The sequence below is a fragment of the Lissotriton helveticus genome, chromosome 4_1 (assembly GCF_964261635.1).
Source record: "Lissotriton helveticus chromosome 4_1, aLisHel1.1, whole genome shotgun sequence".
Taxonomy (NCBI): domain Eukaryota; kingdom Metazoa; phylum Chordata; class Amphibia; order Caudata; family Salamandridae; genus Lissotriton; species Lissotriton helveticus.
Genome location: NC_136063.1, coordinates 1,116,703,627 through 1,116,775,715, shown reverse-complemented (window position 1 = coordinate 1,116,775,715; position 72,089 = coordinate 1,116,703,627).

Below are 72,089 nucleotides of genomic sequence, written 5' to 3'. Positions count from 1 at the left end.
CCCCCTCGAAGACGTTATCACTCCTTTTGGCGTCAAGACAGTGATGTACGCTGATGACACTCAGCTGGTGGTGTCCATCAATCAATCAAACTCTAGCCTAGAAAATCTCGCCAGATGTCTCGAAGGTATCTCACAATGGATGTGTGATTCACGTCTTAACCACTTGGCTGCTAAGGCACCTGATGATCTTCCATTGACTTTCCATTGAAATCAATGGAAAGTCCATGACGAGTTACCCTTGTCATTAGCGCTGAAGTGGTTAAGCTTAACGGTGACAAATCGGAGATCCTTTTCCTTGGCAACCCGAACAAATTACCCATAAATCTCTCCTGGCCACCCTGCATGGGTACCTACCCGACCCCAAAAACCGAGGTCAAAAGCCTAGGTATCTGGCTCGACCAGGACCTTAATTTTAAAACCCAGGCCAGAAAAACCTCAGGGACCTGCTTCGGCCTTATTCGCATGGCCTGAAAAATCCTCCACCTGATCCCCTTCCAGTCCAGGACGTTACTGATGCAGGGACTGGTTAACTCCAGGTTAGACTATGGTAACGTCCTGTACCTGGGAGCCCCTGCATCAGTCGTTCATAAACTCCAGGTGGCTCAGAACGCGGCAGGTAGAGTCCTTACAGGAACCAACCAAAGCCAGAAGCTCGGCAAAACCAGCCCTCAAAAGCCTGCACTGGCTCCCAGTGAAAGAGCGCATCACCTTCAAGACGCTCTGCATTTCGCACAAAATCATGCACGACAAGGGCCCCCAATCCTCAGACCCCTGATGAAACCACATCAGTCTACCAAAAATCTAAGATCGGATGCACTTGCCCTGGCCTACATCCCTAGAATAAAAAAGGCAAGATCCGGCGGCCGTTTGTTCGCCTACAACGCGCCAAAGCTCTGGAATACCCTCTCATTAGCCATGAGGAGAGACCATAACCTCCTCTCCTTCCGAAAACAATTAAAAACTTGGCTCTTCCCCTAAACCCCCTGTTTTCTGACCTTCCCCTCGGAAGAAAAAAAAAAAAATAAAAAAAAAAACAACTAGGTCCTCTCAGCGCTGGGATGCCCAAGGGTAGCTATGCGCTCTACAAATCCTTTTCCAAATTCCAAATTCCAAAATTCCAAACAAAAAATTGTCATTGGTGATTTTGTTTGTTTAAAAAAAAACAAGAAAATGTTCTTAAAGGCTCACAATGCTGGTCAGACCCAAAGAGAATTAGTGAAGTGTGTGTTCAAAAATACAGTAAGAGTTGAGGGAGGAAGTGTTTTGAATTTAAATAGAATTTCTTGGTTCAAGGGAATTTCATGCTCACGTGATGTACGTAACAATTTTTCTTCTAGACAAAATGCTAGTTGCTCCCGTTTGGACAGTGACTTGTCTAGGAAGAAACGTGAGCATCATCTACCTGAGACATTCAAAGATTATGTTATGGATCATCTTTAAAAAAAAATAAAAAAAAAATAAAGGAGGAGAATGTGTTGTATGTAAGTATTGAGCGCGGTTTCCACAAGCACCTTGTTCCTTTCTTTCTGTGCTCGTGGAGATCACGCTCTTTCTCTGTGTGTCACTTTCATTCTGGTCACGCTCCAGTAGACGAGTTGTTGTTCGAATGTACTTGTTCTATGGGGGCGGTTAGGGTGTCCAGGGAGGATTATTATCAACTGACCTTTTGTCTTGAAGAGATGCATTAAACTTCTCTTGGATTCAACTTGATTCGTCTTTCATTATTTTTATTGGATGAATGATACTTTCCCACAGTATGTGTGTACAGCACTGTACATCACACATACAAAGTGTGAAACGGTTTCAAGTTAGTCTAAGCGTGCTATTTTGTACTGGAAAGGTTACTTGTAGTACAAAACCTATGTTAGACTCACAGAGAAACCATTGCACTATAGCGCAAAGGTGTGTCCGTGGCACACGGCTGCATATTTATGCATCAGCGCTAGGGAGAGGGAAGGAGAGTGCTATGTTTCTGTAAATATGGCATTCTCCTGCTCGCTCCTTCTCACGCAGTGCAGCATTTTCAGATAGTGCACTGCGCTATGTGAGAAATTAGTAAATCTGCCCCTCAGTATCTAGCCCACCTCTGATGCAGTGAGTTTTAGCCAGTGAAGATCTATGGTCTTGCACCAAGGTGTCTGATCAGTAAAGAGATACACAGAAAGACATCTCAGTTTGGGCAGAAGAGGGTCTGTGCTGAGAGACCCCCTGGAGGTAATTGCTATAGACCTGAAGTGTGTTGTGCATGACAATGGCTATCAGTGGTGTTGGTTACGGTTACATCTGTCATCATTAATTATCCATCTATAAAGAGCTAAGTTACCTTTAAATAATTCAAACCTATTCTCGAGAATGAGCAGTCAGTGCTAACAAGAGACATTATTAATTATTTGTTAATGTCTAGCTAAAAATAACAATCTATACATTTCCAGTGTCAGTCCTACTTACAAACTCAAGTGAAGATAAAGCTGTATATTCATCCAGTCTGTACAAAATGATGGAATTATTTTGTTATTCATGTAATATCACTTGTGATTATGTGCTGTGGATTGTGAAAACGGTACAAAAGGGGGTGGTGATGGACAGACCATCTGAACCAATCAAACACTCACACCCAGTCAACAGATCAGGGTTTAATCCATCACTGTTCTTTAGCCCACTCTGCCACCCCAGTTCAGACATGGCCATATGCAAATCAGTCTGACCCTGTGCCTCATGGGAACAGTCCAGCCCGAACTGCCAAGCCATGCTTTCCCTGGACCAGAAACAAGCTTCCGAGGACCGGTTTCTGGCATTTCAGCCGCCTTCAGCCCGGCTTGCTTGAATTCAGTGGCAAAGTGAGCAAGGGACTCACGTCTGAGCATACCCTGCCAACTTATGGCGAACAAAGCGGTAATAAAGGGGATGGTGATGGACGGAGCATCTGAACCAATCAAACACTCACACCCAGTCAACAGATCTGGGTTTAATCCATCACCGTTCTTTAGCCCACTCTGCCACCCCAGTTCAGGCTGGACTGTTCCCATGAGGCACAGGGTCAAGGCTGATTCGCATATGGCCATGTCTGAATTGGGGTGGTGTGGAGTGCAAAAAAAAGATGGATTTAGGCCCAGATCTCTGTACTGGGGTGAATGTATGACATTGTTCTGCATTCTGTCCATCAACTGTTGTTTTTACATTTGTTACTTCGAGTGGGATGGGTATGCTCAGACGTGAGTCCCATGCTCTCCACACCACTGAAGTCAAGCTATCCTGGCTGAAGACGGCTGATAGCCAGAAACCGGTCCTAGGATGCTTGATTCCGGTCCAGGAAAGACATGGCTTGGCAGTTTGGGCTGGACTGTTCCCATGAGGCACAGGGTCAAGGCCGATTTGCATATGGCCATGTCTGAACTGGGGTGTTGTGGAGTGCAAAAAAACGATGGATTTAGGCCCAGATCTCTGTACTGGGGTGAATGTATGACATTGTTCTGTATTCTGTCCATCAACTGTTGTTATTGCATTTGTTACCCCGAGTGGGATGGGTATGCTCAGACGTGAGTCCCATGCTCTCCACACCACTGGAGTCAAGCTATCCTGGCTGAAGACGGCTGGTAGCCAGAAACTGGTCCTAGGATGCTTGATTCCGGTCCAGGAAAGACATAGCTTGGCAGTTCCGGCTGGACTGTTCCTATGAGGCACAGGGGCAAGGCTGATTTGCATATAGCCATGTTTGAATTGGGGTGGTGTGGAGTGCAAAAGAACGATGGATTTAGGCCCAGATCCCTGTACTGGGGTGAATGTATGACATTGTTCTGCATTCTGTCCATCAACTGTTGTTTTTGCGTGGATTGTGGAAAGGCATACAAGGAAGGGTACTTGGATTGTGGAGATATCTGATTGGCTTGTTTACTGTTGATATACTGTACACTCACATTACTGTTGGCAGGGCAGCAGCTGACACTATAATGCCAATGACATCACACATTTTCCTAAGTGATGCTGGGTGACATGGGATGTGCAAGGGATATATTGAGCTGCCCAGAAAATTCTGGTGTCTTTTTCAGCTTATAGCGAGGACTAGCGGTTTTTCTTGTTGTTCATTGCTTTACAGCGATTGACCCATTGGGGGTAAGGACAACCGATTGTTTCACTCAAATGGCAGTTCGCGGGATGTTGACAACTATATTGGCACGCGCTAGTTCATATATTTCATGTTTTAAATTAAATACTTGATGGTTGTTCAATATATATATAATTCTACAATATTGCTAGTCCTATTTTACCAGAATCTTTAACTTTCATTTAATTAAAATGTTAAGACTATTATTTTTACATACTTCTAAAAATATTGGAAAATATTGTAACATCTAACATTGTTCAACACAAAAAGTAATGTCAATATTTCTCATATTCATACTAATATTTGTAATTGTATTCTAGGCCTTTATAATCCACGGGTACCCAGGTAGTTTACCAGCCTGTCATAGGCTTGGTGTTTTACCTCCATATGTTGGGGCATATGAGGGTGGAAGAATGTAATGGGCAAATGGAGTGGCACATTTCTCCATATTGAAGTGTACGTGCGCTCTTAGTAGAAGATAACTATCTGAAGGAGACTGCCCACTCCTTCCCCCCTCAGGTTGGCGGGCTTGTCCCAGCTTTCCACCTGCAATACCCTAAAGCAGCAAAATCTGTGCCGCTCAACCCAGGAAGCTTGTTTGGGTGAAGCAATGGCATGCAGAGGAACAGCTCTCCTTGAACACGTGCAATTCTAGGTGGTATTTATTGCAGAGCCATGATGCATTTCACTTCATGTGACATTTTCCATGCAAATAGGCCTAGTCGCGAGCACACCACAAAGGCAGGTGCTCGAAGAGGGCCTGGGTTGGGGGACAGCTTTAACTCCTAACATGACCTCTTAACATGTAAAAGCCCCAGCCAAGGAAGCTGCAAACACCTTGATGGGCTGATGGCTGATGTGGAGCAGTTTTTCCCTGAAGAAAACTGAACTCTAGAACCCCCTTGGAGGTCCTGTGTTGTCTCAGCTCTGGTGATTGTGACCCTGCTGATCGACCAGTCACAGCACAGGCCCCTTGTAACTTGTAGAGGTATACCAGCTCCTTTACATCGATGCGCAGATACACAGCCATCTTCTCTATGGAGGATTTCAAAGGGGGTGTAAACGTGTTAAATGACTGGTGCAAGTAAACCAAGGTGAAAGGATGACAGACATAACAATCTCAAGTGAATGATGCATGGATTCATATTTAAAATGTTATTTTAATCCTGAGATTACATTCTGTGATATTCATTCCATGCAATTATCATGCTGCCTTTTTTTCAGTTGCAAGTTGTATGTATTTTACAAGGCTGAATAATCAGAACATAGCATTGTAAGCTGGATGAAAATACACAGGAGGCAATGCCTTGTGTTTGGTCTTCTTGCTCTCGTCTGTACATCTTTTCCAGTGATGTCTGTCTCTCAGAATCATCTCGCTTTCACCTCTTTAACTTTTCTACCTATCATCTACCAAATCAAGTTTCCCTTTTCCACTTTCTCTCACTTTTAGCCATTTTATACCCAAAGCTTCATTTTCTTTTACCATTTCATTTCAGTTTTATTATCTATTCTGTATTTTAAATTTCACTCACACCCGATCCTGTTCTGTTGGCCCTCTATCCTTTTGTCTGGTTCTGCACTTTTTCATGCATTCTCGTTTCTTTTCCAAAACCTTTCTCACCCCACATCTACCATTGTTCTATGTGTTTTGTTTACTCTGAGACGTGCTCTAGCTTTCTTTCCAGTTGTATGTTTTTTCTTTTCCTCTCCATCAACCTTTTCATCCAGGTTAGATCTTTAGATGGCTCGATTATCATATATCATGCCTGTCCCCAGTCCACATAGCTCTGATAAATCTATCAGTCAAGTAATGGAGACTTTAGGACTTTATGCTTCTGACAGCAGAGCCAGTGCTCAAGCTACCAAACTCTTCCACATCTGGCCATTCACACGCCTCATAGAAATCCATCTATTGAAATGTAATTTATACTTAATCTTGATTCAATTTAACGCAAAGTTTATTCCTAATTATTTTGCTTAAGTTGAACCTTTTAGGTGTCTGCTTCAAAAAAAAGCGAAATTCATATGGTCCAGTGAAATGTCTGAAGCTTTTGAAAATCTAAAAAAAGTAATTATTAATGCTCCATGTTTAAAACCTTTTATTCCCGGAAAAAAATGCATAGTTATGGTAGATGCCAGTAATTTAGGGCTTGGTAGTGTTTTACTACAAAAAGACAATTGCAGTGAGTGGATTGTAGCCTATGCTTCTAGGGCTTTAAGAGATGCGGAGAAAAACTACTCCGTTATTGGAATTGGAATGGAATTGGAATTGGATTTATAGAGCGCATGGCTGCCCTTGAGCGTCCCAGCGCTTATTGAAAGAGAACTACTTGCTTGCGTATGGGGTGCAGAACATTTTAGGAGTTTTATGTGGGGTACTGAGTTTTTAATCAAAACCAACCATAAACCACTTGTATTTTTAATGTCTCCTGGTGGTGGTAGATCTATGTCTGCATGCTTAGCCAGATTATCCTCGAGATTACAATCGTTCCAGTTTAGTATAGAGTATGTTTCAGGCAAGGCAAACATGCATGCTGACTGTTTGTCTAGACTACCTGTTGCCAGCGAAAATAGTCATCAGGATGATGATTGTGAAGTTGCATTCACTACACATGATGTGAATTTAATACATGGTGGGAAATCTGCTCTTCGCGAGGACATTTGAATGTCAGAAATGGAAAAGGTTGTTAAATTAAATACTGTAAAGTAATATGTTGTGGAAGGTTGTCCGGGATTAAGAAAACTGGTGAAATGATGAGTTTTTCGAAAATCCAGGATGAATGAGCCATTGAGAATAGTTTAATTTTGAGACAGGATAAAATAATTTCCCCTGTTGCTTTGAGGGATACCATTATGGAATTAGGTCATGAGGGTCATCTTGGGATTTAATTCACTAGGAAGCAAATCAAGGAATCGTTTTGGTGGCCTGGAATAGATATATCAGTTGAACATTTTGTTTGTCAGTGTATTAAGTGTACAAATAGCAAAAAATCGGCTGTACCTTTACGTGCAGAATCACATCCCGTTGATTTTCCTATAGGTCCATGGAGGAAATTGGGTCTAGATATTATTGGTCCTTTTCATGTACTACCTGAGGACAATTCTTATGGCATTGTCTTAATTGATTATTTTTCAAAGTGGCCTGAAGTCAAGCTGCTGAAAGAATTGAATTCACAAAGTGTTATTGAGTTTCTGGATAATATATTCTGCAGAGAAGGTATCCCACAAGAAATGTACTGATAATGGACCCCAATTCATTAGTAAAGATATGGAGTCATTTCATTTTTTGAGAAATGTGGCATAACTCATAAGAAGATAGCTGTGTTTCACCCAGAGGCAAATGGTCAAGTGGAACGGTTTAACCGTGTTGTAAAGGAGGCTATTCAACTATCTGTAAAGGGGGGGACTCAATTGGTGCAATGCTCTACAATCTATGCTACTAGCATATAGGACCTCTCCAAATTCAGTCACCTTAGCAAGTCCTTTTGAACTTTTGAGGGGACGCAAACCAAGCACAGGCTTAGTTCCAGGGTGGCTTAAAAAATGTGTGAATGACGATAAGTTGACTGTTATTGACTATGATGTTGTTAAACATAGGGTCAAGGCTTACAAAGAAACAATGAAACAAACCATGGACAAAAAGAGAAGTTATGGAAGCAAACAAAAAATTGTCATTTGTGATTTTGTTCGTTCAAAAAAAAAGAAAAGGAAAATGTTCTTAAAGGCTCACAATGCTGGTCAGACCCAAAGAGAATTACTGAAGTGTTCAAAAATGCAATAAGAGTTGAGGGAGGAAGTGTTTGGAATTTAAATAGAATTTCTAGGTTCAAGGGAATTTCACGCTCACGTGATGTACGTAACAATTTTTCTTCTAGACAAAATCCTAGTTGCTCCCGTTTGGACAGTGACTTGTCTAGGAAGAAACGTGAGCATCATCTACCTGAGAAATTCAAAGATTATGTTATGGATCATCTTTAAAAAAAAAATTATAATAAAGGAGAAGGATGTGTTGTATGTAAGTATTGAGCGTGGTTTCCACAAGCACCTTGTTCCTTTCTCTCTGTGCTCGTGGAGATCACGCTCTTTCTCTCTGTGTCACTTTCATTCTGGTCACGCTCCATTAGACGTGTTGTTGTTCGAATGTACTTGTTCTATGGGGGCGGTTAGGGTGTCCAGGGAGGATTATTATCAACTGAACTTTTGTCTTGAAGAGATGCATTAAACTTCTCTTGGATTCAACTTGATGCGTCTTTCATTATTTTTATTGGATGAATGATACTTTCCCACAGTATGTGTGTACAGCACTGTACATCACACATACAAAGTGGGAAACGGTTTCAAGTTAGTCTAAGCGTGCTATTTTGTACTGGAAAGGTTACTTGTAGTACAAAACCTATGTTAGACTCACAGAGAAACCATTGCACTGTAGCGCAAAGGTGTGACCATTGGCACACGGCTGCATATTTATGCATCAGCGTTAGGGAGAGGGAAGGAGAGTGCTATGTTTCTGTAAATATGGCATTCTCCTGCTCGCTCCTTCTCACGCAGTGCAGCATTTTCAGATGGTGCACTGCGCTATGTGAGAAATTAGTAAATCTGCCCCTCAGTATCTAGCCCACCTCTGATGCAGTGAGTTTTAGCCAGTGAAGATCTATGGTCTTGCACCAAGGTGTCTGATCAGTAAAGAGATACACAGAAAGACATCTCAGTTTGGGCAGAAGAGGGTCTGTGCTGAGAGACCCCCTGGAGGTAATTGCTATAGACCTGAAGTGTGTTGTGCATGACAATGGCTATCAGTGGTGTTGGTTACTGTTACATCTGTCATCATTAATTATCCATCTATAAAGAGCTAAGTTACATTTTAATTAATTCAGACCTATTCTCAAGAATGAGCAGTCAGTGCTAACAAGACATATTATTAATTATTTGTTAATGTCTAGCTAAAAATAACAATCTATACATTTCCAGTGTCAGTCCTACTTACAAACTCAAGTGAAGATAAAGCTGTATATTCATCCAGTCTGTAGAAAATGATGGAATTATATTGTTATTCATGGAATATCACTTGTGATTATGTGCTGTGGATTGTGAAAACGGTACAAAAGGGGGTGGTGATGGACAGACCATCTGAACCAATCAAACACTCACACCCAGTCAACAGATCTGGGTTTAATCCATCACCGTTCTTTAGCCCACTCTGCCACCCCAGTTCAGACATGGCCATATGCAAATCAGTCTGACCCTGTGCCTCATGGGAACAGTCCAGCCCGAACTGCCAAGCCATGCCTTCCCTGGACCAGAAACAAGCTTCCGAGGACCCGTTTCTGGCATTTCAGCCGCCTTCAGCCCGGCTTGCTTTAATTCAGTGGCAAAGTGAGCAAGGGACTCACGTCTGAGCATACCCTGCCAACTTATGGCGAACAAAGCGGTACTAAAGGGGATGGTGATGGACGGAGCATCTGAACCAATCAAACACTCACACTCAGTCAACCGAGCTGGGTTTAATCCATCACCGTTCTTTAGCCCACTCTGCCACCCCAGTTCAGACATGGCCATATGCAACTCAGTCTGACCCTGTGCCTCATGGGAACAGTGCAGCCCGAAGTGCCAAGCCATGCCTTCCCTGGACCGGAAACAAGCTTCCGAGGACCGTTTTCTGGCATTTCAGCCGTCTTCAGCCCGGCTTGCTTGAATCCAGTGGCAAAGTGAGCAAGGGACTCACGTCTGAGCATACCCTGCCAACTAATGGCAAACAAAGCGGTACAAAAGGGGGTGGTGATGGACGGAGCATCTGAACCAATCAAACACTCACACCCATTCAACAGATCTGGGTTTAATCGATCACCGTTCTTTAGCCCACTCTGCCACCCCAGTTCAGACATGGCCATATGCAAATCAGTCTAACCCTGTGCCTCATGGGAACAGTCCAGCCTGAACTGCCAAGCCATGCCTTCCCTGGACCAGAAACAAGCTTCCGAGGACCGTTTTCTGGCATTTCAGCCGTCTTCGGCCCGGCTTGCTTGAATCCAGTGGCAAAGTGAGCAAGGGACTCACGTCTGAGCATACCCTGCCAACTAATGGTGAACAAAGTGGTACAAAAGGGGGTGGTGATGGACGGAGCATCTGAACCAATGAAACACTCACACCCAGTCAACAGATCTGGGTTTAATCCATCACCATTCTTTAGCCCACTCTGCCACCCCAGTTCAGACATGGCCATATGCAAATCAGTCTGACCCTGTGCCTCATGGGAACAGTCCAGCCCGAACTGCCAAGCCATGCCTTCCCTGGACCAGAAACAAGCTTCCGAGGACCGGTTTCTGGCATTTCAGCCGTCTTCAGCCCGGCTTGCTTGAATCCAGTGGCAAAGTGAGCAAGGGACTCACGTCTGAGCATACCCTGCCAACAGATGGCGAACAAAGCGGTACAAAAGGGGGTGGTGATGGACGGAGCATCTGAACCAATCAAACACTCACACCCAGTCAACAGATCTGGGTTTAATCCATCACCGTTCTTTAGCCCACTCTGCCACCCCAGTTCAGGCTGGACTGTTCCCATGAGGCACAGGGTCAAGGCTGATTCGCATATGGCCATGTCTGAATTGGGGTGGTGTGGAGTGCAAAAAAAAGATGGATTTAGGCCCAGATCTCTGTACTGGGGTGAATGTATGACATTGTTCTGCATTCTGTCCATCAACTGTTGTTTTTACATTTGTTACTTCGAGTGGGATGGGTATGCTCAGACGTGAGTCCCCTGCTCTCCACACCACTGGAGTCAAGCTATCCTGGCTGAAGACGGCTGATAGCCAGAAACCGGTCCTAGGATGCTTGATTCCGGTCCAGGAAAGACATGGCTTGGCAGTTTGGGCTGGACTGTTCCCATGAGGCACTGGGTCAAGGCCGATTTGCATATGGCCATGTCTGAACTGGGGTGGTGTGGAGTGCAAAAAAACGATGGATTTAGGCCCAGATCTCTGTACTGGAGTGAATGTATGACATTGTTCTGTATTCTGTCCATCAACTGTTGTTTTTGCATTTGTTACCCCGAGAGGGATGGGTATGCTCATACGTGAGTCCCATGCTCTCCACACCACTGGAGTCAAGCTATCCTGGCTGAAGACGGCTGATAGCCAGAAACTGGTCCTAGGATGCTTGATTCCGGTCCAGGAAAGACATAGTTTGGCAGTTCCGGCTGGACTGTGCCTATGAGGCACAGGGGCAAGGCTGATTTGCATATAGCCATGTTTGAATTGGGATGGTGTGAAGTGCAAAAGAACGATGGATTTAGGCCCAGATCCCTGTACTGGGGTGAATGTATGACATTGTTCTGCATTCTGTCCATCAACTGTTGTTTTTGCGTGGATTGTGGAAAGGCATACAAGGAAGGGTACTTGGATTGTGGAGATATCTGATTGGCTTGTTTACTGTTGATATACTGTACACTCACATTACTGTTGGCAGGGCAGCAGCTGACACTATAATGCCAATGACATCACACATTTTCCTAAGTGATGCTGGGTGACATGGGATGTGCAAGGGATATATTGAGCTGCCCAGAAAATTCTGGTGTCTTTTTCGGCTTATAGCGAGGACTAGCGGTTTTTCTTGTTGTTCATTGCTTTACAGCGATTGACCCATTGGGGGTAAGGACAACCGATTGTTTCACTCAAATGGCAGTTCGCGGGATGTTGACAACTATATTGGCACGCGCTAGTTTATATATTTCATGTTTTAAATTAAATACTTGATGGTTGTTCAATATATATATAATTCTACAATATTGCTAGTCCTATTTTACCAGAATCTTTAACTTTCATTTAATTAAAATGTTAAGACTATTATTTTTACATACTTCTAAAAATATTGGAAAATATTGTAACATCTAACATTGTTCAACACAAAAAGTAATGTCAATATTTCTCATATTCATACTAATATTTGTAATTGTATTCTAGGCCTTTATAATCCACGGGTACCCAGGTAGTTTACCAGCCTGTCATGGGCTTGGTGTTTTACCTCCATATGTTGGGGCATATGAGGGTGGAAGAATGTAATGGGCAAATGTAGTGGCACATTTCTCCATATTGAAGTGTACCTGCGCTCTTAGTAGAAGATAACTATCTGAAGGAGACTGCCCACTCCTGCCCCCCTCAGGTTGGCGGGCCTGTCCCAGCTTTCCACCTGCAATGCCCTAAAGCAGCAAAAGCTGTGCGGCTCAACCCAGGAAGCTTGTTTGGGTGAAGCAATGGCATGCAGAGGAACAGCTCTCCTTGAACACGTGCAATTCTAGGTGGCATTTATTGCAGAGCCATGATGCATTTCACTTCATGTGACATTTTCCATGCAAATAGGCCTAGTCGCGAGCACACCACAAAGGCAAATGCTCGAAGAGGGCCTGGGTTGGGGGACAGCTTTAACTCCTAACATGACCTCTTAACATGTAAAAGCCCCAGCCAAGGAAGCTGCAAACACCTTGATGGGCTGATGGCTGATGTGGAGCAGTTTTTCCCTGAAGAAAACTGAACTCTAGAACCCCCTTGGAGGTCCTGTGTCGTCTCAGCTCTGGTGATTGTGACCCTGCTGATCGACCAGTCACAGCACAGGCCCCTTGTAACTTGTAGAGGTATACCAGCTCCTTTACATCGATGCGCAGATACACAGCCATCCTCTCTATGGAGGATTTCAAAGGGGGTGTAAACGTGTTAAATGACTGGTGCAAGTAAACCAAGGTGTAAGGATGACAGACATAACAATCTCAAGTGAATGATGCATGGATTCATATTTAAAATGTTATTTTAATCCTGAGATTACATTCTGTGATATTCATTCCATGCAATTATCATGCTGCCTTTTTTTCAGTTGCAAGTTGTATGTATTTTACAAGGCTGAATAATCAGAACATAGCATTGTAAGCTGGATGAAAATACACAGGAGGCAATGCCTTGTGTTTGGTCTTCTTGCTCTCGTCTGTACATCTTTTCCAGTGATGTCTGTCTCTCAGAATCATCTCGCTTTCACCTCTTTAACTTTTCTACCTATCATCTACCGAATCAAGTTTCCCTTTTCCCCTTTCTCTCACTTTTAGCCATTTTATACCCAAAGCTTCATTTTCTTTTACCATTTCATTTCAGTTTTAATATCTATTCTGTATTTTAAATTTCACTCACACCCGATCCTGTTCTGTTGGCCCTCAATCCTTTTGTCTAGTTCTGCACTTTTTCATGCATTCTCGTTTCTTTTCCAAAACCTTTCTCACCCCACATCTACCATTGTTCTATGTGTTTTGTTTACTCTGAGACGTGCTCTAGCTTTCTTTCCAGCTGTATGTTTTTTCATTTCCTCTCCATCAACCTTTTCATCCAGGTTAGATCTTTAGATGGCTCGATTATCATATATCATGCCTGTCCCCAGTCCACATAGCTCTGATAAATCTATCAGTCAAGTAATGGAGACTTTAGGACTTTATGCTTCTGACAGCAGAGCCAGTGCTCAAGCTACCAAGCTCTTCCACATCTGGCCATTCACACGCCTCATAGAAATCCATCTATTGAAATGTAATTTATACTTAATCTTGATTCAATTTTACGCAAAGTTTATTCCTAATTATTTTGCTAAAGTTGAACCTTTTAGGTGTCTGCTTAAAAAAAAAGCGAAATTCATATGGTCCAGTGAAATGTCTGAAGCTTTTGAAAATCTAAAAAAAGTAATTATTAATGCTCCATGTTTAAAACCTTTTATTCCAGGAAAAAAATGCATAGTTATGGTAGATGCCAGTAATTTAGGGTTTGGTAGTGTTTTACTACAAAAAGACAATTGCAGTGAGTGGATTGTAGCCTATGCTTCTAGGGCTTTAAGAGATGCGGAGAAAAACTACTCCGTTATTGAAAGAGAACTACTTTTACTACAAAAAGACAATTGCAGTGAGTGGATTGTAGCCTATGCTTCTAGGGCTTTAAGAGATGCGGAAAAAAACTACTCCGTTATTGAAAGAGAACTACTTGCTTGCGTATGGGGTGCAGAACATTTTAGGAGTTTCATGTGGGGTACTGAGTTTTTAATCAAAACCAACCATAAACCACTTGTATCTTTTATGTCTCCTGGTGGTGGTAGATCTATGTCTGCATGCTTAGCCAGATTATCCTCGAGATTACAATCGTTCCAGTTTAGTATAGAGTATGTTTCAGGCAAGGCAAACATGCATGCTGACTGTATGTCTAGACTACCTGTTGCCAGCGAAAATAGTCATCAGGATGATGATTGTGAAGTTGCATTCACTACACATGATGTGAATTTAATACATGGTGGGAAATCTGCTCTTCGCGAGGACATTTGAATGTCAGAAATGGAAAAGGTTGTTAAATTAAATACTGTAAAGAAATATGTTGTGGAAGGTTGTCCGGGATTAAGAAAACTGGTGAAATGATGAGTTTTTCGAAAATCCAGGATGAATGAGCCATTGAGAATAGTTTAATTTTGAGACAGGATAAAATAATTTCCTCTGTTGCTTTGAGGGATACCATTATGGAATTAGGTCATGAGGGTCATCTTGGGATTTAATTCACTAGGAAGCGAATCAAGGAATCGTTTTGGTGGCCTGGAATAGATATATCAGTTGAACATTTTGTTTGTCAGTGTATTAAGTGTACAAATAGCAAAAAATCGGCTGTACCTTTACGTGCAGAATCCCATCCCGTTGATTTTCCTATAGGTCCATGGAGGAAATTGGGTCTAGATATTATTGGTCCTTTCCATGTACTACCTGAGGACAATTCTTATGGCATTGTCTTAATTGATTATTTTTCAAAGTGGCCTGAAGTCAAGCTGCTGAAAGAATTGAATACACAAAGTGTTATTGAGTTTCTGGATAATATATTCTGCAGAGAAAGTATCCCACAAGAAATGTACTGATAATGGACCCCAATTCATTAGTAAAGAGATGGAGTCATTTCATTTTTTGAGAAATGTGGCATAACTCATAGGAAGATAGCTGTGTTTCACCCAGAGGCAAATGGTCAAGTGGAACGGTTTAACCGTGTTGTAAAGGAGGCTATTCAACTATCTGTAAAGGGGGGGACTCAATTGGTGCAATGCTCTACAATCTATGCTACTAGCATATAGGACCTCTCCAAATTCAGTCACCTTAGCAAGTCCTTTTGAACTTTTGAGGGGACGCAAACCAAGCACATGCTTAGTTCCAGGGTGGCTTAAAAAATGTGTGAATGACGATAAGTTGACTGTTATTGACTATGATGTTGTTAAACATAGGGTCAAGGCTTACAAAGAAACAATGAAACAAACCATGGACAAAAAGAGAAGTTATGGAAGCAAACAAAAAATTGTCATTTGTGATTTTGTTTGTTCAAAAAAAAAAAAAGGAAAATGTTCTTAAAGGCTCACAATGCTGGTCAGACCCAAAGAGAATTACTGAAGTGTTCAAAAATGCAATAAGAGTTGAGGGAGGAAGTGTTTGGAATTTAAATAGAATTTCTAGGTTCAAGGGAATTTCACGCTCACGTGATGTACGTAACAATTTTTCTTCTAGACAAAATCCTAGTTTCTCCCGTTTGGACAGTGACTTGTCTAGGAAGAAACGTGAGCATCATCTACCTGAGAAATTCAAAGATTATGTTATGGATCATCTTAAAAAAAAAAATTATAATAAAGGAGAAGGATGTGTTGTATGTAAGTATTGAGCGTGGTTTCCACAAGCACCTTGTTCCTTTCTCTCTGTGCTCGTGGAGATCACGCTCTTTCTCTCTGTGTCACTTTCATTCTGGTCACGCTCCATTAGACGTGTTGTTGTTCGAATGTACTTGTTCTATGGGGGCGGTTAGGGTGTCCAGGGAGGATTATTATCAACTGAACTTTTGTCTTGAAGAGATGCATTAAACTTCTCTTGGATTCAACTTGATGCGTCTTTCATTATTTTTATTGGATGAATGATACTTTCCCACAGTATGTGTGTACAGCACTGTACATCACACATACAAAGTGGGAAACGGTTTCAAGTTAGTCTAAGCGTGCTATTTTGTACTGGAAAGGTTACTTGTAGTACAAAACCTATGTTAGACTCACAGAGAAACCATTGCACTGTAGCGCAAAGGTGTGACCATTGGCACACGGCTGCATATTTATGCATCAGCGTTAGGGAGAGGGAAGGAGAGTGCTATGTTTCTGTAAATATGGCATTCTCCTGCTCGCTCCTTCTCACGCAGTGCAGCATTTTCAGATGGTGCACTGCGCTATGTGAGAAATTAGTAAATCTGCCCCTCAGTATCTAGCCCACCTCTGATGCAGTGAGTTTTAGCCAGTGAAGATCTATGGTCTTGCACCAAGGTGTCTGATCAGTAAAGAGATACACAGAAAGACATCTCAGTTTGGGCAGAAGAGGGTCTGTGCTGAGAGACCCCCTGGAGGTAATTGCTATAGACCTGAAGTGTGTTGTGCATGACAATGGCTATCAGTGGTGTTGGTTACTGTTACATCTGTCATCATTAATTATCCATCTATAAAGAGCTAAGTTACATTTTAATTAATTCAGACCTATTCTCAAGAATGAGCAGTCAGTGCTAACAAGACATATTATTAATTATTTGTTAATGTCTAGCTAAAAATAACAATCTATACATTTCCAGTGTCAGTCCTACTTACAAACTCAAGTGAAGATAAAGCTGTATATTCATCCAGTCTGTAGAAAATGATGGAATTATATTGTTATTCATGGAATATCACTTGTGATTATGTGCTGTGGATTGTGAAAACGGTACAAAAGGGGGTGGTGATGGACAGACCATCTGAACCAATCAAACACTCACACCCAGTCAACAGATCTGGGTTTAATCCATCACCGTTCTTTAGCCCACTCTGCCACCCCAGTTCAGACATGGCCATATGCAAATCAGTCTGACCCTGTGCCTCATGGGAACAGTCCAGCCCGAACTGCCAAGCCATGCCTTCCCTGGACCAGAAACAAGCTTTCGAGGACCGGTTTCTGGCATTTCAGCCGCCTTCAGCCCGGCTTGCTTTAATTCAGTGGCAAAGTGAGCAAGGGACTCACGTCTGAGCATACCCTGCCAACTTATGGCGAACAAAGCGGTACTAAAGGGGATGGTGATGGACGGAGCATCTGAACCAATCAAACACTCACACTCAGTCAACCGAGCTGGGTTTAATCCATCACCGTTCTTTAGCCCACTCTGCCACCCCAGTTCAGACATGGCCATATGCAACTCAGTCTGACCCTGTGCCTCATGGGAACAGTGCAGCCCGAAGTGCCAAGCCATGCCTTCCCTGGACCGGAAACAAGCTTCCGAGGACCGTTTTCTGGCATTTCAGCCGTCTTCAGCCCGGCTTGCTTGAATCCAGTGGCAAAGTGAGCAAGGGACTCACGTCTGAGCATACCCTGCCAACTAATGGCAAACAAAGCGGTACAAAAGGGGGTGGTGATGGACGGAGCATCTGAACCAATCAAACACTCACACCCATTCAACAGATCTGGGTTTAATCCATCACCGTTCTTTAGCCCACTCTGCCACCCCAGTTCAGACATGGCCATATGCAAATCAGTCTAACCCTGTGCTTCATGGGAACAGTCCAGCCTGAACTGCCAAGCCATGCCTTCCCTGGACCAGAAACAAGCTTCCGAGGACCGTTTTCTGGCATTTCAGCCGTCTTCGGCCCGGCTTGCTTGAATCCAGTGGCAAAGTGAGCAAGGGACTCACGTCTGAGCATACCCTGCCAACTAATGGTGAACAAAGTGGTACAAAAGGGGGTGGTGATGGACGGAGCATCTGAACCAATGAAACACTCACACCCAGTCAACAGATCTGGGTTTAATCCATCACCATTCTTTAGCCCACTCTGCCACCCCAGTTCAGACATGGCCATATGCAAATCAGTCTGACCCTGTGCCTCATGGGAACAGTCCAGCCCGAACTGCCAAGCCATGCCTTCCCTGGACCAGAAACAAGCTTCCGAGGACCGGTTTCTGGCATTTCAGCCGTCTTCAGCCCGGCTTGCTTGAATCCAGTGGCAAAGTGAGCAAGGGACTCACGTCTGAGCATACCCTGCCAACAGATGGCGAACAAAGCGGTACAAAAGGGGGTGGTGATGGACGGAGCATCTGAACCAATCAAACACTCACACCCAGTCAACAGATCTGGGTTTAATCCATCACCGTTCTTTAGCCCACTCTGCCACCCCAGTTCAGGCTGGACTGTTCCCATGAGGCACAGGGTCAAGGCTGATTCGCATATGGCCATGTCTGAATTGGGGTGGTGTGGAGTGCAAAAAAAAGATGGATTTAGGCCCAGATCTCTGTACTGGGGTGAATGTATGACATTGTTCTGCATTCTGTCCATCAACTGTTGTTTTTACATTTGTTACTTCGAGTGGGATGGGTATGCTCAGACGTGAGTCCCCTGCTCTCCACACCACTGGAGTCAAGCTATCCTGGCTGAAGACGGCTGATAGCCAGAAACCGGTCCTAGGATGCTTGATTCCGGTCCAGGAAAGACATGGCTTGGCAGTTTGGGCTGGACTGTTCCCATGAGGCACTGGGTCAAGGCCGATTTGCATATGGCCATGTCTGAACTGGGGTGGTGTGGAGTGCAAAAAAACGATGGATTTAGGCCCAGATCTCTGTACTGGAGTGAATGTATGACATTGTTCTGTATTCTGTCCATCAACTGTTGTTTTTGCATTTGTTACCCCGAGAGGGATGGGTATGCTCATACGTGAGTCCCATGCTCTCCACACCACTGGAGTCAAGCTATCCTGGCTGAAGACGGCTGATAGCCAGAAACTGGTCCTAGGATGCTTGATTCCGGTCCAGGAAAGACATAGTTTGGCAGTTCCGGCTGGACTGTGCCTATGAGGCACAGGGGCAAGGCTGATTTGCATATAGCCATGTTTGAATTGGGATGGTGTGAAGTGCAAAAGAACGATGGATTTAGGCCCAGATCCCTGTACTGGGGTGAATGTATGACATCGTTCTGCATTCTGTCCATCAACTGTTGTTTTTGCGTGGATTGTGGAAAGGCATACAAGGAAGGGTACTTGGATTGTGGAGATATCTGATTGGCTTGTTTACTGTTGATATACTGTACACTCACATTACTGTTGGCAGGGCAGCAGCTGACACTATAATGCCAATGACATCACACATTTTCCTAAGTGATGCTGGGTGACATGGGATGTGCAAGGGATATATTGAGCTGCCCAGAAAATTCTGGTGTCTTTTTCGGCTTATAGCGAGGACTAGCGGTTTTTCTTGTTGTTCATTGCTTTACAGCGATTGACCCATTGGGGGTAAGGACAACCGATTGTTTCACTCAAATGGCAGTTCGCGGGATGTTGACAACTATATTGGCACGCGCTAGTTTATATATTTCATGTTTTAAATTAAATACTTGATGGTTGTTCAATATATATATAATTCTACAATATTGCTAGTCCTATTTTACCAGAATCTTTAACTTTCATTTAATTAAAATGTTAAGACTATTATTTTTACATACTTCTAAAAATATTGGAAAATATTGTAACATCTAACATTGTTCAACACAAAAAGTAATGTCAATATTTCTCATATTCATACTAATATTTGTAATTGTATTCTAGGCCTTTATAATCCACGGGTACCCAGGTAGTTTACCAGCCTGTCATGGGCTTGGTGTTTTACCTCCATATGTTGGGGCATATGAGGGTGGAAGAATGTAATGGGCAAATGGAGTGGCACATTTCTCCATATTGAAGTGTACCTGCGCTCTTAGTAGAAGATAACTATCTGAAGGAGACTGCCCACTCCTGCCCCCCTCAGGTTGGCGGGCCTGTCCCAGCTTTCCACCTGCAATGCCCTAAAGCAGCAAAAGCTGTGCGGCTCAACCCAGGAAGCTTGTTTGGGTGAAGCAATGGCATGCAGAGGAACAGCTCTCCTTGAACACGTGCAATTCTAGGTGGCATTTATTGCAGAGCCATGATGCATTTCACTTCATGTGACATTTTCCATGCAAATAGGCCTAGTCGCGAGCACACCACAAAGGCAAATGCTCGAAGAGGGCCTGGGTTGGGGGACAGCTTTAACTCCTAACATGACCTCTTAACATGTAAAAGCCCCAGCCAAGGAAGCTGCAAACACCTTGATGGGCTGATGGCTGATGTGGAGCAGTTTTTCCCTGAAGAAAACTGAACTCTAGAACCCCCTTGGAGGTCCTGTGTCGTCTCAGCTCTGGTGATTGTGACCCTGCTGATCGACCAGTCACAGCACAGGCCCCTTGTAACTTGTAGAGGTATACCAGCTCCTTTACATCGATGCGCAGATACACAGCCATCCTCTCTATGGAGGATTTCAAAGGGGGTGTAAACGTGTTAAATGACTGGTGCAAGTAAACCAAGGTGTAAGGATGACAGACATAACAATCTCAAGTGAATGATGCATGGATTCATATTTAAAATGTTATTTTAATCCTGAGATTACATTCTGTGATATTCATTCCATGCAATTATCATGCTGCCTTTTTTTCAGTTGCAAGTTGTATGTATTTTACAAGGCTGAATAATCAGAACATAGCATTGTAAGCTGGATGAAAATACACAGGAGGCAATGCCTTGTGTTTGGTCTTCTTGCTCTCGTCTGTACATCTTTTCCAGTGATGTCTGTCTCTCAGAATCATCTCGCTTTCACCTCTTTAACTTTTCTACCTATCATCTACCGAATCAAGTTTCCCTTTTCCCCTTTCTCTCACTTTTAGCCATTTTATACCCAAAGCTTCATTTTCTTTTACCATTTCATTTCAGTTTTAATATCTATTCTGTATTTTAAATTTCACTCACACCCGATCCTGTTCTGTTGGCCCTCAATCCTTTTGTCTAGTTCTGCACTTTTTCATGCATTCTCGTTTCTTTTCCAAAACCTTTCTCACCCCACATCTACCATTGTTCTATGTGTTTTGTTTACTCTGAGACGTGCTCTAGCTTTCTTTCCAGCTGTATGTTTTTTCATTTCCTCTCCATCAACCTTTTCATCCAGGTTAGATCTTTAGATGGCTCGATTATCATATATCATGCCTGTCCCCAGTCCACATAGCTCTGATAAATCTATCAGTCAAGTAATGGAGACTTTAGGACTTTATGCTTCTGACAGCAGAGCCAGTGCTCAAGCTACCAAGCTCTTCCACATCTGGCCATTCACACGCCTCATAGAAATCCATCTATTGAAATGTAATTTATACTTAATCTTGATTCAATTTTACGCAAAGTTTATTCCTAATTATTTTGCTAAAGTTGAACCTTTTAGGTGTCTGCTTAAAAAAAAAGCGAAATTCATATGGTCCAGTGAAATGTCTGAAGCTTTTGAAAATCTAAAAAAAGTAATTATTAATGCTCCATGTTTAAAACCTTTTATTCCAGGAAAAAAATGCATAGTTATGGTAGATGCCAGTAATTTAGGGTTTGGTAGTGTTTTACTACAAAAAGACAATTGCAGTGAGTGGATTGTAGCCTATGCTTCTAGGGCTTTAAGAGATGCGGAGAAAAACTACTCCGTTATTGAAAGAGAACTACTTTTACTACAAAAAGACAATTGCAGTGAGTGGATTGTAGCCTATGCTTCTAGGGCTTTAAGAGATGCGGAGAAAAACTACTCCGTTATTGAAAGAGAACTACTTGCTTGCGTATGGGGTGCAGAACATTTTAGGAGTTTCATGTGGGGTACTGAGTTTTTAATCAAAACCAACCATAAACCACTTGTATCTTTTATGTCTCCTGGTGGTGGTAGATCTATGTCTGCATGCTTAGCCAGATTATCCTCGAGATTACAATCGTTCCAGTTTAGTATAGAGTATGTTTCAGGCAAGGCAAACATGCATGCTGACTGTATGTCTAGACTACCTGTTGCCAGCGAAAATAGTCATCAGGATGATGATTGTGAAGTTGCATTCACTACACATGATGTGAATTTAATACATGGTGGGAAATCTGCTCTTCGCGAGGACATTTGAATGTCAGAAATGGAAAAGGTTGTTAAATTAAATACTGTAAAGAAATATGTTGTGGAAGGTTGTCCGGGATTAAGAAAACTGGTGAAATGATGAGTTTTTCGAAAATCCAGGATGAATGAGCCATTGAGAATAGTTTAATTTTGAGACAGGATAAAATAATTTCCTCTGTTGCTTTGAGGGATACCATTATGGAATTAGGTCATGAGGGTCATCTTGGGATTTAATTCACTAGGAAGCGAATCAAGGAATCGTTTTGGTGGCCTGGAATAGATATATCAGTTGAACATTTTGTTTGTCAGTGTATTAAGTGTACAAATAGCAAAAAATCGGCTGTACCTTTACGTGCAGAATCCCATCCCGTTGATTTTCCTATAGGTCCATGGAGGAAATTGGGTCTAGATATTATTGGTCCTTTCCATGTACTACCTGAGGACAATTCTTATGGCATTGTCTTAATTGATTATTTTTCAAAGTGGCCTGAAGTCAAGCTGCTGAAAGAATTGAATACACAAAGTGTTATTGAGTTTCTGGATAATATATTCTGCAGAGAAAGTATCCCACAAGAAATGTACTGATAATGGACCCCAATTCATTAGTAAAGAGATGGAGTCATTTCATTTTTTGAGAAATGTGGCATAACTCATAGGAAGATAGCTGTGTTTCACCCAGAGGCAAATGGTCAAGTGGAACGGTTTAACCGTGTTGTAAAGGAGGCTATTCAACTATCTGTAAAGGGGGGGACTCAATTGGTGCAATGCTCTACAATCTATGCTACTAGCATATAGGACCTCTCCAAATTCAGTCACCTTAGCAAGTCCTTTTGAACTTTTGAGGGGACGCAAACCAAGCACATGCTTAGTTCCAGGGTGGCTTAAAAAATGTGTGAATGACGATAAGTTGACTGTTATTGACTATGATGTTGTTAAACATAGGGTCAAGGCTTACAAAGAAACAATGAAACAAACCATGGACAAAAAGAGAAGTTATGGAAGCAAACAAAAAATTGTCATTTGTGATTTTGTTTGTTCAAAAAAAAAAAAGGAAAATGTTCTTAAAGGCTCACAATGCTGGTCAGACCCAAAGAGAATTACTGAAGTGTTCAAAAATGCAATAAGAGTTGAGGGAGGAAGTGTTTGGAATTTAAATAGAATTTCTAGGTTCAAGGGAATTTCACGCTCACGTGATGTACGTAACAATTTTTCTTCTAGACAAAATCCTAGTTTCTCCCGTTTGGACAGTGACTTGTCTAGGAAGAAACGTGAGCATCATCTACCTGAGAAATTCAAAGATTATGTTATGGATCATCTTAAAAAAAAAAATTATAATAAAGGAGAAGGATGTGTTGTATGTAAGTATTGAGCGTGGTTTCCACAAGCACCTTGTTCCTTTCTCTCTGTGCTCGTGGAGATCACGCTCTTTCTCTCTGTGTCACTTTCATTCTGGTCACGCTCCATTAGACGTGTTGTTGTTCGAATGTACTTGTTCTATGGGGGCGGTTAGGGTGTCCAGGGAGGATTATTATCAACTGAACTTTTGTCTTGAAGAGATGCATTAAACTTCTCTTGGATTCAACTTGATGCGTCTTTCATTATTTTTATTGGATGAATGATACTTTCCCACAGTATGTGTGTACAGCACTGTACATCACACATACAAAGTGGGAAACGGTTTCAAGTTAGTCTAAGCGTGCTATTTTGTACTGGAAAGGTTACTTGTAGTACAAAACCTATGTTAGACTCACAGAGAAACCATTGCACTGTAGCGCAAAGGTGTGACCATTGGCACACGGCTGCATATTTATGCATCAGCGTTAGGGAGAGGGAAGGAGAGTGCTATGTTTCTGTAAATATGGCATTCTCCTGCTCGCTCCTTCTCACGCAGTGCAGCATTTTCAGATGGTGCACTGCGCTATGTGAGAAATTAGTAAATCTGCCCCTCAGTATCTAGCCCACCTCTGATGCAGTGAGTTTTAGCCAGTGAAGATCTATGGTCTTGCACCAAGGTGTCTGATCAGTAAAGAGATACACAGAAAGACATCTCAGTTTGGGCAGGAGAGGGTCTGTGCTGAGAGACCCCCTGGAGGTAATTGCTATAGACCTGAAGTGTGTTGTGCATGACAATGGCTATCAGTGGTGTTGGTTACTGTTACATCTGTCATCATTAATTATCCATCTATAAAGAGCTAAGTTACATTTTAATTAATTCAGACCTATTCTCAAGAATGAGCAGTCAGTGCTAACAAGACATATTATTAATTATTTGTTAATGTCTAGCTAAAAATAACAATCTATACATTTCCAGTGTCAGTCCTACTTACAAACTCAAGTGAAGATAAAGCTGTATATTCATCCAGTCTGTAGAAAATGATGGAATTATATTGTTATTCATGGAATATCACTTGTGATTATGTGCTGTGGATTGTGAAAACGGTACAAAAGGGGGTGGTGATGGACAGACCATCTGAACCAATCAAACACTCACACCCAGTCAACAGATCTGGGTTTAATCCATCACCGTTCTTTAGCCCACTCTGCCACCCCAGTTCAGACATGGCCATATGCAAATCAGTCTGACCCTGTGCCTCATGGGAACAGTCCAGCCCGAACTGCCAAGCCATGCCTTCCCTGGACCAGAAACAAGCTTCCGAGGACCGGTTTCTGGCATTTCAGCCGCCTTCAGCCCGGCTTGCTTTAATTCAGTGGCAAAGTGAGCAAGGGACTCACGTCTGAGCATACCCTGCCAACTTATGGCGAACAAAGCGGTACTAAAGGGGATGGTGATGGACGGAGCATCTGAACCAATCAAACACTCACACTCAGTCAACCGAGCTGGGTTTAATCCATCACCGTTCTTTAGCCCACTCTGCCACCCCAGTTCAGACATGGCCATATGCAACTCAGTCTGACCCTGTGCCTCATGGGAACAGTGCAGCCCGAAGTGCCAAGCCATGCCTTCCCTGGACCGGAAACAAGCTTCCGAGGACCGTTTTCTGGCATTTCAGCCGTCTTCAGCCCGGCTTGCTTGAATCCAGTGGCAAAGTGAGCAAGGGACTCACGTCTGAGCATACCCTGCCAACTAATGGCAAACAAAGCGGTACAAAAGGGGGTGGTGATGGACGGAGCATCTGAACCAATCAAACACTCACACCCATTCAACAGATCTGGGTTTAATCCATCACCGTTCTTTAGCCCACTCTGCCACCCCAGTTCAGACATGGCCATATGCAAATCAGTCTAACCCTGTGCCTCATGGGAACAGTCCAGCCTGAACTGCCAAGCCATGCCTTCCCTGGACCAGAAACAAGCTTCCGAGGACCGTTTTCTGGCATTTCAGCCGTCTTCGGCCCGGCTTGCTTGAATCCAGTGGCAAAGTGAGCAAGGGACTCACGTCTGAGCATACCCTGCCAACTAATGGTGAACAAAGTGGTACAAAAGGGGGTGGTGATGGACGGAGCATCTGAACCAATGAAACACTCACACCCAGTCAACAGATCTGGGTTTAATCCATCACCATTCTTTAGCCCACTCTGCCACCCCAGTTCAGACATGGCCATATGCAAATCAGTCTGACCCTGTGCCTCATGGGAACAGTCCAGCCCGAACTGCCAAGCCATGCCTTCCCTGGACCAGAAACAAGCTTCCGAGGACCGGTTTCTGGCATTTCAGCCGTCTTCAGCCCGGCTTGCTTGAATCCAGTGGCAAAGTGAGCAAGGGACTCACGTCTGAGCATACCCTGCCAACAGATGGCGAACAAAGCGGTACAAAAGGGGGTGGTGATGGACGGAGCATCTGAACCAATCAAACACTCACACCCAGTCAACAGATCTGGGTTTAATCCATCACCGTTCTTTAGCCCACTCTGCCACCCCAGTTCAGGCTGGACTGTTCCCATGAGGCACAGGGTCAAGGCTGATTCGCATATGGCCATGTCTGAATTGGGGTGGTGTGGAGTGCAAAAAAAAGATGGATTTAGGCCCAGATCTCTGTACTGGGGTGAATGTATGACATTGTTCTGCATTCTGTCCATCAACTGTTGTTTTTACATTTGTTACTTCGAGTGGGATGGGTATGCTCAGACGTGAGTCCCCTGCTCTCCACACCACTGGAGTCAAGCTATCCTGGCTGAAGACGGCTGATAGCCAGAAACCGGTCCTAGGATGCTTGATTCCGGTCCAGGAAAGACATGGCTTGGCAGTTTGGGCTGGACTGTTCCCATGAGGCACTGGGTCAAGGCCGATTTGCATATGGCCATGTCTGAACTGGGGTGGTGTGGAGTGCAAAAAAACGATGGATTTAGGCCCAGATCTCTGTACTGGGGTGAATGTATGACATTGTTCTGTATTCTGTCCATCAACTGTTGTTTTTGCATTTGTTACCCCGAGAGGGATGGGTATGCTCATACGTGAGTCCCATGCTCTCCACACCACTGGAGTCAAGCTATCCTGGCTGAAGACGGCTGATAGCCAGAAACTGGTCCTAGGATGCTTGATTCCGGTCCAGGAAAGACATAGTTTGGCAGTTCCGGCTGGACTGTGCCTATGAGGCACAGGGGCAAGGCTGATTTGCATATAGCCATGTTTGAATTGGGATGGTGTGAAGTGCAAAAGAACGATGGATTTAGGCCCAGATCCCTGTACTGGGGTGAATGTATGACATTGTTCTGCATTCTGTCCATCAACTGTTGTTTTTGCGTGGATTGTGGAAAGGCATACAAGGAAGGGTACTTGGATTGTGGAGATATCTGATTGGCTTGTTTACTGTTGATATACTGTACACTCACATTACTGTTGGCAGGGCAGCAGCTGACACTATAATGCCAATGACATCACACATTTTCCTAAGTGATGCTGGGTGACATGGGATGTGCAAGGGATATATTGAGCTGCCCAGAAAATTCTGGTGTCTTTTTCGGCTTATAGCGAGGACTAGCGGTTTTTCTTGTTGTTCATTGCTTTACAGCGATTGACCCATTGGGGGTAAGGACAACCGATTGTTTCACTCAAATGGCAGTTCGCGGGATGTTGACAACTATATTGGCACGCGCTAGTTTATATATTTCATGTTTTAAATTAAATACTTGATGGTTGTTCAATATATATATAATTCTACAATATTGCTAGTCCTATTTTACCAGAATCTTTAACTTTCATTTAATTAAAATGTTAAGACTATTATTTTTACATACTTCTAAAAATATTGGAAAATATTGTAACATCTAACATTGTTCAACACAAAAAGTAATGTCAATATTTCTCATATTCATACTAATATTTGTAATTGTATTCTAGGCCTTTATAATCCACGGGTACCCAGGTAGTTTACCAGCCTGTCATGGGCTTGGTGTTTTACCTCCATATGTTGGGGCATATGAGGGTGGAAGAATGTAATGGGCAAATGGAGTGGCACATTTCTCCATATTGAAGTGTACCTGCGCTCTTAGTAGAAGATAACTATCTGAAGGAGACTGCCCACTCCTGCCCCCCTCAGGTTGGCGGGCCTGTCCCAGCTTTCCACCTGCAATGCCCTAAAGCAGCAAAAGCTGTGCGGCTCAACCCAGGAAGCTTGTTTGGGTGAAGCAATGGCATGCAGAGGAACAGCTCTCCTTGAACACGTGCAATTCTAGGTGGCATTTATTGCAGAGCCATGATGCATTTCACTTCATGTGACATTTTCCATGCAAATAGGCCTAGTCGCGAGCACACCACAAAGGCAAATGCTCGAAGAGGGCCTGGGTTGGGGGACAGCTTTAACTCCTAACATGACCTCTTAACATGTAAAAGCCCCAGCCAAGGAAGCTGCAAACACCTTGATGGGCTGATGGCTGATGTGGAGCAGTTTTTCCCTGAAGAAAACTGAACTCTAGAACCCCCTTGGAGGTCCTGTGTCGTCTCAGCTCTGGTGATTGTGACCCTGCTGATCGACCAGTCACAGCACAGGCCCCTTGTAACTTGTAGAGGTATACCAGCTCCTTTACATCGATGCGCAGATACACAGCCATCCTCTCTATGGAGGATTTCAAAGGGGGTGTAAACGTGTTAAATGACTGGTGCAAGTAAACCAAGGTGAAAGGATGACAGACATAACAATCTCAAGTGAATGATGCATGGATTCATATTTAAAATGTTATTTTAATCCTGAGATTACATTCTGTGATATTCATTCCACGCAATTATCATGCTGCCTTTTTTTCAGTTGCAAGTTGTATGTATTTTACAAGGCTGAATAATCAGAACATAGCATTGTAAGCTGGATGAAAATACACAGGAGGCAATGCCTTGTGTTTGGTCTTCTTGCTCTCGTCTGTACATCTTTTCCAGTGATGTCTGTCTCTCAGAATCATCTCGCTTTCACCTCTTTAACTTTTCTACCTATCATCTACCGAATCAAGTTTCCCTTTTCCCCTTTCTCTCACTTTTAGCCATTTTATACCCAAAGCTTCATTTTCTTTTACCATTTCATTTCAGTTTTAATATCTATTCTGTATTTTAAATTTCACTCACACCCGATCCTGTTCTGTTGGCCCTCAATCCTTTTGTCTAGTTCTGCACTTTTTCATGCATTCTCGTTTCTTTTCCAAAACCTTTCTCACCCCACATCTACCATTGTTCTATGTGTTTTGTTTACTCTGAGACGTGCTCTAGCTTTCTTTCCAGCTGTATGTTTTTTCATTTCCTCTCCATCAACCTTTTCATCCAGGTTAGATCTTTAGATGGCTCGATTATCATATATCATGCCTGTCCCCAGTCCACATAGCTCTGATAAATCTATCAGTCAAGTAATGGAGACTTTAGGACTTTATGCTTCTGACAGCAGAGCCAGTGCTCAAGCTACCAAGCTCTTTCACATCTGGCCATTCACACGCCTCATAGAAATCCATCTATTGAAATGTAATTTATACTTAATCTTGATTCAATTTTACGCAAAGTTTATTCCTAATTATTTTGCTAAAGTTGAACCTTTTAGGTGTCTGCTTAAAAAAAAAGCGAAATTCATATGGTCCAGTGAAATGTCTGAAGCTTTTGAAAATCTAAAAAAAGTAATTATTAATGCTCCATGTTTAAAACCTTTTATTCCAGGAAAAAAATGCATAGTTATGGTAGATGCCAGTAATTTAGGGTTTGGTAGTGTTTTACTACAAAAAGACAATTGCAGTGAGTGGATTGTAGCCTATGCTTCTAGGGCTTTAAGAGATGCGGAGAAAAACTACTCCGTTATTGAAAGAGAACTACTTTTACTACAAAAAGACAATTGCAGTGAGTGGATTGTAGCCTATGCTTCTAGGGCTTTAAGAGATGCGGAGAAAAACTACTCCGTTATTGAAAGAGAACTACTTGCTTGCGTATGGGGTGCAGAACATTTTAGGAGTTTCATGTGGGGTACTGAGTTTTTAATCAAAACCAACCATAAACCACTTGTATCTTTTATGTCTCCTGGTGGTGGTAGATCTATGTCTGCATGCTTAGCCAGATTATCCTCGAGATTACAATCGTTCCAGTTTAGTATAGAGTATGTTTCAGGCAAGGCAAACATGCATGCTGACTGTATGTCTAGACTACCTGTTGCCAGCGAAAATAGTCATCAGGATGATGATTGTGAAGTTGCATTCACTACACATGATGTGAATTTAATACATGGTGGGAAATCTGCTCTTCGCGAGGACATTTGAATGTCAGAAATGGAAAAGGTTGTTAAATTAAATACTGTAAAGAAATATGTTGTGGAAGGTTGTCCGGGATTAAGAAAACTGGTGAAATGATGAGTTTTTCGAAAATCCAGGATGAATGAGCCATTGAGAATAGTTTAATTTTGAGACAGGATAAAATAATTTCCTCTGTTGCTTTGAGGGATACCATTATGGAATTAGGTCATGAGGGTCATCTTGGGATTTAATTCACTAGGAAGCGAATCAAGGAATCGTTTTGGTGGCCTGGAATAGATATATCAGTTGAACATTTTGTTTGTCAGTGTATTAAGTGTACAAATAGCAAAAAATCGGCTGTACCTTTACGTGCAGAATCCCATCCCGTTGATTTTCCTATAGGTCCATGGAGGAAATTGGGTCTAGATATTATTGGTCCTTTCCATGTACTACCTGAGGACAATTCTTATGGCATTGTCTTAATTGATTATTTTTCAAAGTGGCCTGAAGTCAAGCTGCTGAAAGAATTGAATACACAAAGTGTTATTGAGTTTCTGGATAATATATTCTGCAGAGAAAGTATCCCACAAGAAATGTACTGATAATGGACCCCAATTCATTAGTAAAGAGATGGAGTCATTTCATTTTTTGAGAAATGTGGCATAACTCATAGGAAGATAGCTGTGTTTCACCCAGAGGCAAATGGTCAAGTGGAACGGTTTAACCGTGTTGTAAAGGAGGCTATTCAACTATCTGTAAAGGGGGGGACTCAATTGGTGCAATGCTCTACAATCTATGCTACTAGCATATAGGACCTCTCCAAATTCAGTCACCTTAGCAAGTCCTTTTGAACTTTTGAGGGGACGCAAACCAAGCACATGCTTAGTTCCAGGGTGGCTTAAAAAATGTGTGAATGACGATAAGTTGACTGTTATTGACTATGATGTTGTTAAACATAGGGTCAAGGCTTACAAAGAAACAATGAAACAAACCATGGACAAAAAGAGAAGTTATGGAAGCAAACAAAAAATTGTCATTTGTGATTTTGTTCGTTAAAAAAAAAAAAGGAAAATGTTCTTAAAGGCTCACAATGCTGGTCAGACCCAAAGAGAATTACTGAAGTGTTCAAAAATGCAATAAGAGTTGAGGGAGGAAGTGTTTGGAATGTAAATAGAATTTCTAGGTTCAAGGGAATTTCACGCTCACGTGATGTACGTAACAATTTTTCTTCTAGACAAAATCCTAGTTTCTCCCGTTTGGACAGTGACTTGTCCAGGAAGAAACGTGAGCATCATCTACCTGAGAAATTCAAAGATTATGTTATGGATCATCTTAAAAAAAAAAATTATAATAAAGGAGAAGGATGTGTTGTATGTAAGTATTGAGCGTGGTTTCCACAAGCACCTTGTTCCTTTCTCTCTGTGCTCGTGGAGATCACGCTCTTTCTCTCTGTGTCACTTTCATTCTGGTCACGCTCCATTAGACGTGTTGTTGTTCGAATGTACTTGTTCTATGGGGGCGGTTAGGGTGTCCAGGGAGGATTATTATCAACTGAACTTTTGTCTTGAAGAGATGCATTAAACTTCTCTTGGATTCAACTTGATGCGTCTTTCATTATTTTTATTGGATGAATGATACTTTCCCACAGTATGTGTGTACAGCACTGTACATCACACATACAAAGTGGGAAACGGTTTCAAGTTAGTCTAAGCGTGCTATTTTGTACTGGAAAGGTTACTTGTAGTACAAAACCTATGTTAGACTCACAGAGAAACCATTGCACTGTAGCGCAAAGGTGTGACCATTGGCACACGGCTGCATATTTATGCATCAGCGTTAGGGAGAGGGAAGGAGAGTGCTATGTTTCTGTAAATATGGCATTCTCCTGCTCGCTCCTTCTCACGCAGTGCAGCATTTTCAGATGGTGCACTGCGCTATGTGAGAAATTAGTAAATCTGCCCCTCAGTATCTAGCCCACCTCTGATGCAGTGAGTTTTAGCCAGTGAAGATCTATGGTCTTGCACCAAGGTGTCTGATCAGTAAAGAGATACACAGAAAGACATCTCAGTTTGGGCAGAAGAGGGTCTGTGCTGAGAGACCCCCTGGAGGTAATTGCTATAGACCTGAAGTGTGTTGTGCATGACAATGGCTATCAGTGGTGTTGGTTACTGTTACATCTGTCATCATTAATTATCCATCTATAAAGAGCTAAGTTACATTTTAATTAATCCAGACCTATTCTCAAGAATGAGCAGTCAGTGCTAACAAGACATATTATTAATTATTTGTTAATGTCTAGCTAAAAATAACAATCTATACATTTCCAGTGTCAGTCCTACTTACAAACTCAAGTGAAGATAAAGCTGTATATTCATCCAGTCTGTAGAAAATGATGGAATTATATTGTTATTCATGGAATATCACTTGTGATTATGTGCTGTGGATTGTGAAAACGGTACAAAAGGGGGTGGTGATGGACAGACCATCTGAACCAATCAAACACTCACACCCAGTCAACAGATCTGGGTTTAATCCATCACCGTTCTTTAGCCCACTCTGCCACCCCAGTTCAGACATGGCCATATGCAAATCAGTCTGACCCTGTGCCTCATGGGAACAGTCCAGCCCGAACTGCCAAGCCATGCCTTCCCTGGACCAGAAACAAGCTTCCGAGGACCGGTTTCTGGCATTTCAGCCGCCTTCAGCCCGGCTTGCTTGAATTCAGTGGCAAAGTGAGCAAGGGACTCACGTCTGAGCATACCCTGCCAACTTATGGCGAACAAAGCGGTACTAAAGGGGATGGTGATGGACGGAGCATCTGAACCAATCAAACACTCACACCCAGTCAACAGATCTGGGTTTAATCCATCACCCTTCTTTAGCCCACTCTGCCACCCCAGTTCAGACATGGCCATATGCAAATCAGTCTAACACTGTGCCTCATGGGAACAGTCCAGCCTGAACTGCCAAGCCATGCCTTCCCTGGACCGGAAACAAGCTTCCGAGGACCGGTTTCTGGCATTTCAGCCGTCTTCAGCCCGGCTTGCTTGAATCAAGTGGCAAAGTGAGCAAGGAACTCACGTCTGAGCATACCCTGCCAATTTATGGCGAACAAAGCGGTACTAAAGGGGGTGGTGATGGACAGAGCATCTGAACCAATCAAACACTCACACTCAGTCAACCGAGCTGGGTTTAATCCATCACCGTTCTTTAGCCCACTCTGCCACCCCAGTTCAGACATGGCCATATGCAACTCAGTCTGACCCTGTGCCTCATGGGAACAGTGCAGCCCGAAGTGCCAAGCCATGCCTTCCCTGGACCGGCAACAAGCTTCCGAGGACCGTTTTCTGGCATTTCAGCCGTCTTCAGCCCGGCTTGCTTGAATCCAGTGGCAAAGTGAGCAAGGGACTCACGTCTGAGCATACCCTGCCAACTAATGGCGAACAAAGCGGTACAAAAGGGGGTGGTGATGGACGGAGCATCTGAACCAATCAAACACTCACACCCAGTCAACAGATCTGGGTTTAATCCATCACCATTCTTTAGCCCACTCTGCCACCCCAGTTCAGACATGGCCATATGCAAATCAGTCTGACCCTGTGCCTCATGGGAACAGTCCAGCCCGAACTGCCAAGCCATGCCTTCCCTGGACCAGAAACAAGCTTCCGAGGACCGGTTTCTGGCATTTCAGCCGTCTTCAGCCGGCTTGCTTGAATCCAGTGGCAAAGTGAGCAAGGGACTCACGTCTGAGCATACCCTGCCAACGTATGCCCAGTCTGCCACCCCAGTTCAGGCTGGACTGTTCCCATGAGGCACAGGGTCAAGGCTGATTCGCATATGGCCATGTCTGAATTGGGGTGGTGTGGAGTGCAAAAAAAAGATGGATTTAGGCCCAGATCTCTGTACTGGGGTGAATGTATGACATTGTTCTGCATTCTGTCCATCAACTGTTGTTTTTACATTTGTTACTTCGAGTGGGATGGGTATGCTCAGACGTGAGTCCCATGCTCTCCACACCACTGGAGTCAAGCTATCCTGGCTGAAGACGGCTGATAGCCAGAAACCGGTCCTAGGATGCTTGATTCCGGGCCAGGAAAGACATGGCTTGGCAGTTTGGGCTGGACTGTTCCCATGAGGCACAGGGTCAAGGCCGATTTGCATATGGCCATGTCTGAACTGGGATGGTGTGGAGTGCAAAAAAACGATGGATTTAGGCCCAGATCTCTGTACTGGGGTGAATGTATGACATTGTTCTGTATTCTATCCATCAACTGTTGTTTTTGCATTTGTTACCCCGAGTGGGATCGGTATGCTCAGACGTGAGTCCCATGCTCTCCACACCACTGGAGTCAAGCTATCCTGGCTGAAGACGGCTGATAGCCAGAAACTGGTCCTAGGATGCTTGATTCCGGTCCAGGAAAGACATAGCTTGGCAGTTCCGGCTGGACTGTTCCTATGAGGCACAGGGGCAAGGCTGATTTGCATATAGCCATGTTTGAATTGGGGTGGTGTGGAGTGCAAAAGAACGATGGATTTAGGCCCAGATCCCTGTACTGGGGTGAATGTATGACATTGTTCTGCATTCTGTCCATCAACTGTTGTTTTTGCGTGGATTGTGGAAAGGCATACAAGGAAGGGTACTTGGATTGTGGAGATATCTGATTGGCTTGTTTACTGTTGATATACTGTACACTCACATTACTGTTGGCAGGGCAGCAGCTGACACTATAATGCCAATGACATCACACATTTTCCTAAGTGATGCTGGGTGACATGGGATGTGCAAGGGATATATTGAGCTGCCCAGAAAATTCTGGTGTCTTATTCAGCTTATAGCGAGGACTAGCGGTTTTTCTAGTTGTCCATTGCTTTACAGCGATTGACCCATTGGGGGTAAGGACAACCGATTGTTTCACTCAAATGGCAGTTCGCTGGATGTTGACAACTATATTGGCACGCGCTAGTTTATATATTTCATGTTTTAAATTAAATACTTGATGGTTGTTCAATATATATATAATTCTACAATATTGCTAGTCCTATTTTACCAGAATCTTTAACTTTCATTTAATTAAAATGTTAAGACTATTATTTTTACATACTTCTAAAAATATTGGAAAATATTGTAACATCTAACATTGTTCAACACAAAAAGTAATGTCAATATTTCTCATATTCATACTAATATTTGTAATTGTATTCTAGGCCTTTATAATCCACGGGTACCCAGGTAGTTTACCAGCCTGTCATGGGCTTGGTGTTTTACCTCCATATGTTGGGGCATATGAGGGTGGAAGAATGTAATGGGCAAATGGAGTGGCACATTTCTCCATATTGAAGTGTACCTGCGCTCTTAGTAGAAGATAACTATCTGAAGGAGACTGCCCACTCCTTCCCCCCTCAGGTTGGCGGGCCTGTCCCAGCTTTCCACCTGCAATACCCTAAAGCAGCAAAATCTGTGCCGCTCAACCCAGGAAGCTTGTTTGGGTGAAGCAATGGCATGCAGAGGAACAGCTCTCCTTGAACACGTGCAATTCTAGGTGGTATTTATTGCAGAGCCATGATGCATTTCACTTCATGTGACATTTTCCATGCAAATAGGCCTAGTCGCGAGCACACCACAAAGGCAGGTGCTCGAAGAGGGCCTGGGTTGGGGGACAGCTTTAACTCCTAACATGACCTCTTAACATGTAAAAGCCCCAGCCAAGGAAGCTGCAAACACCTTGATGGGCTGATGGCTGATGTGGAGCAGTTTTTCCCTGAAGAAAACTGAACTCTAGAACCCCCTTGGAGGTCCTGTGTCGTCTCAGCTCTGGTGATTGTGACCCTGCTGATCGACCAGTCACAGCACAGGCCCCTTGTAACTTGTAGAGGTATACCAGCTCCTTTACATCGATGCGCCGATACACAGCCATCTTCTCTATGGAGGATTTCAAAGGGGGTGTAAACGTGTTAAATGACTGGTGCAAGTAAACCAAGGTGAAAGGATGACAGACATAACAATCTCAAGTGAATGATGCATGGATTCATATTTAAAATGTTATTTTAATCCTGAGATTACATTCTGTGATATTCATTCCATGTAATTATCATGCTGCCTTTTTTTCAGTTGCAAGTTGTATGTATTTTACAAGGCTGAATAATCAGAACATAGCATTGTAAGCTGGATGAAAATACACAGGAGGCAATGCCTTGTGTTTGGTCTTCTTGCTCTCGTCTGTACATCTTTTCCAGTGATGTCTGTCTCTTAGAATCATCTCGCTTTCACCTCTTTAACTTTTCTACCTATCATCTACCGAATCAAGTTTCCCTTTTCCCCTTTCTCTCACTTTTAGCCATTTTATACCCAAAGCTTCATTTTCTTTTACCATTTCATTTCAGTTTTAATATCTATTCTGTATTTTAAATTTCACTCACACCCGATCCTGTTCTGTTGGTCCTCAATCCTTTTGTCTGGTTCTGCACTTTTTCATGCATTCTCGTTTCTTTTCCAAAACCTTTCTCACCCCACATCTACCATTGTTCTATGTGTTTTGTTTACTCTGAGACGTGCTCTAGCTTTCTTTCCAGTTGTATGTTTTTTCTTTTCCTCTCCATCAACCTTTTCATCCAGGTTAGATCTTTAGATGGCTCGATTATCATATATCATGCCTGTCCCCAGTCCACATAGCTCTGATAAATCTATCAGTCAAGTAATGGAGACTTTAGGACTTTATGCTTCTGACAGCAGAGCCAGTGCTCAAGCTACCAAGCTCTTCCACATCTGGCCATTCACACGCCTCATAGAAATCCATCTATTGAAATGTAATTTATACTTAATCATGATTCAATTTTACGCAAAGTTTATTCCTAATTATTTTGCTAAAGTTGAACCTTTTAGGTGTCGCCTTAAAAAAAAAGCGAAATTCATATGGTCCAGTGAAATGTCTGAAGCTTTTGAAAATCTAAAAAAAGTAATTATTAATGCTCCATGTTTAAAACCTTTTATTCCAGGAAAAAAATGCATAGTTATGGTAGATGCCAGTAATTTAGGGTTTGGTAGTGTTTTACTACAAAAAGACAATTGCAGTGAGTGGATTGTAGCCTATGCTTCTAGGGCTTTAAGAGATGCGGAGAAAAACTACTCTGTTATTGAAAGAGAACTACTTGCTTGCGTATGGGGTGCAGAACATTTTAGGAGTTTTATGTGGGGTACTGAGTTTTTAATCAAAACCAACCATAAACCACTTGTATTTTTAATGTCTCCTGGTGGTGGTAGATCTATGTCTGCATGCTTAGCCAGATTATCCTCGAGATTACAATCGTTCCAGTTTAGTATAGAGTATGTTCCAGGCAAGGCAAACATGCATGCTGACTGTATGTCTAGACTACCTGTTGCCAGCGAAAATAGTCATCAGGATGATGATTGTGAAGTTGCATTCACTACACATGATGTGAATTTAATACATGGTGGGAAATCTGCTCTTCGCAAGGACATTTGAATGTCAGAAATGGAAAAGGTTGTTAAATTAAATACTGTAAAGAAATATGTTGTGGAAGGTTGTCCGGGATTAAGAAAACTGGTGAAATGATGAGTTTTTCGAAAATCCAGGATGAATGAGCCATTGAGAATAGTTTAATTTTGAGACAGGATAAAATAATTTCCCCTGTTGCTTTGAGGGATACCATTATGGAATTAGGTCATGAGGGTCATCTTGGGATTTAATTCACTAGGAAGCGAATCAAGGAATCGTTTTGGTGGCCTGGAATAGATATATCAGTTGAACATTTTGTTTGTCAGTGTATTAAGTGTACAAATAGCATAAAATCGGCTGTACCTTTACGTGCAGAATCCCATCCCGTTGATTTTCCTATAGGTCCATGGAGGAAATTGGGTCTAGATATTATTGGTCCTTTCCATGTACTACCTGAGGACAATTCTTATGGCATTGTCTTAATTGATTATTTTTCAAAGTGGCCTGAAGTCAAGCTGCTGAAAGAATTGAATTCACAAAGTGTTATTGAGTTTCTGGATAATATATTCTGCAGAGAAGGTATCCCACAAGAAATGTACTGATAATGGACCCCAATTCATTAGTAAAGATATGGAGTCATTTCATTTTTTGAGAAATGTGGCATAACTCATAGGAAGATAGCTGTGTTTCACCCAGAGGCAAATGGTCAAGTGGAACGGTTTAACCGTGTTGTAAAGGAGGCTATTCAACTATCTGTAAAGGGGGGGACTCAATTGGTGCAATGCTCTACAATCTATGCTACTAGCATATAGGACCTCTCCAAATTCAGTCACCTTAGCAAGTCCTTTTGAACTTTTGAGGGGACGCAAACCAAGCACATGCTTAGTTCCAGGGTGGCTTAAAAAATGTGTGAATGACGATAAGTTGACTGTTATTGACTATGATGTTGTTAAACATAGGGTCAAGGCTTACAAAGAAACAATGAAACAAACCATGGACAAAAAGAGAAGTTATGGAAGCAAACAAAAAATTGTCATTTGTGATTTTGTTCGTTCAAAAAAAAAAAAAGGAAAATGTTCTTAAAGGCTCACAATGCTGGTCAGACCCAAAGAGAATTACTGAAGTGTTCAAAAATGCAATAAGAGTTGAGGGAGGAAGTGTTTGGAATTTAAATAGAATTTCTAGGTTCAAGGGAATTTCACGCTCACGTGATGTACGTAACAATTTTTCTTCTAGACAAAATCCTAGTTGCTCCCGTTTGGACAGTGACTTGTCTAGGAAGAAACGTGAGCATCATCTACCTGAGAAATTCAAAGATTATGTTATGGATCATCTTAAAAAAAAAAATTATAATAAAGGAGAAGGATGTGTTGTATGTAAGTATTGAGCGTGGTTTCCACAAGCACCTTGTTCCTTTCTCTCTGTGCTCGTGGAGATCACGCTCTTTCTCTCTGTGTCACTTTCATTCTGGTCACGCTCCATTAGACGTGTTGTTGTTCGAATGTACTTGTTCTATGGGGGCGGTTAGGGTGTCCAGGGAGGATTATTATCAACTGAACTTTTGTCTTGAAGAGATGCATTAAACTTCTCTTGGATTCAACTTGATGCGTCTTTCATTATTTTTATTGGATGAATGATACTTTCCCACAGTATGTGTGTACAGCACTGTACATCACAGATACAAAGTGGGAAAAGGTTTCAAGTTAGTCTAAGCGGGCTATTTTGTACTGGAAAGGTTACTTGTAGTACAAAACCTATGTTAGACTCACAGAGAAACCATTGCACTGTAGCGCAAAGGTGTGACCATTGGCACACGGCTGCATATTTATGCATCAGCGTTAGGGAGAGGGAAGGAGAGTGCTATGTTTCTGTAAATATGGCATTCTCCTGCTCGCTCCTTCTCACGCAGTGCAGCATTTTCAGATGGTGCACTGCGCTATGTGAGAAATTAGTAAATCTGCCCCTCAGTATCTAGCCCACCTCTGATGCAGTGAGTTTTAGCCAGTGAAGATCTATGGTCTTGCACCAAGGTGTCTGATCAGTAAAGAGATACACAGAAAGACATCTCAGTTTGGGCAGAAGAGGGTCTGTGCTGAGAGACCCCCTGGAGGTAATTGCTATAGACCTGAAGTGTGTTGTGCATGACAATGGCTATCAGTGGTGTTGGTTACTGTTACATCTGTCATCATTAATTATCCATCTATAAAGAGCTAAGTTACATTTTAATTAATTCAGACCTATTCTCAAGAATGAGCAGTCAGTGCTAACAAGACATATTATTAATTATTTGTTAATGTCTAGCTAAAAATAACAATCTATACATTTCCAGTGTCAGTCCTACTTACAAACTCAAGTGAAGATAAAGCTGTATATTCATCCAGTCTGTAGAAAGTGATGGAATTATTTTGTTATTCATGGAATATCACTTGTGATTATGTGCTGTGGATTGTGAAAACGGTACAAAAGGGGGTGGTGATGGACAGACCATCTGAACCAATCAAACACTCACACCCAGTCAACAGATCTGGGTTTAATCCATCACCGTTCTTTAGCCCACTCTGCCACCCCAGTTCAGACATGGCCATATGCAAATCAGTCTGACCCTGTGCCTCATGGGAACAGTCCAGCCCGAACTGCCAAGCCATGCTTTCCCTGGACCAGAAACAAGCTTCCGAGGACCGGTTTCTGGCATTTCAGCTGCCTTCAGCCCGGCTTGCTTGAATTCAGTGGCAAAGTGAGCAAGGGACTCACGTCTGAGCATACCCTGCCAACTTATGGCGAACAAAGCGGTAATAAAGGGGATGGTGATGGACGGAGCATCTGAACCAATCAAACACTCACACCCAGTCAACAGATCTGGGTTTAATCCATCACCGTTCTTTAGCCCACTCTGCCACCCCAGTTCAGACATGGCCATATGCAACTCAGTCTGACCCTGTGCCTCATGGGAACAGTGCAGCCCGAAGTGCCAAGCCATGCCTTCCCTGGACCGGAAACAAGCTTCCGAGGACCGTTTTCTGGCATTTCAGCCGTCTTCAGCCCGGCTTGCTTGAATCCAGTGGCAAAGTGAGCAAGGGACTCACGTCTGAGCATACCCTGCCAACTAATGGCGAACAAAGCGGTACAAAAGGGGGTGGTGATGGACGGAGCATCTGAACCAATCAAACACTCACACCCAGTCAACAGATCTGGGTTTAATCCATCACCGTTCTTTAGCCCACTCTGCCACCCCAGTTCAGACATGGCCATATGCAAATCAGTCTAACCCTGTGCCTCATGGGAACAGTCCAGCCTGAACTGCCAAGCCATGCCTTCCCTGGACCGGAAACAAGCTTCCGAGGACCGTTTTCTGGCATTTCAGACGTCTTCAGCCCGGCTTGCTTGAATCCAGTGGCAAAGTGAGCAAGGGACTCACGTCTGAGCATACCCTGCCAACTAATGGCGAACAAAGTGGTACAAAAGGGGGTGGTGATGGACGGAGCATCTGATCCAATGAAACACTCACACCCAGTCAACAGATCTGGGTTTAATCCATCACCATTCTTTAGCCCACTCTGCCACCCCAGTTCAGACATGGCCATATGCAAATCAGTCTGACCCTGTGCCTCATGGGAACAGTCCAGCCCGAACTGCCAAGCCATGCCTTCCCTGGACCAGAAACAAGCTTCCGAGGACCGGTTTCTGGCATTTCAGCCGTCTTCAGCCCGGCTTGCTTGAATCCAGTGGCAAAGTGAGCAAGGGACTCACGTCTGAGCATACCCTGCCAACGTATGGCGAACAAAGCGGTACAAAAGGGGGTGGTGATGGACGGAGCATCTGAACCAATCAAACACTCACACCCAGTCAACAGATCTGGGTTTAATCCATCACCGTTCTTTAGCCCACTCTGCCACCCCAGTTCAGGCTGGACTGTTCCCATGAGGCACAGGGTCAAGGCTGATTCGCATATGGCCATGTCTGAATTGGGGTGGTGTGGAGTGCAAAAAAAAGATGGATTTAGGCCCAGATCTCTGTACTGGGGTGAATGTATGACATTGTTCTGCATTCTGTCCATCAACTGTTGTTTTTACATTTGTTACTTCGAGTGGGATGGGTATGCTCAGACGTGAGTCCCATGCTCTCCACACCACTGGAGTCAAGCTATCCTGGCTGAAGACGGCTGATAGCCAGAAACCGGTCCTAGGATGCTTGATTCCGGTCCAGGAAAGACATGCTTGGCAGTTTGGGCTGGACTGTTCCCATGAGGCACAGGGTCAAGGCCGATTTGCATATGGCCATGTCTGAACTGGGGTGTTGTGGAGTGCAAAAAAACGATGGATTTAGGCCCAGATCTCTGTACTGGGGTGAATGTATGACATTGTTCTGTATTCTGTCCATCAACTGTTGTTATTGCATTTGTTACCCCGAGTGGGATGGGTATGCTCAGACGTGTCCCATGCTCTCCACACCACTGGAGTCAAGCTATCCTGGCTGAAGACGGCTGGTAGCCAGAAACTGGTCCTAGGATGCTTGATTCCGGTCCAAGAAAGACATAGCTTGGCAGTTCCGGCTGGACTGTTCCTATGAGGCACAGGGGCAAGGCTGATTTGCATATAGCCATGTTTGAATTGGGGTGGTGTGGAGTGCAAAAGAACGATGGATTTAGGCCCAGATCCCTGTACTGGGGTGAATGTATGACATTGTTCTGCATTCTGTCCATCAACTGTTGTTTTTGCGTGGATTGTGGAAAGGCATACAAGGAAGGGTACTTGGATTGTGGAGATATCTGATTGGCTTGTTTACTGTTGATATACTGTACACTCACATTACTGTTGGCAGGGCAGCAGCTGACACTATAATGCCAATGACATCACACATTTTCCTAAGTGATGCTGGGTGACATGGGATGTGCAAGGGATATATTGAGCTGCCCAGAAAATTCTGGTGTCTTTTTCGGCTTATAGCGAGGACTAGCGGTTTTTCTTGTTGTTCATTGCTTTACAGCGATTGACCCATTGGGGGTAAGGACAACCGATTGTTTCACTCAAATGGCAGTTCGCGGGATGTTGACAACTATATTGGCACGCGCTAGTTTATATATTTCATGTTTTAAATTAAATACTTGATGGTTGTTCAATATATATATAATTCTACAATATTGCTAGTCCTATTTTACCAGAATCTTTAACTTTCATTTAATTAAATTGTTAAGACTATTATTTTTACATACTTCTAAAAATATTGGAAAATGTTGTAATATCTAACATTGTTCAACACAAAAAGTAATGTCAATATTTCTCATATTCATACTAATATTTGTAATTGTATTCTAGGCCTTTATAATCCACGGGTACCCAGGTAGTTTACCAGCCTGTCATGGGCTTGGTGTTTTACCTCCATATGTTGGGGCATATGAGGGTGGAAGAATGTAATGGGCAAATGGAGTGGCACATTTCTCCATATTGAAGTGTACCTGCGCTCTTAGTAGAAGATAACTATCTGAAGGAGACTTCCCACTCCTGCCCCCCTCAGGTTGGCGGGCCTGTCCCAGCTTTCCACCTGCAATACCCTAAAGCAGCAAAAGCTGTGTGGCTCAACCCAGGAAGCTTGTTTGGGTGAAGCAATGGCATGCAGAGGAACAGCTCTCCTTGAACACGTGCAATTCTAGGTGGTATTTATTGCAGAGCCATGATGCATTTCACTTCATGTGACATTTTCCATGCAAATAGGCCTAGTCGCGAGCACACCACAAAGGCAGGTGCTCGAAGAGGGCCTGTGTTGGGGGACAGCTTTAACTCCTAACATGACCTCTTAACATGTAAAAGCCCCAGCCAAGGAAGCTGCAAACACCTTGATGGGCTGATGGCTGATGTGGAGCAGTTTTTCCCTGAAGAAAACTGAACTCTAGAACCCCCTTGGAGGTCCTGTGTCGTCTCAGCTCTGGTGATTGTGACCCTGCTGATCGACCAGTCACAGCACAGGCCCCTTGTAACTTGTAGAGGTATACCAGCTCCTTTACATCGATGCGCCGATACACAGCCATCTTCTCTATGGAGGATTTCAAAGGGGGTGTAAACGCGTTAAATGACTGGTGCAAGTAAACCAAGGTGAAAGGATGACAGACATAACAATCTCAAGTGAATGATGCATGGATTCATATTTAAAATGTTATTTTAATCCTGAGATTACATTCTGTGATATTCATTCCATGCAATTATCATGCTGCCTTTTTTTCAGTTGCAAGTTGTATGTATTTTACAAGGCTGAATAATCAGAACATAGCATTTTAAGCTGGATGAAAATACACAGGAGGCAATGCCTTGTGTTTGGTCTTCTTGCTCTCGTCTGTACATCTTTTCCAGTGATGTCTGTCTCTCAGAATCATCTCGCTTTCACCTCTTTAACTTTTCTATCTATCATCTACCGAATCAAGTTTCCCTTTTCCCCTTTCTCTCACTTTTAGCCATTTTATACCCAAAGCTTCATTTTCTTTTACCATTTCATTTCAGTTTTAATATCTATTCTGTATTTTAAATTTCACTCACACCCGATCCTGTTCTGTTGGCCCTCAATCCTTTTGTCTGGTTCTGCACTTTTTCATGCATTCTCGTTTCTTTTCCAAAACCTTTCTCACCCCACATCTACCATTGTTCTATGTGTTTTGTTTACTCTGAGACGAGCTCTAGCTTTCTTTCCAGCTGTATGTTTTTTCTTTTCCTCTCCATCAACCTTTTCATCCAAGTTAGATCTTTAGATGGCTCGATTATCATATATCATGCCTGTCCCCAGTCCACATAGCTCTGATAAATCTATCAGTCAAGTAATGGAGACTTTAGGACTTTATGCTTCTGACAGCAGAGCCAGTGCTCAATCTACCAAGCTCTTCCACATCTGGCCATTCACACGCCTCATAGAAATCCATCTATTGAAATGTAATTTATACTTAATCTTGATTCAATTTTACGCAAAGTTTATTCCTAATTATTTTGCTAAAGTTGAACCTTTTAGGTGTCTGCTTAAAAAAAAAGCGAAATTCATATGGTCCAGTGAAATGTCTGAAGCTTTTGAAAATCTAAAAAAAGTAATTATTAATGCTCCATGTTTAAAACCTTTTATTCCAGGAAAAAAATGCATAGTTATGGTAGATGCCAGTAATTTAGGGTTTGGTAGTGTTTTACTACAAAAAGACAATTGCAGTGAGTGGATTGTAGCCTATGCTTCTAGGGCTTTAAGAGATGCGGAGAAAAACTACTCCGTTATTGAAAGAGAACTACTTGCTTGCGTATGGGGTGCAGAACATTTTAGAAGTTTTATGTGGGGTACTGAGTTTTTAATCAAAACCAACCATAAACCACTTGTATTTTTAATGTCTCCTGGTGATGGTAGATCTATGTCTGCATGCTTAGCCAGATTATCCTCGAGATTACAATCGTTCCAGTTTAGTATAGAGTATGTTTCAGGCAAGGCAAACATGCATGCTGACTGTATGTCTAGACTACCTGTTGCCAGCGAAAATAGTCATCAGGATGATGATTGTGAAGTTGCATTCACTACACATGATGTGAATTTAATACATGGTGGGAAATCTGCTCTTCGCGAGGACATTTGAATGTCAGAAATGGAAAAGGTTGTTAAATTAAATACTGTAAAGAAATATGTTGTGGAAGGTTGTCCGGGATTAAGAAAACTGGTGAAATTATGAGTTTTTCGAAAATCCAGGATGAATGAGCCATTGAGAATAGTTTAATTTTGAGACAGGATAAAATAATTTCCTCTGTTGCTTTGAGGGATACCATTATGGAATTAGGTCATGAGGGTCATCTTGGGATTTAATTCAGTAGGAAGCGAATCAAGGAATCGTTTTGGTGGCCTGGAATAGATATATCAGTTGAACATTTTGTTTGTCAGTGTATTAAGTGTACAAATAGCAAAAAATCGGCTGTACCTTTACGTGCAGAATCCCATCCCGTTGATTTTCCTATAGGTCCATGGAGGAAATTGGGTCTAGATATTATTGGTCCTTTCCATGTACTACCTGAGGACAATTCTTATGGCATTGTCTTAATTGATTATTTTTCAAAGTGGCCTGAAGTCAAGCTGCTGAAAGAATTGAATTCCCAAAGTGTTATTGAGTTTCTGGATAATATATTCTGCAGAGAAGGTATCCCACAAGAAATGTACTGATAATGGACCCCAATTCATTAGTAAAGAGATGGAGTCATTTCATTTTTTGAGAAATGTGGCATAACTCATAGGAAGATAGCTGTGTTTCACCCAGAGGCAAATGGTCAAGTGGAACGGTTTAACCGTGTTGTAAAGGAGGCTATTCAACTATCTGTAAAGGGGCGGACTCAATTGGTGCAATGCTCTACAATCTATGCTACTAGCATATAGGACCTCTCCAAATTCAGTCACCTTAGCAAGTCCTTTTGAACTTTTGAGGGGACGCAAACCAAGCACATGCTTAGTTCCAGGGTGGCTTAAAAAATGTGTGAATGACGATAAGTTGACTGTTATTGACTATGATGTTGTTAAACATAGGGTCAAGGCTTACAAAGAAACAATGAAACAAACCATGGACAAAAAGAGAAGTTATGGAAGCAAACAAAAAATTGTCATTTGTGATTTTGTTCGTTAAAAAAAAAAAAAGGAAAATGTTCTTAAAGGCTCACAATGCTGGTCAGACCCAAAGAGAATTACTGAAGTGTTCAAAAATGCAATAAGAGTTGAGGGAGGAAGTGTTTGGAATTTAAATAGAATTTCTAGGTTCAAGGGAATTTCACGCTCACGTGATGTACGTGTCAGGTCCCAGGTGTCCTCAGGATGGTACGATGCCAAAAGGGTTCCACCTCTCGACAACCCCTGGGTCTGATTACTAACAGACCCGCAGAAGTGGTCAAGCGAGGGATAACAGGAACTGCAGGACGGGAACGGTAGGGTGAGGAAGCTGAAATGAAAATAAGACACTATGAGCCAAGCCTACGCTGTATAAACCATGTACACCTAGCACCTTGTACTTCCACTAGAATTATATATATTCAAGCACTGTTTACCTGGAGGGAAGAAAGAGATAGGCTTTGCCTGGCCATCAGAGTGTATAACATAAATCACAACCCTAGAATGCAAGAAACTATATGTTATCGTTTTGATACACTGTATATTCTCTATGAACACTTTAGGATGACATACACATACCAGTTGTGCAAAATACAGGGCTTCAACAGAGGGCAGAATGGTAAATAGCCAGCCAGGCGAAGCTCATTATACCCCTGTTGTAGAAAGGTCAAAACAAATACGAGATATCCGTTATTTCCAAACCACATTTATGTCCAGACTTCAAGGTTAACGTCACCAGAAGCGCATGCAGTTATCTGGTGTATCTGGGATATCTCGCTGTAGAAACACTGGACCCAGCATAGACCAGCATGCAAACTACTCAGCGTACCGAATGCTTCTTCAGTACAAAAGCTAGAGACCTGTAGCCTGACCTGGGATCTTCCCCGGCCGGTGTAAGAATATCCGGATGTTCAACCAAAGTAAAAACAGAAATGATGCCACAGCCCGTAGCAACAACGAAAAGCAGTCAAAATATGTAAGTTCAAGAATAGTACTTCCCAAACTTCAGTGCGCTCCAATACGGGAGTCCCAATAGGTAATCAGGAAATGTCTCCGACCAGGAACCATAAGGTCCGACAAGACGTAGCCACCAAAAAGGCTCCGCCACACACCAGGAGATAGTTCCGCTAAAGTGGCAAAGCGGTCTTAGCGGGACACACAAGGAATCGCAAAGTAAGCGAGCAAAAAGATCACTAGAAAGGATACGCTGGATACACGCAGGGAAATCTGTATCCTACCGTGTCTTTAATCCGGAACCAGAATAAACGGCAAGGCGTTGTTGTCATCGCTCCGTCTTGAAGCTTCCGCGATGTGACGTCATCGGCCTGATGCGTCGCTCACCTTGCAGGAATCATGGGAACTGTAGTCTCTTCCCTGAAATACAAGTCTCGAGGCAGTGTTCAAGACTTCCCACCGCCGTGGGTCGTGACAGTACATCCCACCCCCGAAGAACACTGACAGAGACATGGTTTGAGGGGGAAGCGTTTGTGGAACTGTTTAACATATTTGGGAGCATGAACTCCCGAAGCCGGTTCCCACAAATTCTCCTCATTACCATACCCTCTCCAAGCCACCAAATACCATAATCTGGTGCGGAAAATCTTTGAATCCACGATTCCCCTCACCTCATGTTCTTCCTCCCCATCAACAGCAACAGCAGTGGGACTGATCCTTTTACCAGAACGTGAGGGTTTGACTAGAGACACGTGAAAAGCGGGGTGTATTCGCAAAGACGATGGTAGAGCCAGCTTAACCACCACAGGATTGACCAATTTAACCACTTTGTAAGGACCTATGTATTTGGGGTTGAAAACACTGTACCTACGAAAGCGTATGTTTTTCGTGGATAGCCATACATAGTCCCCCTTTTTGTAAACCGGACCAGTTTGCCTGTGCTTGTCTACATAAGTCTTGTACCTCGCCTTGGCTTGTGTTAGCTGTCCCTTGACCTTCCGCCATGTCTCCTGTATATTCTGTACTCTTTCCTGAACTTCGGGAACAGGGGAGGCTGAAGCCGAATGATGGAATGGCGTGAAATTAGGGTGAAAACCGTATGTGCTAAAAAAGGGGCATGTTTAGCGGACCCATGAACAGCACTGTTATAAGCTATTTCAGCCAACCATAACCTGTCCACCCAATCCTCCTTAGCAACATCCACATAGCATCTTAAATACTGTTTCAAGGTTTGATTTACCCTTTCCGTCTGCCCGTCTGTTTGAGGGTGGAAACTCGTGGATGTACTGGATGTTATACCCAAAGCCTTACACCATGTTCTCCAAAATCTAGCCGTAAACTGACTGCCCCTATCTGATACAATCACCCTGGGTAACCCATGTAACCTCACTACGTGTAGGATTAAACGAGCTAGCAAACTAGCAGAAGGAACTTTCTTGCACGCGACGAAATTTGCCATTATTGTCAGGTAATCCACTACGACTAAGATGGCTGTACACCCCTGGTCAACTGGCATGCCCACCACAAAGTCCATAAAAATGCATTCCCAGGGTTCATCGGGAGTTGGAAGAGGCTGTAATAGACCTGATTGTTTAGCATGCATCGTCTTCATTTGGCAACAAACTGGACACTCCGCCACCCAAGCCTCGACGTCTTTTTTGATGTTAGGCCACCAGAACTGTCTTTGTATTCGTTCGAGAGTCTTACTGGTGCCGTTATGTCCTGCACAAGGTGCAATGTGACACCATTGGAAAGCCTGCTTCCGTAGGGCCTGGATGGGTAAAAGTAGCTGTTTCTGTCGCATGGGGAGACCCTGCACCATTGTCCACTCATTGTGTTCACTTAACCATTTCTTCCATACGTCCCTCTGAACGTTTCTAAGAACACTGCGTAGGAACATCTGTGTGCATGTGACGCCTATGACCCTCTCTGGATTGATAATGGCCTCTTCTCTTCCTTCTTTAGGTTCGGTCCTGGTGTACTGTCGGGATAAAGCATCTGCCTTTCTGTTATCCTTCCCGGGCCTGTACGTTACAATGAAGTCGAACTCCGCAAAGTGCATCATCCATCGCATCTGCCTAGGTGTCAAATGGCGCGCCGCAGCCATGTACTGTAAATTACGGTGATCCGTATAAACAGTTACGGCATGTCTAGCCCCCATGAGATGATGCCTCCATTCCAGGAAGGCTGTTCTTATCGCCAGCAACTCCTTCTCTGCTATTACGTAATTTTGTTCAGCCTGATTCAGGGTACGTGATAGGTAGGCCACAGGATGTAACTGGCCCGTATCGGAATGGCGTTGTGATAGAACCGCTCCCACTGCTGAATCAGAAGCGTCAGCTTCCACTATGAAAGGCTTGCTAGGGTCTGCATGCACCAATACAGGTGCCGAAACAAAAGCCTTCTTCAGCTCCTCGAAGCTTCTTTGTGCGTCTTCCGTCCAAACAAAGGCCACCTTCTTCTTTAACAGTCTTGTCATCGGACAGGCCAGAGCAGAAACATTTTCAATAAACCTGCGATAAAAATTCGCAAACCCAATGAAACACTGAATGTCTCTTACTGTTTTGGGTGTGGGCCACTCTTTCACAGCCAGAATCTTTCTTTCTGACATTTCCTGACCATTCGGCGTGAGCATCACCCCTAAAAATTCCACAGTGGTAGTGTTAAACTCACACTTACTGAGTTTGCAATACAGCCGATGTTCCAACAAAGTACGCAATACAGCCTTCACATGACCCGCATGTTGTTCCGTGGTGGAGGAGTAAATCAGGATGTCGTCAATATATACTACAACGAAGCGGTCCAAGTAGTCCTTGAGTACATCATCCAAAAAGAATTGGAAGGCGGCAGGCGCGTTACATAGCCCAAAGGGCATTACAAGGTATTCGTACAGCCCAAAACGGGTTTTGATGGCAGTTTTCCACTCATCCCCTGACCTCATTCTAACTAAGTGGTAGGCCCCCTTTAGGTCCAGTCGTGTGAATATCACCGCATCCTTCACCTGTTCCAGTAACACCGTGATGAGGGGAAGAGGGTATTTATTCTTCACCGTAATGGCGTTCAAAGCTCTATAATCAGCACAAGCTCGAAGATCACCATTGGCTTTGGGAATGAAGAATAACGGAGAGGCAGCAGGAGATTTAGGTTCTCTGATGAATCCGAGCTCTAATAGCTTGTCCAGGAGATGCAAAGTCTCTGGTTCGGTAAGTGCATAAACCCGCCCGGCCGGTATCTTAGCCCCAGGAATCAAGTCTATTTGGCAGTCATAAGGTCTGTGTGGTGGTAATGCTTCCGCCTTAGCCTCACTAAACACCTCTGCCAAGTCCTGATACTCGACCGGGAGTTCCACATCATGTTCGACCGCTGTGGCAATATGATGGATACCAGCCAAACCAGAGGCAGGACTAGGGATTGCAGGGTAACAGTTCTTTTGACAATACTCCGAGGAAAAATTTAGAGTCTGGCTTTCCCAATCTATTGTGGGATTGTGTTTCCTCAACCATGGAAGTCCTAGGATTACCCCATACTGTGGTGCGTTTATAATGTTGAAGAACAACCTTTCTTGGTGTTCCAAGCCCATGGTCATACAGAGATCCCTGGTCTGTAACCTGATAGGGCCTGAATCCAACTTTCGACCATCCACCGCAAAAACGGCTTCAGGAGTTTCTTTTTCTTGTAGTTCAAGACCTAGGCTGCTGGCTTTGGTATGATCCATGAAACACCCCGTTGCTCCGGAGTCCAACATCGCTCTGGTCCACATCCTCTCATTGTGTATATCCAATCCTATGTCTACATAGAAATGTATGGCTTCCTTTGTACCGTCTCTGTCCAATGAAGGGATGAACAACTTGCTTGAAGGGATCCCTTCATTCCTCTTCAAGCCTTCTCGTTTCCCGACTTCTGTTCAGAAGACACCACAGACACCTTCTTGTTTTCGTACTTCGGTTTTGTTCTCGATGGGCATTCCCGAATGAAGTGCCCCTTCCTACCACAGTATAAGCACAATCCCTTCTTTCTTCTGTATTCCCTTTCCTCCGCAGTCAGGGGGGATCTCACTGCCCCAATCTCCATAGGCTCCGGTTTAGAGGAGGATGTTCCATCTGTTGCTCTAGGGTGCTCATAACTAAGCGTTACCTTGTCCTTCCGCCGATTTTCTCCCCTCCTGTCACTGAGGCGATGATCCAATCTCAGGACCAGGCTAATCATGTCTTCACAAGTTCTGGGCTGTGGATCGATTTGGGCCAGGACATCTTTCATCTCTCCAGTTAATCCCGTGTAAAATATGGCTAGTCGTTTTTCTTCTGGCCATTCGGTTTCCGCTATCAGCCTTCTAAAGTCATTGAGATACGCTATCAAATCTCTGTTTCCTTGTTTCAATCCTAGCAACTCCCTATCTGCCGACAGGGTGGCTGACCTACGGTTGAAGGTTTTCTCGAAGTCCAAACGAAAGGCCTCCCAATCCCTTAATAGAGGATCATCTCTTTTCACTAGTGGTACTGCCCATTGCGCTGCATCCCCCGCTAAGTAAGAAATGAGAAAGGCCACCCTCGCATGATTTGTGTTGAAAACCTTAGGTTTGCAAGAAAAATGTAACAATACTTGTGTGAGAAACACTTGCACCTTACTACTATCCCCATGAAATCTTTCTGGAGGAGCCAAGGGTATTGGGGCGGGTACTTCCACCACCAGGGAGGAAGCGGGCTGAGTACCTGCATTAAAGGGATTTTGACTCATCCTATCTACCTGTGCTTGCAATGCCGCAGTCTCAGCTCTGGATGCCTGCAACTCAGACTGTACCAGTGCCAATGCTGCCAGGACATCGTCAATGGTGGACATGGTATCGTACCATCGGGAGGACTAAATTCTTGGGCCGTTTATTCTGTCAGGTCCCAGGTGTCCTCGGGATGGTACGATGCCAAAAGGGTTCCACCTCTCGACAACCCCTGGGTCTGATTACTAACAGACCCGCAGAAGTGGTCAAGCGAGGGATAACAGGAACTGCAGGACGGGAACGGCAGGGTGAGGAAGCTGAAATGAAAATAAGACACTATGAGCCAAGCCTACGCTGTATAAACCATGTACACCTAGCACCTTGTACTTCCACTAGAATTATATATATTCAAGCACTGTTTACCTGGAGGGAAGAAAGAGATAGGCTTTGCCTGGCCATCAGAGTGTAGAACATAAATCACAACCCTAGAATGCAAGAAACTATATGTTATCGTTTTGATACACTGTATATTCTCTATGAACACTTTAGGATGACATACACATACCAGTTGTGCAAAATACAGGGCTTCAACAGAGGGCAGAATGGTAAATAGCCAGCCAGGCGAAGCTCATTATACCCCTGTTGTAGAAAGGTCAAAACAAATACAAGACATCCGTTATTTCCAAACCACATTTATGTCCAGACTTCAAGGTTAACGTCACCAGAAGCGCATGCAGTTATCTGGTGTATCTGGGATATCTCGCTGTAGAAACACTGGACCCAGCATAGACCAGCATGCAAACTACTCAGCGTACCGAATGCTTCTTCAGTACAAAAGCTAGAGACCTGTAGCCTGACCTGGGATCTTCCCCGGCCGGTGTAAGAATATCCGGATGTTCAACCAAAAGAAAAACAGAAATGATGCCACAGCCCGTAGCAACAACGAAAAGCAGTCAAAATATGTAAGTTCAAGAATAGAACTTCCCAAACTTCAGTGCGCTCCAATACGGGAGTCCCAATAGGTAATCAGGAAATGTCTCCGACCAGGAACCATAAGGTCCGACAAGACGTAGCCACCAAAAAGGCTCCGCCACACACCAGGAGATAGTTCCGCTAAAGTGGCAAAGTGGTCTTAGCGGGACACACAAGGAATCGCAAAGTAAGCGAGCAAAAAGATCACTAGAAAGGATACGCTGGATACATGCAGGGAAATCTGTATCCTACCGTGTCTTTAATCCGGAACCAGAATAAACGGCAAGGCGTTGTTGTCATCGCTCCGTCTTGAAGCTTCCGCGATGTGACGTCATCGGCCTGATGCGTCGCTCACCTTGCAGGAATCATGGGAACTGTAGTCTCTTCCCTGAAATACAAGTCTCGAGGCAGTGTTCAAGACTCCCCACCGCCGTGGGTCGTGACAGTACGTAACAATTTTTCTTCTAGACAAAATCCTAGTTGCTCCCGTTTGGACAGTGACTTGTCTAGGAAGAAACGTGAGCATCATCTACCTGAGAAATTCAAAGATTATGTTATGGATCATCTTTAAAAAAAAAAATTATAATAAAGGAGAAGGATGTGTTGTATGTAAGTATTGAGCGTGGTTTCCACAAGCACCTTGTTCCTTTCTCTCTGTGCTCGTGGAGATCACGCTCTTTCTCTCTGTGTCACTTTCATTCTGGTCACGCTCCATTAGACGTGTTGTTGTTCGAATGTACTTGTTCTATGGGGGCGGTTAGGGTGTCCAGGGAGGATTATTATCAACTGAACTTTTGTCTTGAAGAGATGCATTAAACTTCTCTTGGGTTCAACTTGATTCGTCTTTCATTATTTTTATTGGATGAATGATACTTTCCCACAGTATGTGTGTACAGCACTGTACATCACACATACAAAGTGGGAAACGGTTTCAAGTTAGTCTAAGCGTGCTATTTTGTACTGGAAAGGTTACTTGTAGTACAAAACCTATGTTAGACTCACAGAGAAACCATTGCACTGTAGCGCAAAGGTGTGACCATTGGCACACGGCTGCATATTTATGCATCAGCGCTAGGGAGAGGGAAGGAGAGTGCTATGTTTCTGTAAATATGGCATTCTCCTGCTCGCTCCTTCTCACGCAGTGCAGCATTTTCAGATAGTGCACTGCGCTATGTGAGAAATACTAAATCTGCCCCTCAGTATCTAGCCCACCTCTGATGCAGTGAGTTTTAGCCAGTGAAGATCTATGGTCTTGCACCAAGGTGTCTGATCAGTAAAGAGATACACAGAAAGACATCTCAGTTTGGGCAGAAGAGGGTCTGTGCTGAGAGACCCCCTGGAGGTAATTGCTATAGACCTGAAGTGTGTTGTGCATGACAATGGCTATCAGTGGTGTTGGTTACTGTTACATCTGTCATCATTAATTATCCATCTATAAAGAGCTAAGTTACCTTTAAATAATTCAAACCTATTCTCAAGAATGAGCAGTCAGTGCTAACAAGACACATTATTAATTATTTGTTAATGTCTAGCTAAAAATAACAATCTATACATTTCCAGTGTCAGTCCTACTTACAAACTCAAGTGAAGATAAAGCTGTATATTCATCCAGTCTGTAGAAAATGATGGAATTATGTTGTTATTCATGGAATATCACTTGTGATTATGTGCTGTGGATTGTGAAAACGGTACAAAAGGGGGTGGTGATGGACAGACCATCTGAACCAATCAAACACTCACACCCAGTCAACAGATCTGGGTTTAATCCATCACCGTTCTTTAGCCCACTCTGCCACCCCAGTTCAGACATGGCCATATGCAAATCAGTCTGACCCTGTGCCTCATGGGAACAGTCCAGCCCGAACTGCCAAGCCATGCCTTCCCTGGACCAGAAACAAGCTTCCGAGGACCGGTTTCTGGCATTTCAGCCGCCTTCAGCCCGGCTTGCTTGAATTCAGTGGCAAAGTGAGCAAGGGACTCACGTCTGAGCATACCCTGCCAACTTATGGCAAACAAAGCGGTACTAAAGGGGATGGTGATGGACGGAGCATCTGAACCAATCAAACACTCACACCCAGTCAACAGATCTGGGTTTAATCCATCACCGTTCTTTAGCCCACTCTGCCACCCCAGTTCAGACATGGCCATATGCAAATCAGTCTAACACTGTGCCTCATGGGAACAGTCCAGCCTGAACTGCCAAGCCATGCCTTCCCTGGACCGGAAACAAGCTTCCGAGGACCGGTTTCTGGCATTTCAGCCATCTTTAGCCCGGCTTGCTTGAATCAAGTGGCAAAGTGAGCAAGGGACTCACGTCTGAGCATACCCTGCCAATTTATGGCGAACAAAGCGGTACTAAAGGGGGTGGTGATGGACAGAGCATCTGAACCAATCAAACACTCACACTCAGTCAACCGAGCTGGGTTTAATCCATCACCGTTCTTTAGCCCACTCTGCCACCCCAGTTCAGACATGGCCATATGCAACTCAGTCTGACCCTGTGCCTCATGGGAACAGTGCAGCCCGAAGTGCCAAGCCATGCCTTCCCTGGACCGGAAACAAGCTTCCGAGGACCGTTTTCTGGCATTTCAGCTGTCTTCAGCCCGGCTTGCTTGAATCCAGTGGCAAAGTGAGCAAGGGACTCACGTCTGAGCATACCCTGCCAACTAATGGCGAACAAAGCGGTACAAAAGGGGGTGGTGATGGACGGAGCATCTGAACCAATCAAACACTCACACCCAGTCAACAGATCTGGGTTTCATCCATCACCGTTCTTTAGCCCACTCTGCCACCCCAGTTCAGACATGGCCATATGCAAATCAGGCCGGCTTGCTTGAATCCAGTGGCAAAGTGAGCAAGGGACTCACGTCTGAGCATACCCTGCCAACGTATGGCGAATAAAGCGGTACAAAAGGGGGTGGTGATGGACGGAGCATCTGAACCAATCAAACACTCACACCCAGTCAATAGATCTGGGTTTAATCCATCACCGTTTTTTAGCCCACTCTGCCACCCCAGTTCAGGCTGGACTGTTCCCATGAGGCACAGGGTCAAGGCTGATTCGCATATGGCCATGTCTGAATTGGGGTGGTGTGGAGTGCAAAAAAAAGATGGATTTAGGCCCATATCTCTGTACTGGGGTGAATGTATGACATTGTTCTGCATTCTGTCCATCAACTGTTGTTTTTGCATTTGTTACTTCGAGTGGGATGGGTATGCTCAGACGTGAGTCCCATGCTCTCCACACCACTGGAGTCAAGCTATCCTGGCTGAAGACGGCTGATAGCCAGAAACCGGTCCTAGGATGCTTGATTCCGGTCCAGGAAAGACATGGCTTGGCAGTTTGGGCTGGACTGTTCCCATGAGGCACAGGGTCAAGGCCGATTTGCATATGGCCATGTCTGAACTGGGGTGGTGTGGAGTGCAAAAAAACGATGGATTTAGGCCCAGATCTTTGTACTGGGGTGAATGTATGACATTGTTCTGCATTCTGTCCATCAACTGTTGTTTTTGCGTGGATTGTGGAAAGGCATACAAGGAAGGGTACTTGGATTGTGGAGATATCTGATTGGCTTGTTTACTGTTGATATACTGTACACTCACATTACTGTTGGCAGGGCTGCAGCTGACACTATAATGCCAATGACATCACACATTTTCCTAAGTGATGCTGGGTGACATGGGATGTGCAAGGGATATATTGAGCTGCCCAGAAAATTCTGGTGTCTTTTTCGGCTTATAGCGAGGACTAGCGGTTTTTCTTGTTGTTCATTGCTTTACAGCGATTGACCCATTGGGGGTAAGGACAACCGATTGTCTCACTCAAATGGCAGTTCGCGGGATGTTGACAACTATATTGGCACGCGCTAGTTTATATATTTCATGTTTTAAATTAAATACTTGATGGTTGTTCAATATATATATATAATTCTACAATGTTGCTAGTCCTATTTTACCAGAATCTTTAACTTTCATTTAATAAAAATTTTAAGACTATTATTTTTACATACTTCTAAAAATATTGGAAAATATTGTAACATCTAACATTGTTCAACACAAAAAGTAATGTCAATATTTCTCATATTCATACTAGTATTTGTAATTGTATTCTAGGCCTTTATAATCCACGGGTACCCAGGTAGTTTACCAGCCTGTCATGGGCTTGGTGTTTTACCTCCATATGTGGGGGCATATGAGGGTGGAAGAATGTAATGGGCAAATGGAGTGGCACATTTCTCCATATTGAAGTGTACCTGCACTCTTAGTAGAAGATAACTATCTGAAGGAGACTGCCCACTCCTTCCCCCCTCAGGTTGGCGGGCCTGTCCCAGCTTTCCTCCTGCAATACCCTAAAGCAGCAAAAGCTGTGCGGCTCAACCCAGGAAGCTTGTTTGGGTGAAGCAATGGCATGCAGAGGAACAGCTCTCCTCGAACACGTGCAATTCTAGGTGGTATTTATTGCAGAGCCATGATGCATTTCACTTCATGTGACATTTTCCATGCAAATAGGCCTAGTCGGGAGCACACCACAAAGGCAGGTGCTCGAAGAGGGCCTGGGTTGGGGGACAGCTTTAACTCCTAACATGCCCTCTTAACATGTAAAAACCCCAGCCAAGGAAGCTGCAAACACCTTGATTGGCTGATGGCTGATGTGGAGCAGTTTTTCCCTGAAGAAAACTGAACTCTAGAACCCCCTTGGGGGTCCTGTGTCGTCTCAGCTCTGGTGATTGTGACCCTGCTGATCGACCAGTCACAGCACAGGCCCCTTGTAACTTGTAGAGGTATACCAGCTCCTTTACATCGATGCGCAGATACACAGCCATCCTCTCTATGGAGGATTTCAAAGGGGGTGTAAACGTGTTAAATGACTAGTGCAAGTAAACCAAGGTGAAAGGATGACAGACATAACAATCTCAAGTGAATGATGCATGGATTCATATTTAAAATGTTATTTTAATCCTAAGATTACATTCTGTGATATTCCTTCCCTGCAATTATCATGCTGCCTTTTTTTCAGTTGCAAGTTGTATGTATTTTACAAGGCTGAATAATCAGAACATAGCATTGTAAGCTGGATGAAAATACACAGGAGGCAATGCCTTGTGTTTGGTCTTCTTGCTCTCGTCTGTACATCTTTTCCAGTGATGTCTGTCTCTCAGAATCATCTCGCTTTCACCTCTTTAACTTTTCTACCTATCATCTACCGAATCAAGTTTCCCTTTTCCCCTTTCTCTCACTTTTAGCCATTTTATACCCAAAGCTTCATTTTCTTTTACCATTTCATTTCAGTTTTAATATCTATTCTGTATTTTAAATTTCACTCACACCCGATCCTGTTCTGTTGGCCCTCAATCCTTTTGTCTGGTTCTGCACTTTTTCATGCATTCTCGTTTCTTTTCCAAAACCTTTCTCACCCCACATCTACCATTGTTCTATGTGTTTTGTTTACTCTGAGACGTGCTCTAGCTTTCTTTCCAGCTGTATGTTTTTTCTTTTCCTCTCCATCAACCTTTTCATCCAGGTTAGATCTTTAGATGGCTCGATTATCATATATCATGCCTGTCCCCAGTCCACATAGTTCTGATAAATCTATCAGTCAAGTAATGGAGACTTTATGACTTCATGCCTCTGACAGCAGAGCCAGCGCTCAAGCTACCAAGCTCTTACACGTCTCGCCATACACACTCCTCATAGAAATCAATCTATTGAAATGTAATTTATACTTAATCTTGATTGAATTTTACGCAAAGTTTATTCCTAAATATTTTGCTAAAGTTGCACCTTTCAGGTGTCTGCTTAAAACAAAAAGGCGAAATTCATATGGTCCAGTGAAATGTCTGAAGCTTTTGAAAATCTAAAAAAAGTGAATTATTAATGCTCCATGTTTAAAACCTTTTATTCCAGGAAAAAAATGCATAGTTATGGTAGATGCCAGTAATTTAGGGCTTGGTAGTGTTTTACTACAAAAAGACAATTGCAGTGAGTGGATTGTAGCCTATGCTTCTAGGGCTTTAAGAGATGCGGAGAAAAACTACTCTGTTATTGAAAGAGAACTACTTGCTTGCGTATGGGGTGCAGAACATTTTAGGAGTTTTTTGTGGGGTACTGAGTTTTTAATCAAAACCAACCATAAACCACTTGTATTTTTAATGTCTCCTGGTGGTGGTAGATCTATGTCTGCATGCTTAGCCAGATTATCCTCGAGATTACAATTGTTCCAGTTTAGTATAGAGTATGTTCCAGGCAAGGCAAACATGCATGCTGACTGTATGTCGAGACTACCTGTTGCTAGCGAAAATAGTCATCAGGATGATGATTGTGAAGTTGCATTCACTACACATGATGTGAATTTAATACATGGTGGGAAATCTGCTCTTCGCCAGGACATTTGAATGTCAGAAATGGAAAAGGTTGTTAAATTAAATACTGTAAAGAAATATGTTGTGGAAGGTTGGATAGAATTAAGAAAACTGGTGAAATTATGAGTTTTATCGAAAATCCAGGATGAATGAGCCATTGAGAATGGTTTAATTTTGAGACAGGATAAAATAATTTCCCCTGTTGCTTTGAGGGATACCATTATGGAATTAGGTCATGAGGGTCATTTTGGGATTTCATTCACTAGGACGCGAATCAAGGAATCGATTTGGTGGCCTGGAATAGATATATCAGTTGAACATTTTGTTTGTCAGTGTATTAAGTGTACAAATAGCAAAAAATCGGTTGTACCTTTACGTGCAGAATCCCATCCCGTTGATTTTCCTATAGGTCCATGGAGGAAATTGGGTCTAGATATTATTGGTCCTTTCCATGTACTACCTGAGGACAATTCTTATGGCATTGTCTTAATTGATTATTTTTCAAAGTGGCCTGAAGTCAAGCTGCTGAAAGAATTAAATTCACAAAGTGTGATTGAGTTTCTGGATAATATATTCTGCTGGGAAGGTATCCCACAAGAAATTTACTGATAATGGACCTCAATTTATTAGTAAAGAGATGGAGTAATTTTTTGAGAAATGTGGCATAACTCAAAGGAAGATAGCTGTGTTTCACCCAGAGGCAAATGGTCAAGTGGAACGGTTTAACCGTGTTGTAAAGGAGGCTATTCAACTATCTATAAAGGGGGGACTCAATTGGTGCAATGCTCTACAATCTATGCTACTAGCATATAGGACCTCTCCAAATTCAGTCACCTTAGCAAGTACTTTTGAACTTCTGAGGGGACGCAAGCCAAGCACATGCTTAGTTCCAGGGTGGCTTACAAAATGTGTGAATGACGATAAGTTGACTGTTATTGACTATGATGTTGTTAAGCATAGGGTCAAGGCTTACAAAGAAAAAATTAAACAAACCATGGACAAAAAGAGAAGTTATGGAAGCAAACAAAAAATTGTCATTGGTGATTTTGTTCTTTAAAAAAAAAACAAGAAAATGTTCTTAAAGGCTCACAATGCTGGTCAGACCCAAAGAGATTTACTGAAGGGTTCAAAAATACAGTAAGAGTTGAGGGAGGAAGTGTTTGGAATTTAAATAGAATTTCTTGGTTCAAGGGAATTTCACGCTCACGTGATGTACGTAACAATTCTTCTTCTAGACAAAATACTAGTTGCTCCCGTTTGGACAGTGACTTGTCTAGGAAGAAACGTGAGCATCATCTACCTGAGAAATTCAAAGATTATGTTATGGATCATCTTTAAAAAAAAAAAAAAAAAAAAAAAAAAAAAGGAGGAGGATGTGTTGTATGTAAGTATTGAGCGTGGTTTCCACAAGCACCTTGTTCCTTTCTTTCTGTGCTCGTGGAGATCACGCTCTTTCTCTCTGTGTCACTTTCATTCTGGTCACGCTCCATTAGACGCGTTGCTGTTCGAATGTATTTGTTCTATGGGGGCGGTTAGGGTGTCCAGGGAGGATTATTATCAACTGACCTTTTGTCTTGAAGAGATGCATTAAACTTCTCTTGGATTCAACTTGATTCGTCTTTCATTATTTTTATTGGATGAATGATACTTTCCCACAGTATGTGTGTACAGCACTGTACATCACACATACAAAGTGGGAAACGGTTTCAAGTTAAGGTTACAAAACCTATGTTAGACTCACAGAGAAACCATTGCACTATAGCGCAAAGGTGTGTCCGTGGCACACAGCTGCATATTTTTGCATCAGCGCTAGGGAGAGGGAAGGAGAGTGCCATGTTTCTTTAAATATGGTGTTCTCCTGCTCGCTCCTTCTCACGCAGTGCAGCATTTTCAGATGATGCACTGCGCTATGTGAGAAATTAGTAAATCTGCCCCTCAGTATCTAGCCCACCTCTGATGCAGTGAGTTTTAGCCAGTGAAGATCTGTGGTCTTGCACCAAGGTGTCTGATCAGTAAAGAGATACACAGAAAGACATCTCAGTTTGGGCAGAAGAGGTTCTGTGCTGAGAGACCCCCTGGAGGTAATTGCTATAGACCTGAAGTGTGTTGTGCATGACAATGGCTATCAGTGGTGTTGGTTACTGTTACATCTGTCATCATTAATTATCCATCTATAAAGAGCTAAGTTACCTTTCAATAATTCAAACCTATTCGCGAGAATGAGCAGTCAGTGCCAGCAAGACACATTTTTAATTCTTTGTTAATGTCTAGCTAAAAATAACAATCTATACATTTCCAGTCTCAGCCCTACTTACAAACTCAAGTGAAGATAAAGCTGTATATTCGGCCAGTCTGTAGAACATGATGGAATTCTTTTGTTATTCATGGAATAGCACTTGTGATTCATGTGATTGTGTGCTGTGGATTGTGGAAACGTGCAAAAGGGGGTGGTGATGGACGAAGCATCTGAACCAATCAAACACTCACACCCAGTCAACAGATCGGGGTTTAATCCATCACCGTTCTTTAGCCCACTCTGCCATCCCAGTTCAGACATGGCCATATGCAAATCAGTCTGACCCTGTGCCTCATGGGAACAGTCCAGCCCGAACTGCCAAGCCATACCTTCCCTGGACCGGAAACAAGCTTCCGAGGACCGGTTTCTGGCATTTCAGCCGTCTTCAACCCGGCTTGCTTGAATCCAGTGGCAAAGTGAACAAAGGACTCACGTCTGAGCATACCCTGCCAACTTATGGCAAACAAAGCTGTACAAAAGGGGGTGGTGATGGACGGAGCATCTGAACCAATCAAACACTCACACCCAGTCAACAGATCTGGGTTTAATCAATCACCGTTCTTTAGCCCACTCTGCCACCCCAGTTCAGACATGGCCATATGCAAATCAGTCTGACCCTGTGCCTCATGGGAACAGTCCAGCCCGAACTGCCAAGCCATGCCTTCCCTGTACCGGAAACAAGCTTCCGAGGACCGGTTTCTGGCATTTCAGCCGTCTTCAGCCCGGCTTGCTTGAATCCAGTGGCAAAGGGAGCAAGGGACTCACGTCTGAGCATACCCTGCCAACTAATGGGGTACAAAACGGTACAAAAGGGGGTGGTGATGGACGGAGCATCTGAACCAATCAAACACTCACACCCAGGGCTGATGTGGAGCAGTTTTTCCCTGAAGAAAACTAAACTCTAGAACACCCTTGGGGGTCCTGTGTCATCTCAGCTCTGGTGATTGTGACTCTGCTGTTTGACCAGTCACAGCACAGGCCCCTTGTAACTTGCAGAGGTATACCAGCTCCATTACATTGCTGCACAGATACACAGCCACCCTCTCTATGGAGGATTTCAAAGGAGGTGCAAACGTGTTAAATGACTGGTGCAAGTAAACAAAGGTGAAAGGATGACAGACATAACAATCTCAAGTGAATGATGCATGGATTCATATTTAAAATGTTATTTTAATCTTGAGATTACATTCTGTGATATTCCTTCCCTGAAATTATCATGGTGTCTTTTTTCAGTTGCAAGTTGTATGTATTTTACAAGGCTGAATAATCAGAACTTAGCATTGTAAGCTGGATGAAAATACACAGGAGGCATTGCCTTGTGTTTGGTCTTCTTGCTCTCGTCTGTACATCTTTTCTAGTGATGTCTGTCTCTCAGAATCCTCTCGCCTTCACCTCTTTGACTTTTCTACCTATCATTTACCGATTCAAGTTTCCCTTTTCCCCTTTCTCTCACCATTAGCCATTTTAAACCCAAAGCTTCATTTTCTTTTACCATTTCATTTCAGTTTTAATATCTATTTTGTATTTTAAATTCCACTCACACCCGAACCAGTTCTGTTGGCCCTCTATCCTTTTGTCTGGTTCTGCACTTTTTCATGCATTCTCGATTCTTTTCCAAAACCCTTCTCACCCCACATCTACCATTGTTCTATGTGTTTTGTTTACTCTGAGACGTGCTCTAGCTTTCTTTCCAGCTGTATGTTTTTTATTTTCCTCTCCATCAACCTTTTCATCCAGGTTAGATCTTTAGATGGCTCGATTATATCATGCCTGTCCCCATTCCACATAGCTCTGATAAATCTATCAGTCAAGTAATGGAGACTTTAGGACTTTATGCTTCTGACAGCAGAGCCAGTGCTCAAGCTACCAAGCTCTTCCACGTCTGGCCATTCAAACGCCTCATAGAAATCCATCTATTGAAATGTAATTTATACTTAACCTTGACTACTAAGGCATTCATTCTGCCATTGCTTCTTCAGTGCGAAGTGATTCAGCTATCACTAATTGTAAGATTCCATGTTTTACATTTGTTCTACACCTGGAGTTTAACAACACTCAAAACATGAAGAATTTAAGTCTTCTGCAAATGCACCTATCCAACCATATTAAAGGCTATTTCGTTGTTCAGCCCTCAAAGCCCTACTCATCTATTTTGTTTTAATTAGAGTTTACAATTCGTGACTATTTCTATCCTTCAAATGCTTGCCTGGTGTTAGGAGTTGCTCTATCATTTTTTTCATCATGTGTCAATATATTGCTAAAATGCTGCAATCAGTGTTTATAAGAGTAACTTAGTGTTCTAACCAGATCTTTGTGTCCTGATTTTTGTTATCATAGATTTTTTGTGTACCGACTTCTGGCTTGCGTTTCTTGGATTTGGATTGCCCTCAAATCTAGATATTGACCATCAGTGTACCCGGACCGCGTTATTGGATTTCTTCTGGCTCAAGCGTACTGACTTCTGGCTTTTCTTGTAAATTTAATTTTCTATTTTACTCCGATTTATCGAACACCTGTTCACCGACTTGGATCATTTTATAGGATTTCCTATGGAGAAACCTTTTGTTCATAATGGTGAGTGACCTGACATGCTAGTTTTGTTCCTTCTAGTTGAGAGGATGGCTACCCTTTCTGCTGTTATTGAATTATTCTGTTACTTGTTTTACCACTATTTTAGGGCATGCCCTACCTCTAATCATGTTTCCCTAACCTACCCTCTGTGTGACTTGATCTTGTTATAGCCCTGTGTGACAATGTCTTTGTTATCTACCTTACATTTCTAAATATTGCATAAACTGTCCTAATCAATTCAGACACTTTAATCTTCTACAAATTAGATTTTCCATATGTCCTTTCGCAGAACATAGTTTTGTTAAACATTAGATCTAGCACATTCTATGCTGGCCTAATTCAGTTTTAATCCTCAGGTAACTGTGCCCTCATTAACCTTTGTTCTTGCTTCCCTACTATATTTTTGTTATAAGCTGAAGGCCATTAGATTTTTTCTATATAATCTTTACCCACTGCATTGTCATAATGTTGACTGGACGAGTATTCATTGTCAAAAATACTTTAATCGCCTTATTCATGTGCTTGACAATGTCTTTACCACTCAACTCATATATTCAAGTTCACAGAGCCCAAAATACATGCAGAATTTCCAGGCATCTGGATCTGTGAACAAACTAAGATATATTGTCTATCGTCCCACACCCAAGCACCACCCACCCATGGAATGCCTCCCTGGAACAGAGTACCTCAACACAGCAATTTGCACTGCGTTGCTGTACTCTGGATTTATCAAGCCACTCGGCCACACAAGATGGCCTTGCATGGGTTGATTAATCACACTTAAGGGTTGCGTTGCGCTTTCACTCCGTTGCTTGGTGCAAAAGCGACGTAACACTTTGATAAATATGGGCCTATATCTTTACTGAACCGAATACAACTTGTGTTCTGTAGAATAACAGGTGTGAGACAATGGGTGGCCAGAAGCCCATGATGAGTTTATCCTTCCAGAGATATGCATGAACATTAGAGCCCATGAATCTTAATTGAAAGCAGTAACATTTAAGTGACATAAGTATGTGGTAGATTTGTGACTTTGGACCACCAACACCTGGGCTTCACCAACACAATTATCTGACTTTTTTCTTGACATTGTCTCACACATTCTCTTTTTTAATTGGACCCAATTAGAGTTTGTATGTTGTAGATGATTGCTAACTTTTCTTATTTTCTTCCAAACATTGCATGTTATCAGGATTCCGGCATGAGAAGGACTCCTCAGACTTCAGAAGAAGGCGGTTGTCTGCCGTGGGAGGTAACTCATACTCCTAAATGGCAGCATGATCTGAGTACAAAAGTAGAGCATGTGAAATAGTTATTTTTTACTGTCCTGTCCTATTAATCTTTGGTTTTCCACTGATATATCTAACCATTGTACCACTTCCTTTGAGTCTCTTTAAAATACAATTGGTAATATGCTGTATTCCTTTAATAGGTTCAGTCCACAAAAAGGCATGGTTGAGGGATATGTAGTTTTTTTTTACTTGCTCTATTCTGACAACCCTTGTACAGGGAACATCATTTACCCTACATTCTTTACATTGACCAGTCTTTACAGAGATGTTAGTACCCAGCAAGCGAGGCTACCATGTGTTACTTTAGCAGGCAAGTCATTACAATGACTTGCTGTAGGGGGTGCATTGTTGGACTGGTGTTGGACTTATAAGTCCAACACCATCCCTACTGTTGCATAGACAAAAGTTAGAATAGCAATTTATGATATTCCGAAGTCCAGCACCCGCTAAAGTAAGTTGTTATAATGTTACTTTAGTGCATTGCTATTCATGGTTCTCATGGAGAGCCATTAGCATGACCGACTGGAATCTAATTCCACTAATTCACAGGAATGGTGTAGCAAGGATGGGTAACCGAAATTCGTGATCATTGTTGCTATGTAATAAAGCGATCCCAGACTGCTGTGGGTTGGCTCTTTGAGAGCCTGATAGAGTGGCGCTGGAAAGCAGGGACATAGGTTTCAAAGGTGAGGAAAGAGAAGGCACAGAGAGTGATGGAGCTGGTGTCATGAATTTGTATTTATTTTATTTGGGACAGGGAGGAGAGACCATGTTATATATGGCTCCCCATTACTCCGCTCTTACATAGCACTTGAAAGCAGGGGCAGCTGATTTTGGGGGCGGTACATAACATAAAACTATGGGGGAAAAGTGAATTCTGAGGATATATTTCACCTCAGGCTTCTAAGTGATATCATAGATATCTCAAGATTTGCTCTCGTCTACCTGATATCACTCAGAACTTCTCTGTGTAAAACTTTCCCACGTTTCGCTGTTACCCATCTTTAATTCTATATGTAGTGGTTGATGCCTTGCAATCCGTATTCTGTTGAAAATTCTAAACCATTATTGTGAAACTAATATTGATCACATTTTCTATATCAGATTGGTGTGTCATACAAAACAGTTATGTTGATAATCGTGGCTCATTTTAAAATGATCTCTCTGGGCATCAATATACTCACCATATATTTGCTCAGTTAAAATAAGGGATTCAGAATGGGGTCGTTATCCATAGCTCCCTTTTCTTCCAGATCAATGAGTGTTGCTCATCCACTTCACTTTTTTCTTTGTATTCAGGGACTTGTAGTACTGTTTATCCGTGTTTATGAGCAGGAAAGTGGGACTAAAAGTCCCTGAATGCGAAGCAAATATCTGGACAGGTTGGATTATTCACACATGGAAGTTGGAAACTTGCAAGCTCTAGATTTTACCTGGCAAACTCCGCTTGCACCAATGTCCCTTTAGTTAATTGGCGGGACAAAGTATCCAAATTGTTATATCTCTTGCCTTCTAGTTTGTCTATAGCTCAGTTTTCCAAGGTGAGTGATCAATGGATCTGAACCAATGCTTCACCAATCACTTCCAAACCTAGTAGCTCACAACCCAAAAGTGAACAGGGAACCCAGATCTGAAAACGGTTACACTTGTTAGCAATGGGATGCAGTTGCTAACTTCACCTTCAGGGGTGTAAAATTCACTAAGGTTTCAAAATCTGGTGCTGGTAAATGTTCAGGAATTACATAGATAAGTCAATTTTCAGGGTGCCAAGTGGTATCCAGATACGGATGGGGGTATCTGGCAGTTGGCACCTAAATGGTGTCTTAAGTTTTGGGGTCTGTATCTTGATATTTGTTGCCAGAGATGGGAGCACCACCTACATCAGCATGCCAATACATATACAAAGGACATTTGGAACACTAATTACTCTTACTTTAATATCTGTGGAACCACTTAGATCCCAGATGGAGCGGAGAGGGGAACCAAAAGGTTAGCAAGATATGCATAGAGAAGTAAGGGAGAAAACATTTCTAACAGCCTGAGAAGGAAACCAGGCCAGATTTAGTCAGTTGCTTGTTGAAGGGCCTATCACTGATATTAGAGGGTGTGACTGTGGTGTATCAACGCCCTCTGTGATGGGTAACAAGGTTTGCCAGACGTTACTTGTAATTTGTAACAACCACCAAGATGCAAACACTGTGAAAGGAGCCTCCATTTTGTTCTACAGCTCCCCTGTTTTTTACACCCTCCACATGAGATTGTGCAACATACGTGATCTCTCAATTATGCAATACACAAAGCTCAACTATTTCTTCACATAATAGTGGAAGTAGAGAATCACACGTAAGGGGGACTGAACATGTTTTCCCTTAGGTGGTCGATAGGCCCTCTATTTAATATGACAAATTGTTTGATGTTATATTTTGCTAGATAATGAACATGTTGTTTTCTTGCTTTTCCAACAGCTCTTCGTTTTCCTGAAAGGTATGTACATGAGATCTGAATCGTAATTTGTTGTGGCTTATGCAAAATTTACAGACCACCAGGCGGGAAATAAATGCAAAGATAGGCTTCCCGTTCTGTCCGCAACTCTGTAGAAATTTTGCATAAATTGTGTGAATTAGGTGGTGGATGACATACTATGTTTTTCAGGTTTGTCTCATAATGCTGTTTAACACCTGCAGGGGGACTGATCAGAGGATGAATAGATGCTTGGCATGGAAACAAGGCATCTAGTTTACTATAAAAATGCTCAGGCTTTAAGTGTTCTTTCAAAATAGAGCTCTTAGTCAAGAATTGAAAAAGATTGAGCTAAGAGATTTCAAAGCAGGCCTACCCTTCCTGGAACAAAGAATAAGCACAGTCTGACCATTATGATCGCGGACGGACTTGAGTCCGTCCGCCACCATAGAGGAGGAGGGAACCTCCGCATGGCCTGTGGAGTTCCCTCCTGTCCAATTAGGATGTGACCGCCACCCTGGCGGTCACATCCTCTATTTTTACCATTGCGGCGGGTGCGGCTTCAAGCTGCACCCGCCGCAATGGTAAAAATGCATACATTGCATTTGTATGCAGAAAGCTGCAGGCACCGTGCGGTGCCTGCCGATTTCTGCATACAAATGCAGGGGGTACCATAGGTTCCCCCCATGTGCACCCCCCACCCGCCCTTCACCCAGGGGGCCTGCAACGGGCCCCCGCAGTGAAGTTCCACATGCTTTTCCACGGCGGAAAACCCGCCGCGGAAAAGCATTTTTTAAAGCCATCCTAATATGGCTGGCGGTGTCTGAGAGACACCGCCACCATATTAGAGCTTTTCCGCCACGGTTGTAAGCCAACCGCGGCGGAAAAGCTGCGGACGGAAACCAGGACCCACCAGCCATCGTAATGTGGCGGTGGGTCTTTGGTGGGTCCGCTGCGGTTTTTCCGCATCCTCCGGGCCAGCGATGGCTTCCGCCGGCCCGGAGGATGCGGAAAAACCGCAATCGTAATAGGCCCCTTAGTCTGAATCCTTAGTATGATAGACTCTAGAGATAATTCTGATAGTGAAAAAAGTCTCCAAAGTCTTATTTTTGCAACAGAAAGCTGATGAAAAACAAAGGGTTTAAAGAAAGATTACCTCCTATTTCCTTCCAGAAGAACACACAACTGGAAGCTCCTTGTTATGCATGGCTCTCACATGAGCCATTTGCGTGAATGACTTGATTCTAAATCCAGTTAATTTCTGCTATGACGTAGCAATGGGGAGTAATAGACCTTGTAACCATAGTTGTTACATCATAAAGGAATTCCAGGCTGCTCTGGCAGGGCTCTGAGAGCCTTTTCAGGGATGTATGACATCACAACACATGCTTTTACTCCGCATGCCATTACAACGCAGTTTTTACAACACAAGTCGTTACAACAACTTGCGTTGGGGGGCGCTGGACAGTGGAATAGTTTAATTTTCTATTCCAACTCCAGTCCCTGTGGATAGTAGGGAATATTAAACTATTCCCTATCCTACAGCGCCCTCCAGCGCAAGTCGTTGTAACGACTTGCGTTGTAATAGCTGCATCATAATGGTAGTGAGGAGTGAAAGTTGCGTTGTAAAGGATGTTCCCCCTTTTCTGAGCAGTGCTGTAAAGCAAGGAGCACAGCCTCGGGATCGGAGGTGGGAGAAGGCACAGAGAGTGGTGTTGTGGGGGGGGGATAATTGGAGGCCTTGTTTTTTTAAATAAAAAAATATATATGTGACAGGGAGCAGAAGCCATATATCTATACGGCTCCCCCATTAGTCCTCTGACCTTGCGTTGCTGCAGAAAGCAGGGGCAGATGATTTTGGCCGCCAAACATAATATAAAATAATGTGTAAAAAGTTAATTGCAAGAATGTTTTTCACTGTGGGATTTTGAGTGACATCATAGGCAACTTGTGCTTCACTCCTGTCTATTTGATGTCGCCAAGAACCCCTCAGTGAAAAACATCTGTGCAATTACATTTTACTCATATATAACATTTTGGTATCTTCTCAAAAGAATTGCATACAGCCCAATATATGAGGAATACTATAGCTTCATTGCCCAAGATGATAACCGCCGGAAAGCCATGTATTTATGGATTTTCAAAGGAATCTGTAAATAAAGTGAGCCCTGCCAGTTTAGAGGCCTTCTTTGGCATGCTATAGCTTTGTGAGAACTATAGCTAAGAGACAAAGACAATTCCTAAGTTCAGAAAGATGTAGGGATCAATTGTCGTAGCCCTCAAAGGAATAATTCACTATTATTCAAGGCAAGAGAATGAGGGTGTTAGTTGTTTTCTTTTGTTTAGATCAATTGGTCTTGTGCCAGGATTCATATCAATGTTTTATGAGCTTAGAGTGCTCAATAGGAGTTAAACCAATACTGGTAAACGCAGATTTGTGCTTGCTATCTGTAATGTCTACAGAACGGAAGGACAGCGCAAGGGAATTATGGTGACACGTCAGGGAGAAGTTGAGAACACACAGTTGTGCCTTAAGGGTTGAGAAAAGCCTCTGGTAAATGCATCATCTGATGCACTGCACAAATGTACAAGTAATAACAGCAGTGAAACATGCATTACACGCATGTATGTTAGAAAATAGACATTTGTGTATTTGTGTGGGAATGCTTGTCTGCATGTATTTTCCAGTGCACCCCTTTGTGTGCAGCTGATATCACTTTCTATTGATCCACTTAAAATGTCCACATTTGGCATGTGATTAGAATAACTTATTTTCATTTGCACCTTGAATCCGTTGGATGTTCAGAAGAAGAATGTCCAGACTGATCTACTCATTCACTGTCCATAAAAGAAGACCGCAGTGTGAGGTGTCGCAGGTCTTCACCTTTGAGGAGCAAGGGGGTGAACGGTGAGCACAGACCTAGATATAATTGAGTACAGACATTTCTAAAGGTAACAATAGGCATGGACAGAATGGAGCACAATACTGGGCAGCCAATCAAAGGTTATGTTCGAAGTAAGGTAGAGTTCAGTTGTTGCATCCCTCCCCAGAAAGAAGAATGTTGACTGTGGTGGGAGAACATGAGCCTTGTATTTGTTTATTTAGATGAGTTGCTGTCTTCCTTACCTCGCCCTGTAGAACGTTAATATACAGGAATTTAAAATTTGTTCAAAAAGTTTAATGTTGAGTGCACATGTGTGCTTATGACTGAGTACATGTCTGCTTGCATGCCTGTGCATCACTTGTGACTAAGTCTTTCCCTCAAAGCCTCCCATTACTATTTAAATCCAAAGACGTCTTTCGTAGAAAAGGCTAGCATACATAAGGCTGCAATGCAAAGGAGGGGGGGGGAGTGGAAGCCTCCCTATTCACAGTTTGGTTTAAGTGGGCCACTCACACCTAAAGACCCCAATGGCACTACACCTTCTGCATTACTGATAGCGTCAACCCTGCTGTTAAGTTGCAAGCACTGCTAGGTTAAATGCCACCCATTCAAGAGATAATAATGAACACCTGTGACAGGAAGGAATGAGGGCCATTAACTTGTCTAAATTAGTTTCCAATAATGCTGGTATGTCACTGCCCCCAATCTTTGTGATGTGAATGTCTTTGATTTATGAAAAATGTTCTGTGTAAGATTTCGATTAGATAACCATTCTATACAAGTGTGACTCATCCGACCAAAGCGGCAAGTAAAGATGAAAGGCTAAAGCATTTTAACACTTAATTATAGGAGTATTGTTCCATTTTTGTGTAGATGCAGAGGGGTTTTGAGCCCGAATTTCTGTGCAGCTTAGCAGTCTGACTGACCTCTTTAGAGGACAGGTTAAGAGTAAGTGATACCCCCTCTATATTGACTTGTTTTTATATTGATTTATGAATTTCTATTGTCCTGATGATGAACAGGACAATGATACGGAGGCAGAATCTCCTTGGATCAAGAAGCAAGAACAGAACTGCCTTGGTGGCTGGAAAAACCTAGATGCAGGAAATGGATGGGGAATTTTTGGATCTGTACCGGATTAAATTCTCGAGACAGATTCAAGTCGCCAAGGATGGGTTGCTCGCCTAGGTCCTGAGAATACAAGGGGACTTTGGTCCCACACAGACAGAGTTCACCACATAAAGGTCTTAGTATTAATCCTGGGGCTTCACACCTTGATAAGTCTCAAACACTGTCTACAGGGTAGATCTGTCCTGCTGAAGATGGACAATGCCTCAGCAGTAGCTTATATATACCACGTAGGTGGCACAAAATTCAAGAACCTATCAGACCTGGCCCAAAAACTGTGGATGTTCTGCCTAGAACACAGAATCTCCCTCAAAGCAGAATATTTTCCTGGGAAAGCCAACATCTCAGCCAATACCTGAAGGACAACTCCAATTGGAAACTGAACATCTCATCTTACAATTATTAAACCTATGTTGGGGCCTCCTGAATTTAGACCTGTTTGCGAGCAGACTAACAGCCCAACTAGAGAAATTCTTCAGCTGGATGCCAGACCCAGATGCTCTGGGGGTGAATGCCTTCTTTCAACCTTGGAAGGGTTCTCCTGCCTATATCCTGACCCCTTTCGCCATGATCCAGAAAATACTCCACAAAGTCAGACACAAGACTTGCTCTCTAATCCTAAAAACTCCATTTTGACCATCTCAAGCATGGTTTCCAACAATATCGGAACTGGC